Source organism: Lagenorhynchus albirostris, chromosome 7 (assembly GCF_949774975.1).
Source record: "Lagenorhynchus albirostris chromosome 7, mLagAlb1.1, whole genome shotgun sequence".
Lineage (NCBI taxonomy): Eukaryota > Metazoa > Chordata > Mammalia > Artiodactyla > Delphinidae > Lagenorhynchus > Lagenorhynchus albirostris.
The window spans coordinates 30,696,554-30,768,642 of NC_083101.1; the positions used below are offsets into that span (position 1 = coordinate 30,696,554).

General features: G+C 40.5%; 2 protein-coding genes, 1 long non-coding RNA gene and 1 other non-coding gene across 9 annotated transcripts in view; 2 read left to right on the forward strand and 2 right to left on the reverse strand.

Annotated features, from left to right (window-relative positions):
• Positions 1 to 8,232, reverse strand: part of RNF20 (ring finger protein 20) — a 26,762-nt gene extending 18,530 nt beyond the window's left edge. The window contains exons 1-5 of one of the 4 annotated variants that reach the window (XM_060154713.1): positions 8,106 to 8,232; positions 6,895 to 7,049; positions 1,529 to 1,696; positions 1,275 to 1,422; positions 940 to 1,122 (exon numbers count right to left, since the gene is read on the reverse strand). In XM_060154713.1, coding sequence (XP_060010696.1) covers positions 940 to 1,122; positions 1,275 to 1,422; positions 1,529 to 1,696; positions 6,895 to 7,023 — 628 coding nt within the window. In that variant the 5' untranslated portion in view covers positions 7,024 to 7,049; positions 8,106 to 8,232. Of the gene's footprint in view, positions 1 to 939; positions 1,123 to 1,274; positions 1,423 to 1,528; positions 1,724 to 4,200; positions 4,276 to 6,894; positions 7,050 to 8,105 lie in introns of those variants that run through there. The other 3 variants (XM_060154711.1, XM_060154712.1, XM_060154714.1) reach the window with 3 other exon arrangements.
• A 164-nt stretch (positions 8,233 to 8,396) lies between these two features.
• LOC132522818 (uncharacterized) lies at positions 8,397 to 19,096 on the forward strand. The gene is made up of 3 exons (XR_009541336.1): positions 8,397 to 8,697; positions 12,323 to 12,415; positions 18,326 to 19,096. It is a non-coding gene; the product is annotated as an uncharacterized LOC132522818 (long non-coding RNA).
• Positions 19,097 to 34,748: 15,652 nt separating this feature from the next.
• On the forward strand, positions 34,749 to 51,287 carry PGAP4 (post-GPI attachment to proteins GalNAc transferase 4). Of its 3 annotated transcripts, XR_009541533.1 has the most exons (3): positions 34,749 to 34,912; positions 47,346 to 49,026; positions 49,486 to 51,287. XR_009541533.1 is itself a non-coding variant. In XM_060154715.1 (2 exons), exon 2 carries the CDS (start codon positions 47,423 to 47,425, stop codon positions 48,632 to 48,634), a length of 1,212 nt encoding a protein of 403 aa, XP_060010698.1. In that variant the 5' UTR covers positions 34,749 to 34,912; positions 47,346 to 47,422; the 3' UTR covers positions 48,635 to 51,287. The 3 variants fall into 3 exon arrangements, 2 of the variants coding, with proteins under 2 accessions (XP_060010698.1, XP_060010699.1); XM_060154715.1 differs by having other exon boundaries at positions 47,346 to 51,287; XM_060154716.1 differs by lacking the exon at positions 34,749 to 34,912 and adding an exon at positions 35,197 to 35,284 and having other exon boundaries at positions 47,346 to 51,287.
• Positions 36,939 to 37,043, reverse strand: LOC132524010 (U6 spliceosomal RNA). The gene has a single exon (XR_009541777.1). It is a non-coding gene; the product is annotated as a U6 spliceosomal RNA (small nuclear RNA).
• Positions 51,288 to 72,089: the final 20,802 nt, after the last annotated feature.

Consider the following 72,089-nt stretch of genomic DNA (forward strand, 5'->3'; position numbering starts at 1 on the left):
AAAAAAAACCAAGAAGATGCAACCTGGACTTCCCTGGTGGTGCAGTGGTTAAGAATCCACCTGCCAATGCAGGGGACGTGGGTTCGAGCCCTGTTCCGGGAAGATCCCACGTGCCAGGAGTAACTAAGCCCGTGCACCACAACAACTGAGCCTGCACTCTAGAGCCCATGCGTCACAACTACTGAGCCTGCGTGCCACAACTACTAAAGCCTGTGCATCCAGAGCTTGTGCTCCACAACAAGAGAAGCCACCGCAATGAGAAGGCCGCGTACCGCAATGAAGAGTAGCCCCTGCTCGCCGCAACTAGAGAAAGCCCGCGCGCAGCAACGAAGACCCAACACAGCCAAAAATAAATAAATTCAAAAAAGAAGATGCAACCTAACTACACAAATACTTAACTACACTGAACAAATATAAGTTTTTGCATTAAATCTAATTAGTTAACATAAAATAATACTTTTATTTCAAATAGACACTTTTCCATCCCTATAATATTTTATCGTTTTTTTTTTTTTTTTTTTTGCGGTATGCGGGCCTCTCACTGCTGTGGCCTCTCCCGTTGCGGAGCACAGGCTCCGGATGCGCAGGCTCAGCGGCCATGGCTCACGGGCCCAGCCGCTCCGCGGCATGTGGGATCCTCCCGGACCGGGGCACGAACCCGTGTCCCCTGCATCGGCAGGCGGACTCTCAACCACTGCGCCACCAAGGAAGCCCTGTTTTATCTTTTTAAACACTAAAATCTAACAATTCTAAAGCCTGAGTCAACTTTTTTTGAAAATATTAGAGATAACAGAAAAACAAAAAACAAGGACATATTAAAACTGACTCCAAGAAATTTAATTAAAAATAAATATGTAAGTCTGAAAACTACAAACTAGCATACAAAGGTGAGTTCCTATTTCTCCCCCTCTGCTTCCAGTCTCCTGGTTTTTGCCTCACCTCCACTGTTCAGCTTCCGTGATAAGAGCTCCACTTTTTCTTGCAGTTTATCATAGACGGTCACAATCTGCGACACAGCTCGGCGGGAGGACTCCACGCGCTCCTGCAGCTGAGATTCCATCTCTTCACTGGAACTGCTGGCCAAAGTAGCAAGGAAAGAGAAAGCTGGCTCTTGCCCTTCCCCTGAGGACACAGGGGGAGAAAAGAAGCCCCTAATATTATAAAACTGGAAATATCAAAATCTATTTTTTCCCCTCAAATGGAGAGCCTCAAAGCGAAACTCTACTTCAAACACCCAGAAAGCATGAAGTGGCAAATCCGCCACCAACACTCACCTCTCTCTCGGTCATCTTTCCGTTCCTGATTGCTATCAGAGTCTGGTTCCGGCTCAGGCACAACAAGGGCTTTTCTTTCTGTGAGTAGGTCTCCCAAACCCTGCTCCAGATCATAACGTTTAAGGATGATACGGATGTTTTCATCAAACTGGAGGAGGGAAGGTACAGTTACGAAAATACAAAAGGAAACAACTTTGGAAATAAAGAGTCTGCTAAGGAGAACTACAATGCTCAGATAAAAACAAGCTAGCTACCTGACTCCAGTACCGGTTGACGATCAATAGTGAGGCATCATCGGTGGCCTGTCTTCGTTCCAGTTTTTCAATGTGCTCACGGAGTTCATCTTCAATGGCTTGCCGTTGATCCAGCATTTCTGCCAGTTTGCGATTTTTGGCTTGCAGTGTTCGAATGTCTAACTCCTCCTGCCCCAGGAAACCAGTCTTATTAATCTCCATAAAGAAATTAGACAAATCAGTGGTTAAACTCAACAGGGGCTAATATGTGCATTACTTAGTTCCTATGAAAAAAGATATTTATTAACAAAATCTTACAGCAAATAATGGGATAAGAAGTAGAAGCAGAAGAAATAAATAAAGGTAAAGGTCTGTGATGATGGGAGCAAAGAGTGACACACACATATACACTAGAACCTTGACTTCACCCAGCTCACTGTTCTAGTCACATGTACATCCACAAAATACTGCTACTGTGAGGCTCCACCATCCAGCTAGATCACCCTCTTCCCCAATCAATCAGCTATCTCCTAACCACTGCCCGTCATTTATTCAAGACTTTGACAACCAGGTCCTTCTGTATCCCAGTCCCCGTCAACACATCTGGTGACTTCAATATACATGTGGACATGTACCTGTGTGGACAAACCATCCAATCCTCTAGCATCTACACTGTCAGCATTTTGAATTCCTTAACTCCAATGATTACTTCCTTCACTGTGCTTCAGCCAGACATTTCAAAAGCCACATCCTAGACTTTTGTCATTATCTGGAACTGTGTCACATCTGAAATCTTAAATTCCAACTTTCCATTCTCTGAATAAAACCATCTTTCCAGATAGCTCATGCTCTTATCTCAATATACCAGTCTTCATCTGGATTTCCAAAATTTTGAACTTTCTCCTTTCTCCTCTGTCTCCACTATCTTCCATACCTTGACTATACCCTATAATACATTCCTTCAAACTCCTGCCTATCAGGCTCCTCAAGTTCTCTGCCTTTAATCTTTTTATTCTACCTCTGCGAACAAACCCCAATCTGAATTAATCCACGTATTAGACTATTCCATTCCTATACCCAGTATGCTGAGACTTCTAGATAAGGTCATTAAACCAGGGAGACTGGTGCCTTTATAAAATGAATTCTAACCTGAGCAGATCTTATCATTTGTCCGGAAATGTTTCTTTCTGGATCAAGTGATCTAGCTCCTATTCTACACTGAGGCAACGTCAAACTACCAAACCCTGTCTCCTCTCACATCACACTAAGCAGGTGACTTGGCCTCTGTTTTAAAGAGAAAACAGAAACCATCAGATGGAAAGTTCTTCAATTTCCTATCTCCTAAACCCATCCACACAACTCACCAACTTATGCCCATATTCTTAAAACCTCAACTTGTGCTGAGGATCCCATTCTCTTCTGTTTCTGCAAAAATGTCACTCCATCAGTAATTGTGTACCCCTCTCAGTATCTTTAACCTCTCTCTAAGAAAAGCTGGTGGGGGGATGGGGGGAAGGGAGAACTTCAGACAAAGAAACAGCATGTCGAAATGATTACATTTTTACTTTACTGAGAAATTAATGAATATTTTAAAGTAAGAACCATTTATTAGAGCACCAATTTCTCGTTTCACTTTTACTTTCCTCTCTTCCATTTGGTTAAACAGTCTCGATACACCAAAACTGTCAACAGCTTCCCAACTGTACCAGTTTATGAATACTATTAATAAACTATATCTTTAACCTCTTTTCTGAGCATCACCTTCCCCTTCTTTGCTCCACCTGAAACCTGGATAAGAACACTGTTTCCCTGCAGGCTTCTCCAGTGATGGCTGTTTCTCTCCCACATGCTTTGAAGCCCTGTGCCTGGAGGCAGGTGGGTGTCCTCCTTGCTCTCCACTGCCACTAAGCCATTATCCACTTTGCTCCCTAAAACCTCCTAGCTTTGCAGCTCATGCCATTGGTCTGGACCACCTGCCACCCTGCCTTGCTGCACTCACCTATAAATGCCCAGGTCACTTCCCCACATTTCCTGAAGATTTAGCACCTGGCTTGTCATCACTCTCTCCAATACTACTCATGTTGTACTTCTTACTGATTTCAATTCCCATATAGATGATCGTTCCTGTATCTCAGATCCTGTATCCTGACCTCCTCTCCTCCAATGATCTTGTCCTTTACCTCCTTCAGTCACCAAACTCCCAGTTATTCCTATTCGTGGTCTTAGCTGTACCTGGATGTTCTCTATAAACTCAATTTCAAACAACCCATTCTCTACAGTTACCACCTGTTTTTCCAGCTCACTCTCTATAGTTTATCAACTCCAACAATTCTTCAACTCCTCCAGGATCTATTATACAATCCACTGGTCCTATACCTTCGTCCTGTACCTATGTCTTTCACTCCTCTCACTTCCTCACTTCCTTATCAAACATAAATTCCACGACCAGTCACACTGTTTTATAACCTTCTCCTCCCTTGCTCCATATTTGCCTGCTGAAAACCCCAATCCTGGTAACATCCAACTCTCCACCTACATCCATGAAGCTAAATGTGACTAGAAAAAATAAAGCACCATGCTGACTGGTCTCACTTTAAACTCATGCTCACAGACTCAGGTAGGTCCTCAGTGCTGCCCAGCAGCCCTACTCCCTCTCTCTAGTCCGTTCTCTCTTCAAGGTGACTACTTCCTACCTTCTCCTGTCTCTTCGCACCTCCAAAACTTCCTCCCCCATCCTCACTCTCAGATGAGTCTTGCTTCTGATTTCACTGAAAAAAAAACAGAAGCAATCAGAAGAGCATGTCCACCTCCATCTCCCACAACCCTCACTACTGCCCTGCTTACATCTGAACCCACATCCCTTGCCTTCCTTCTTGTCGATAAACCATCCCTCTCCTAGTTAAGGCCCATTCTCCCACTTGTGCATCGTATTACATTCTTTCTTCTATTCAAGGACATCACACCAGTAACTGTCTTCTTTTTCTGCTACATCATCAACTTTACCCTCTCTAGCAAATCATTTCATCAATAAATAAAAATGCTGTAATATCTCCTACTTTAAAAAACAAATTAAGAAAACCTTCCCTCAACCCCACATTTCCCTCTGGCTAAGGCCCCATTTTCTTGGTTCTACTTTACATCAATACTCCTCCAAAGCAACACCTCTGCCCTCTTTTCCCTCCTCTCATATTCTCTTAAGTTCACTGCAGTCAGGCTGCCATTGCCGCCACTCCACCAACACAGTTCTTGTCAAGTCTCCAGTGAAATTTCTAAGGCTAAATCTAAGTCTCAGTCCTCCCCTTGCTCAACCCATCAGGAGCACCTGATCAACCTCTTCCTGAAACATTTTCTTCTTTTGACTTCCGGGACCCCACTCTCTCTTATTCTCCTCCTACTTCAATGGCCCCTCTTCAATTAGTCTCTTCTCATCTCCTTGACGTGAAGGGTTGCAGTGCTCCAGGGCCCTGTTCTCAGACTTCTTTATCTATGCTCATTCCTTATGGGAGAGCCTATAGTCTCATGGATTTAAATACCATTTAAAAAAATGATTATCAAATGTACAGCTTTAGCCCAGATCTCTCCACAGACTGCAGATCACCTCATCCAACTACCTATCCACTCACAGGTCTAATAAATACCTCAAACTTACATGTCCAGTTTCAAACTCATGATTCATCCCCCACAGCTCCCAGAAATCTGCTCCTCTCATACCCTTCCCTAGCTCAGTTAGTGAAAACTGCATACTTCCAAAATCCTGGGGTCATCGTGCCTCCTTCCTCTCATATACTTCACCCAATCCACAAGCAAATCTTGTCGACACTACCTCCACAGTGGCCCAAGCCACCGTGATCCCTCAAGATTACGGCAACAGGCTCCTACATGTAGCAGACACTTTTGCGCCCCATGCCACGATCTGTCAGCCTTCCAGACTTCAGCACACCTCCGGAGAACAGCTCCAGTCACCCTACCAGTGTCCCACTTCAAGCATACCTTGCAGTCTCAAAGTTTTTTGCTCCACAGTCTCAGTTTGTTTACTACAGCAACCTCAAAGTGCAAAGGAGGAGTTACTGCCTTCAAGGGCAACCTTCAACCAACTGGGGCAGGGATCAGTGGATACATGCACCAGCTCCCCACCCTTAGAGAGGGAGAGTGGGAGGGAGGAGAGGGAGAAGGAATGAGGAAACAATTTTGCTAACTGAACTCCTGCTTACAACCCTTGCTCCCCTACAGTCTATTCTCCAAACCTAAGTCAGAGCATGTTACTCCCCTGCTTAAAACCTTCCAGTAGCTCCTCACAGCCTTCTGGATAAAGTCCAAAATGGGACGCGTGTTCGGTGCTTCCCTTAGCACATGTGGTTATCCCTGTGAAGAGCACGCTTCCCACTCTATTATGACAGTCTGTTCCCTGCTCAGTGCCAACCTACAAGCTGAAGTCCAGGGGCTGTCCTAAGGGTAAAGCACAGTGTCTGGCAAATAACAGATTCTCAACAAATATTTATTATTGAATGAATAAATGTCCTTGGGATGCATGACGTGAGACAGTGCCAAGACAAAAATCACCTCCTGGCAACAGGAGGCTGATGAACCCCAGACAACTTCAGAAATGATACTTATCAACAATTTACTCTGAATGTTCCTATTATTCTCTCTGATCCTCAATTTCAAAGAGTAGATGTGGTTTAGTAGGCTATACAAATGTGAAGCATTTTTACACCATATCACCATGGCTGAGCTCCAAAATACAGACTCCTGACCTATTATAGTGAGCTTCTGATGTCTAATGGACATATAACATTACTATAAGCTGTTGATGTATAACAGTCTAATAAAACTGTCAACTCCTAACAGCAAGGACAATATCTATTTTATTCACCATTATAGCCACAATGTCTAGCCCAATAAAAACTATTAATAGTACATTACCATGTTAAAGGTAATATTCCTTAGCAGGAACTCTTTCATTTCATCCTCTCAAAAACCCAGTGAGTTAGGTACTATAATTACATTTTATAGACAAGGAAATAAGAAGACACTCTCTCGGTGATTTTGCTACATTGCTTCTTAGTACCTGGCACCTAAGTTTTCAATGAATGAAAAATCAGTGTATAGCTCCCTCACTAAATACCTATAATGCTAAATACCTCAATGCTGTATCAGGGACCAGAATCTTCAGAGAATATAAACATACCTTTAAAAATAAAGATCAAATGTCAATATATTTCTTCTTCAGAAATGAGCAATGCATCATTTCATCTACTTCTGGCTGTTTCATTTCCCTCTTCTTTTCAAATCAATTTCCCTTACTCCAGAAGGCTTCCGTAAATTATTACTTTCAGGTTGCCACGGACAGAAGAAAAACACACTCTCACAGCATTGTTTCCACATACCGTTGAAGAGACACTCCCGAGCTTAATTGTTTCCACCGTGGTCCCTGAGTCTTCAACAGCTGTCTTCTTCTCCGGAGGCACAGATGTGCCAGGCTCTCCAGCTACTCTTTTATTTCCAATTCCTGACATCTTGGCACAAGATGATAGCTGTTTTCCTGGAGAGAAAAAAAAGACAGAAACTTAGGTAAGTTTTGCAAAGAGAACTAAAGAGGGTCCACCTATGATGTAAAAACTAGCAGTTTTTCTGGCCAGTCCTTTAACCTGGATCCATCAATTCCACACTCAGCAACATGATCCTTAAGTTTCTCTTGGAAAGAGAAAAATTGTGGAGTAAGAGTCACAGCTGAATTTACGGAACTACAAATTTCTAAATAGGATGCTGCTAAGAAATAAGCCAATGGGCAAAGGGTGAAGAGACCAAGAAAAATTTCAGGAATCTCATTTCCTGAAATGTCAACATCTGAAAAGTTCAGTTTGATTAGAAAAGAAGTTAATTCTATAGTGTTGGGAGAATCAGAGAGCTGAAAGAGACCTGGGAGATGTCTACTAAATTATTAATACTGGACAAGTCATTTATCATCTCTGAGCCTCAAGTTCCTAAACCAGAAATAACAACAATATAAGCTTCCTATGCTCCTTATAAGGAATAAGTAAGTACAGAAAGAATTCTGCATAATGCCTAGCATGAAGTATGCACTCAGAAATGCTAGCTCTCCTTTATATATTTGCAGTTTCTTCTCTATATCCAAACGCTCTCCCCACGAGTTTGTGCAACCCTGTGGAAGCTAGACCTGGGTGTGAATCCCAGTTCTAACTTTTAGGGAGCCATGCTGCCTTGGAAGAGTGAGTTCTCTATATGCACAATGCAAGAGAACAGATATTCTGTCTGCCCTACCTGCCTCCCAAGGTTTCAGAGCTCATAGGAGGCGGAATAGATGCTAAAACACTTTACTACTTCCATCAACGAGACTACACACTACTCTGCTTCCAATTCAAGCTCCAGGAGAAGGGTATCGGTGGCAGCAACCTGAGTGGGACCTCGCCTGGAGAGAGAGGAGCAGGACAAGGGCCTCAATCCTACTCGAGAGGGGCCAAGGACCCCAGCATCCGGATGGGCCAACTGCAGGCCCCGGAGAGGGAGGCCTGGGAGCGGGAGAGGGTGGAGATCCCGTTGCCTGCAGAGTCCCTCCCACCCTTGTCAGAGATCTAACCTGAGTTCTTCCAACTTGCGCCGCCCGGGAGCAGAACTCTGGGCAGTTATTCACCAAGGTCCGCGTAGCACTCCCACCTCTCACCCCTTACCCGCAAGCGAAGCCCAAGCGAGGCTCCCGGGAGGCGGGGCCAGGGAGAGGAAGAAGGGAAAGGAAAGAGGAAGTCGCTTCAACCTGGCGCAGTGGACCACAAGACCCAACCGGGCGGAAGTGACGCACTTCCAGGGCGCCCCGGCACAGAAGTAAGCGCCGTCTCTTTAGCAACGCTTGGGGACCCGGCGGCAGCTCAGATCTCCAGGTGTCCCGAGGCCTCGCTGACGCCGGAGAGGGTGCCCCTGCTTTTTTCCGTTTGTTGGCCATTGCTACTAAGACCTGCTTTTTCTACTGAGACGAAGTGCCTGTTAAAGTGCCTATTTTTTTTGTTGCCTATTATTAGTTCTACCGAGACTCAATTGGTTCTCCTTAGACTGCCGATTGGCTGATGGCCCCGTCAATCAGGGGAAAGAACTAGTTTTCAGACACCTGGGGAAAGTATTACTTCTAGCCCCTTCTTGCTGAAATGAAGGGTTCTGGAGAAAACCCAAGAGATTAGGTAGGTTTCGGAGCTTGTAGACTTTTCTTACAGGGAAATGTATAAAAGCTCTGTCTACACATAAGAGTCACTCGGGGAGTTCTGTACCCTCTAGGGTAGGGCCTGAGCATCCACACTTTTTAAAAAAGCATTTCCCCAGCCCTCCCGCACCCGCACAAGATTCTAATGTGCAAACGGGATTGACAGTTGCTTTTGTGCTTCTTTTGAAGCAGAAATTGAGCAGGGAAAAGATAAACGTAAATCAGTAAGTAGTTTCTGATCTCAACATTAGCCTATTTTAAGCTAATTAAGCATTGATTTTTATAGTTAATAACAAACTGCTATTTCCCGCTCAATTAAACTAAATGTGTTTTAATGATAGGAAGGTAATCAATCTAATGTATTGATAAAAAGCTGTATGCCTCGCAGAGCTATGAAAAACTACCTAATAACGTCGGAACGTAAACAATGGGATACAAGTGTTCACTGTTCCTGGTACTATCACACTTTGCCTAGCCTAGAAAGAAGTAACCGGCTCCAAATGGACTTTACGTTTTGTTAGGTGAAGCAGAAGCCTGAGAACCGTGTTTGGGGACCCACCACGGAAAAGCATTGTATGAAATAATGACACTCTCTGACTTCCCTCCTTTGGCTGCTCTGCTCTGCTCTCGGCAGCCCTTGCATCCACAGAGCCACTGAATGGCAAGCAATGATTCTAGCCCAACGTTTGTAAACTTGAGGTTCACAGGCTGTATGTGGCCAACAGGTATGCTTTGCTTATTTTGGACGGTATCGGCTGCCTTCTATGGTTAAAAACAAAAACTGACTTAGTTGCCAACATTTAAAATAAGATATTTTACATAAAAATCCAGATTACCAACTTCTCTTGAAAATGTTGAAGATCTAGTAACACTGGGTTTATATTCTTGCATGGCCACATTGCCTAGAATTGGGTTGATCTTTTATTCCTGTTTGCTGTAATCACCACTATTCATTATCGATTCCCTGACACTAGTTGAATTTCATTTGAACATTATCACCTGTGTGTTGTATTGTGCTAAGTCAATCCCTGATACTAAGTGAACGTTGTTGATTGCCTACTCAGCATCCATTTCCCCTCTCACCTTCTTAATAGAACACAACCAGGATTTTATTCATATGATTAGTTATATCCATTTAGACCCCTTCATTCTATATGTCTTGAAAGAAGCTGACTTCACTTCCATCTCCAAGGATTGTCTTAATTTAAATAGTAAGTCCCATTCCCCAAGCCAAAGTCCTAGTCTAAACAGTGGATAGTTTAATCAGGGTGAATTGCTTGGAATACTAAGGCTGAAGCAGTTTACTTATCTTCTGAATTTCTTGTGAGGCCTGAAACTGTTGGAGCCTTCTTGCTACCCGGCTTGATAATGAAACCAACACAGAGATGAAAGAGAATCTCAGGGATGTTAAATAACAAAACTCTGAGTAAATATTAAAGATCTAATTAGCTTATTGAACGATTCATGAATTGGGCAGCATCCCGCTTAGCAAGTAGAGGGGAGCTCTGAAAGGCTATAGAAAGGGAGAGGTTTTTAAAGGTAAGACAAGGAAGGCAAAAACAAAACAAAACATAAAGATTATTTCAGGCTTAGATAATCTATCTATATGGGATGAAGGGGATCTATGTGCCAGGTTACCTCATCTTCCTTTTGGAGGATGGAAAGGATTACCTCCTCCATGGTACTGACTGGAAAATTCCACACTGACCAGTTAGGATTACATTCTTGGAGAAGGTTGTAACTGCAGTAAGGTCAGGTATTAAGTGTTCCTTTTAGCACAGGTGACTCCATCTTGGGCCTGTTATTTCTTTTTTAACAGGGAATAGGCACCAGATCAACTCAGCTAGGACACCCCTACTCCACCCACACTTCAGAGTGCTGGAGAAGATATTGAGAAGAAAGCAGACCTTTGTAGAACCTTTCAATTCTCACCATGTAGATAACCAGATTCTCCAGCTACTGGTGAGATCTATCTTTTCCAAAAGCCACAGTCATCTGACACCTTCCCAATAGCCTGTCCTGATCCAAAGAGATAGCGTAACCCTAGAGATTTGGGAAAATGGAATAGAAGAAATGGAGGATGGCAGAGACCTCTTTCATTGACCATGCTTCCAGTTTCTGATCAGCTACCACATGTTCATGATCGTAATCAAGAGAAAAAAAGAATAACCCTGGAAAAATAATTTTGGCCCTCACTACTAAATGGCAGAACGTTTGCTGTGCTATAAGAATACTTGCTATTTTATACCACTTGTCTTCGAAAGTTCTAATTGCTTGTATCAACAACATTATAATTTAAGTAATATGGTAATAGTCCTTTTTTTAAAGGAGCAAACAGAGTCATAACGATTGCAAGTGATTTTTCCTAGTTGATGAATATTTCTCAAAGGACCCAAGTCTTAGACTTGCTGCCTGTCTTCGTTAAATATACAGTTCTGCACCAGGTGGCAGCAGGCAACATGCTTCCACCCCCAGTTCCTCTTGTAAAACTTTGCTTGCAGAGAGTACTGTACTTACATCAGGGTGGGGGTACAGAGCATAATTACAAAGGTGAGTTTTGGCATTTTCATTTCCAGCAGCACAGTATTTGTCACACTGGGCAAATATGAACTTAGGTTTTCATGGCCTGGAAGGGCAAGGTGGGGCAGGAGACAAAGCCCAGGAACTATCAAGGTTGGGTGCCTATTACAGGCCCCTCCCCAAAAGAGTAAACTAGATAAAACTCTTCTAACATCCAAGGGCTGAAAGAAAATTGTCTGTCTCAAACCTTCATATAAAGATTTTTGTTGATTGATCAGGAATTCCAGAAGGCACTCAGAAAGAATTTCAAAGAATGCAGAGGGGTGAAGGAAGGATACAAAAAGGCCATGGGCAAAGCCAGATAGGAACAAGAGATTGTTCCTTATCAGAGTCTTCAGGAAATAGACTCTAAGATGGAGATTTGTGTGTGCAAGAGGTTTAATACCTAAGGGAAGTAAAGGAAGCAGGACTGGGGAGAAGGAGAAGTTGGACTGTGTTGCTTTCACAACAAAGGCCTCTACTGGTAGGATGGGTAGCTCTAGAACTGGGAAAGCCTTTCAGAGTTGCCCTGAATTGAGGCAAGGAGGCCAGGGTTTTATACCCCTACATCAGTCAGTCATTGGATGTGGATATTGGGTGGCCTGGGGAAGGGGGCAGGAGCTTGAACGAGATGGCTTCCTTCAGCCAAGGGCAAACTCTGGAGGGGAACTCAACTCACTGCTGTCAACGTCCAACATTCCTAGCAGCTGGGGAAAATGAGTTCTTCAGTTCTAAAGAGGGGTGGGGAGGATGTTGGCAGCACACCATGGCATCCACTGGTTGAGCAAAGGATGGGGTAATCAGTGCTGGAGGTCCTAGAGCTATGAGAGTTAAAAGAATGTCACTTTAGTCTTCTAAGAGACACAGAGGTTGGGGTCTCCCACTTGACTTCTGCAAGTCTTTCTGCAAAAGAAAGTGTGGTGTCTTTGCTGAAAAGTGGTCTAACTCCTAGCACATAGGTACTTCCTTGATGCCAGCAGATGATGCTTTGTGTGGAGATTATTATATTTTACTCTGAAATTATGGCTCTGTTTTTATTCCTGCAGTGATAAAAATGGAAGAAGAGCGCATTTCCCAACACTTCCAATAACCCAGTGCTATGGACTGAATTGTGCACCCCTCAAACTCCTAGTGTGATGGTATGTGTCCCCCAGTGTGATGGTATTTGGAGATGGGGCCTACGGCAGGAGCAGGGAATCAAAACCATCTGTAAACTTTACAAACAAAATTCCATTGAGATTTTGATATAATGCATTACATTTATAGACTAATTTAGGGAGAAATAAACATTTTCTAGTATTTATTCTTCTCAACCAGGAACATATCATATCTCTCCATTTTCTCAAGTCTTCCTTTATGTTTCAGTAAAATTTCATGGTTTTCTTCTTATAACTCTTTCACATTACTTATTAGGTTTATATCTAGGTAGTCCATAGGCTTTGCTACTATTGAGAATAAGACTTTTTAAATTATATTTTCCAATTGTTTATAAGTGCTGTATAGGACAGTGCTATATTATATATGTATACGTGTGTGTGCGTATGCATATATATATATATATATACACACACACATATATATACGTATATATAGCTTTTGACTTATTATCTTACAAAACTCTCTTGTTGATTCTCTTGGATTCCTTTTCCTTTTTTTGGGTGGAGAACAGCCATATAATCTGCAAATAATAATCGTTGTCTTACTTCCTTTTCAATATGTATACTCCTTTTATCCCTTTTCTTATCTCATTATGTTTTGAAGAGAATGATGATACTGAAGATTCCCTCCCTCATGTTTTTTTTCCCCACCACATATATTTTCCCACCATGTTTGTTTTCAGTCCATGCCAATCACCTTACATACTGTCTTTCAGAAGTTGACAGCTGAATTTGCTTGTATGATGTGACCCTCATTTATTAATCAACATGCCCCATCTGGGTCACCCATCTAAATCATATCTGTCTTTTAAGGCCCAATTCAAATCTCTATTCCTTTGATTAAGACTTTCCAGATCGTGTCCCAGACTCTTGCTGCCGAAACTCACCAACTCTGACAATGAAGGTAGTGTTAAAACTTGAAATGCAATGCAAGAAGGAGGCATCCCCTAAGGAAGGCTGGCTGGTTAGCATAAAGATATCTCTCCAGGTGGTATGTAGGTAAAGTCACCTTATTTCCTATTCTGGGGCAAACACAAAACTGATTAGAGTTTTAGGACCCCCAAAGGTGATCAGGGAGTAAAGAAAACACTCATCCAAACTTCTATGTAATGTTCTAACAAAAATGCCCTTTTGTTAATTATTTCAACAAGACAAGAATTTTCATTCTCTGGCTATTAATTTCTCTTCTTGTAGCTGGTGTGTGCTTGAAGCCACATTTATAGATAATCAGAAGGCTACTTTTTGAACCTGGAATGAAAACAAGCAGGATTAGATGTATTATTTTTACAGTACATATCAAGAATGGCTGGCTAAATAATGATACAGCTTCACAATGGAAAACATATCTAAATTTATAGTGCTAATATGAAACACCATGACAATATGAATAGTATGCTCTCATTTTCATGAAAAAAAATTAAACCATATTTATAATTAAAATTTACTAAAAGAGTAGAACTTAAATGTTCTCAAAAAAAAATTTTTTTATAATGCAATAATCATTATCCCAGCCCAGGGTAATTGTGCTTGCTTGTTCAGTTCAACCCCTCTAAGCACAAATTTGGGGCAGTCAGGTTTCCAGGCACAACTCCCCGTCCCCGCCCTTGGAGTTTATAGGAGGCTCAAGAGAACCCACATGGACAGAGGTCAGGCATCTTCCCCAAAGCACAGTCAAGAGTTATGAGATGGATCATTGAACTCCAAAGAATCTATATCATACCATATTCACATTTTGGGTAGGATCTTAATTTCAGCAAAACAACATCATGTGTCACATCAAGTGTTGCTCAGGTGAAGCTTATTTGACTTTATTTATATTGAATTTGTAAACATGTTTTGGTTTTATAGCTTAAGTATAAGGCATTTATACCAAGATTACGTTGATATATTTTTACCAAACATTATAATAAAAATAATTTACGTAAGCACTAGGTGGTCCATGAGAAGCTTATTTTCCTTTAGACAGGAATCTGTACATTACTTAAGTTTGAAAAATACTATTTATTATTTAATTGTATATATATGTCTTGTGTGGTTCATGATTATTACTTATTTCTAGTCTTTTTCATTCTCTTTTAAATTATTCTGAGACCAATAAAGGAGAATTGATATCAATATAACTGGCATAGTATATCAATTTAAATATTCATTGGTTCTAACAAACTACATGTATTAAGATGTTACTCACATTCATTTGGATATATTCAGTTACGAATTTCTGGGGCTTGAAGTCATGTGGCCAAACTTAGCTGAAAGGAGATCTTGTAGTAGTAGTATCAATATATGGCCAGGACCCCATGGATGTTTAGAATCTTGCCTTATTGGCACTCCTTCTCCACCTCAGAGGAAGAATAAGGCTGACAACACTGATGACTAACTCCGTTACAGTTACTACAGAGTTGTGAAGTTAGCCAAGACTCCCTCCAGCATCCCAGCTCGTGTAAAGTCCTCAAAGCTGTGTTCCTACTCCCGTCACCTCCGTGATACCTCAGCCAACTCTCTTCTCTCTTCTCCTTCTCAGAACATCAGGAAACACTCTGACCTTGCACATGCACATACTGACTATAGTGAATTTAAGCTGATGTGTTACCTGTCACAAGTGACTCATTCACATTTGCAGTGTGCTTGATCTTTACTGTGGGATGATGATAATATTTCCTGTTGGAGACATTTATAAAGCAGGAGACACATGATCTTATTTGGAGCAGGTGGGAGAGAGTTCAGATGACATCCCTTTCCTATTCTTCCTCCCAAGCATAGTCTGGTAGGTAACCTTTCCCCTTCATATGGATTAAGCTGTTATGCCTTATTGAACTAAAACCTCTGTGAACAAAGAAAGAACAAAGGGTGTCACTTATCATCCAGTTATACAAAGGGTTAAGTCAAAACCCACTGCAGTTGCCCAACAACAGTGCACCCTGAAGGGAATCAAGATGGAAAAACAGGATGAAGCATTTTGTGCTTTGGAATGGGTCCCTAGATAGTTAAGTTAAGATAGTTAAGATAGTTAAGATACGTATCTGAGGAAGAATTTCAAGCATCCCAGGTTCTTGCATCTTCCCATACACAGAAAAGCACTAAATTCATTAACTTGAGATATCTTTTCTTTGTGATTAGCAGTAATCTTTTACAAAGATATGTGCTTGACTACATGTATTTCCTAGCCCCCAAAATTTATATATATGCTGGCTCCTCCCCTACCTCTTTGGAGCCGTTCCTCAGAGCTGCTGCCCAGCCTCTCATCCTCAGTAAGTTCCCTCAGTAAAACTGAAACAACTTTTAGATTGTCTGTTTTTCTTTCAGTGGACAGTTTGGGTGACCATGAAGGGAACTGAGCAGATTCTCTCCTTCAACTGAGCTCTATGAGGATCCAGAGCCTTGGTACCAGCAAGGGCCCCTTGTACCCATCTACCTCCTCAGGGAGTCCAGACACCTGGGTATATCTCTCCTGGGTCTCAGACCTCCCATATTGGTTGATAATCCTGAGTTTGATCTGATGGTTGATAAACTCCTTGCTGTAAGGAGTAGGGTTTCCTTGAACTTTAGGCTGTTCAGGAAAGAGGTACCCTCTTTGGTTTGTTGACCAGTGAGAGAATTCTCTTTGGTCTCTGCCATCTGAAAGGTATGCATATGGTGTACATTTGGCAGCCAATCAAATACACTGGGATTCCAGACAGTCTCTTTGGCCATGCCTGCTCTCAGGAAAATTTGTCATAAGGGGTCCCAGTCCACAAGGGACCCTTTGTCATTTCAGTCTTCATTGCATCCACCTGTACAACAAAGACCTTTTACTTTCCAGACTTTTTTTGAAGGGGAGTAAACTTTCTAGATCTTGTAAGGGCTACATCCTTTGCACTCTCTTGTGGGGACACCTCTTGTGTGTTGTTGATCTGAGTTGCTATTAAGATCCTCTAGATGAGGGATGCTTTAAATTGTAATAAACTTCTAAACTGGAAAATTTTTAGAGAGCTCTCATCATAAATAACTGTTTATTGGTACCTATGTTAAGACCAAATTAAAAGGTGGATACAAAGACAAAATGGCTAACCTTAGGAACTCCCTTATTTTAAACAAACAAAATGGTTTGGGAAGACTTATTGAAATTGTGATCTCACCTTCCCCTCAATGGGTCTTACATATGTTAATAAAAATATTAAGTTAATGCTAATTAGGTTAGTTAACAAGGGAATAAAAAGCTGAGAGGAAAGTCAAGAGACTCTTCTCAACAAGGTGGAAAATTTTAAAAGGACTTGTCCCAGCAGAATGGAAGTCTTTAGATGGCCATTAAGAAGTTGATGGGATTAAAACAAAGGTTGGAATACAGCACTGCCTAAAATTGGATGAGCCAAAAGGACCCCCTTTGGTCCTCCAACATTAAAGGGCCCCAAACAATTGATGAAATAAAATTCTTATTTTCTGGCAAGACAAGGAAAAATTAAACAAAGAATTATTCTTTGCCCATTTGGGCCTCCTTCCCCTTTAGCGTGTGTTGTGCATCAGCTTTAACCAGACTTCCTGAAGAGATAACATTTTTTCTTAATTTCATCCAAGCTCACAACTCTTTAGGAGATAATTTTCCTTCTTAATCTTGTAAAGGGCTTGATGACCCATGACCCACTCCTTGCTTTGTACTTTCTTTAGACCTGGATTGTGTAAAGTGTCAATAATACATCATTTAATGTACAACCCTCTGTCTCAAACACTTATGTAACTATGCTTTGAGCTTTCTGAGAACTGTTCTCAGGTTATAATCACCAATTTGGCTTGAATAAAATTTTCCATTTATTTTCTTAGATCAACTGATTAATTTTTTCGTTGTTGTTGATACAAGTCTACTCTTTAACTTTAGAAAAATTTAAAAGGCTGGAAGATAAAATTACACTGAGAAACCTGACCAGCAATTGCTTGGGGCAACAGTTAGGCCAATTAATGAAGTTAAAGATTGACAAATAGGCCTGGGTCCCTTGGCTCCACCCCTCACCAGAGACCGCAGAGCCTTTACACGCAGGCCCAGCGGCCATGGCTCACGGGCGAAGCCGCTCCGCGGCATGTGGGATCTTCCCGGACCGGGGCACGAACCCGTGTCCCCTGCATCAGCAGGCGGACTCTCAACCACTGCGCCACCAGGGAAGCCCCCCAGAGCCTTTTTATACAGGAATAGATAAAATTGCCAGGGGATGAAAAAGTTTCCGGGGCTCCTTGTGAGACCAAGGCTTTGTTAATGGGGTCCTAATGGATGCTAAGGTTAAGGGGGTAAGAGTTAGTAGAATTGAGATGAAGTTTATAAGAAAGTTGGTTTATTTGTATGGTTTTATATAAGACGGGTGCATCTCTTTTGGTTGATTATATTGTGGCGATAGACATTATGTCTCAACTGTTGAATGCTCTCCCCACCTGCTATGATAAAACAGGGCATATAAATCTGCCCCCCAGGCAATGTTAATTTAACATAATAAAGGGGAACCAGTAGGGTTACTGGAGCCCACACAGTATGAGGTAAAAACTGGGCTAATATTCAGGGGCTAGTAAAAACAGTAATGGAGACTCTTTTGCCTCTAGGGTTAATTGGTCTGGGTTTGACTTGTGTCCCTTGGAAGAGGGCCTTTGTTGAATGCCTTGTGCAAACTTTTGAAAGCATGATAGATACATTGAACCTTAGAGTTCCAGAACAGGGAACTCCTTTGATTTCCAGTTTAGTGGGAAATCTTCTCATGGATATAAGGAAGCAAAAAAATTTTAAATATAGTTGTGTAATAGGGAAGAACCTTTGTAATCTATTACAAGTTAATCACTAAAGGGATGTTGCCTATAAGTTAAATTATACATAATGGAACATCTCTGGGAACCCTGCTTCCCAGGTAATGAGCATTAAGCTAAAATACCTTTGTTTAGTTCACAGGAAACATCCTGACCAGGCCCACCTGTGAATGACTGCAGGAAGGAAGAAATTAACACATCCCCTCTGGAAGCTGACCAGAAGCAGGAAATGTTTGACTTTACTGCCTCCCCTTTTAGTGTAAAAGAAGCCTGAATTCTAATTATGGCAAGATGGTTCTTTGGGACATGAGTCTACCATCTTCTTAGTCTACCAGTTTTCCAAATAATGTTGCTATGCTTTGCCCGAACATCTCGTCTCTCAACTGATTGGTCTGTCATGTGGTGAGCAGTATGAGCTTGGACTCGGTAAGATTTGGGCAAGTCAATCTTTTGATATCGTTTAGGCAGCACCCCAGTTCTTTGGGAAATTGAAAGCAACTGTCTTTGTCTTGCAAGTATTTGCAAGATCAGAAATATAAACACAGCCCAAAATGGCCTGAGACTGAGCCTAGTTAACTCAATCAGGTAGAACCTGAAATCTAAAGGGAGAAAAAAAGAGGGAAAGAAGCCTTTTTAAAAGTAAAAACTGCTGGCACCCAGACATATTGTAATTATTCCATTTATATGAAATATCCAGAATAGGCATATCCATAGGAAGCTCATTAGCAGTTGCCAGGGACTGAGTGGGAAATGGAAAGCAATTGCTAATGGATACAGGGTTTCTTCTTGGGGTGATAGAACTAGTGGTGATGATTGTACACCTCTGTGAAAAACCACTGAAATGTACACTTTAAAAGGGTGAATTTTATGGCATGTGAGTTATATCTCAATAAAAATTACAGCATTCATGAGAAAAAAGATGTTTTGTGTATATATATATATATATATATATATATATTTACAATGGAATACTACTCAGCTATAAAAAGATGAGATCTTGCCATTTGCTATGACATGGATAGACCTTGAGGATATTAGGCTAAGTGAAATAAATCAGACAGAGAACAACAAATACCGTATGATTTCACTCATATGTGGAATATTTAAAAAGTAATATAAAACCAAACCAAACAAAAACAAACTCATAGATAATGAGGCCAAAGTACTGGTCACCAGAGGGAGAGTGAAATGGGTAAAGGGGACCAACTGTATGGTGATGGATGGAAAGAAAACTTTTGGTGGTAGGTGCACTGTAAGTGTATACAAAAGTTGAAACATAATGTTGTACACATAAAACTTCTATTATGTTATAAACCAATGTTCAATTTTAAAAAATCTTTCTGAGGTCTTTAAAAAAATAAATTATGTTTGATGACATGTCTATGTAGTTTCTCCAAATCTTTTTGGTAATTTAAAACTTTAGAGTATTTCTAAAGTAAGCTAAATGATGGAAGTTTATTGAATATCCAGATCATTTCCAAATAAGATAGAATAATTAATTGTTGAGCATGTCTAAGTTAAGCATAGTTAATTAATTGTTGAGCATGTCTAAGTTTAACTACTTTTATCTTCTTATAAGATTAAGAAGCCAAAGATGTTTGGGTTTATCCCATACATCTTGTACCACATTAAGGAGAGAAATTATGCTATGAGAAAATCTGTGTTTCTAGAGGTTGTGGAGTATGTTCATAAGTTTTCTAATCAGGAAATGCTAGTATGACAGTTCACAATTGCTTGCTTCTTGGTTTTCTCTAGAGATTAGGGGTTTTAAGAATACAATTAATACATATAATTGGGACTACTAAAATTAATAAGGAAAACATCTTCATATGCAACAGAAAAAAAGAGTTTAAGGATCGTAAATGCATTTTGTTAAGGGAAAAGAAAGTAATTTTGTCCTAAGAGAAGTTAAAAAATAGAGAAAAGGGGAAAGCATGGGACAAAATCTGAAGGTAAAAAAGGAAGTTACAGGTTTGTGGAACAGAATCTCTGAGAAAAGAGTTTTGTATGTGATCAGGACTGGCTAACACTGGAATAAATTTAATTGAGTGAATAAGTTTTAATATTAAAAGTAAGCTGGTACAAAAGTAGAGTCTGGTTTTCTCTCTGTTAATAGGACAAAGTTTTCTTGCAGTATTGATCTGCTTTTGATAATAGATTGTAAAGTTTCTTTACCTTTTAAGTTCCCTTTCATAACTTTCTGTAGTTTACCTTTGAAATCTTTTAGTGTCACTTTGGTTAAATAATTAACTGAGTATTGTTTCACAGTGACTGTGATTCTGTTTGACCAAATGTTTCCAAGTGTTTTAAAACCTTTTGATATCTTTGACAAACCCCCCAAATCAATTCTGAATGAAGTCCTTTTGACCTCTAGCTAACTTTGGGGTGTTTCAGAGGTTCCCTGAAACATCTCAAAGAGAGGTATTAAACTAATGAGGCTTATTTTGGTATGTTGAATTATGTCGGAAGCATTGTCAAATGAGTGATGATAAATTTTCTTAGATTATATTGTATGGGCAAATATTATTAATATAAATGTTCTAGAAGTTATATGAAATTCCTAAAAATCAGATATGTGTTGGTATGTTGTCAGTCATAATTCTGGTTATTATCTTAAAATTTTGTATGTCACAGAAATATCAAAATTTCCTTTTCAATTGCATTGTAGTCATGTCTTTAACCATGCCATTCAAAGTCTTTTGTCATTTACAGACAGTTATTGTTTTACTCTGATGTCTTTACAAAGATGAAACTCTTCAAGAAGATTAATAACAAGGACTTTTTGACAAGAGCAGGTTTCTGATAACTTTTAGATAATACCACTGAACTGGGTAAGAAATTCCAGAACACTAATAGAAAAACTTTATGACTTCATAAACTGTTAACGGAAATCATGATCAACAAGAATTAGTTACAAAGGGCTGAATGATCATTTTTATGACTTTCTGTCTGAAATACTACTGTCTTTTAATCTTCCTTTTCCAGATATAAGGAAAATTTCCCGCTTAAGCTAACTATAACTTGGAGCAGTTTGGTAAATTACACCTTTGTAAGCAGAACTGAAACATTTGTCTTTTTCTCTGTAACATCTCTCCAGAATTTGAAATTATTAGTGAGTATACTTATTTTTATGGCAGTATAGTTATTTGCATAAGTTCAATAAAAATGTGTTCTTCTTATAACAGGACACAAATGGGAACATTGGTTATATTACCAAGGCTTTGACTGGAATGTCATGTTTGAGAATTACATAGAATCAGATATAACCAGACAGCTTTAAAGAACTAAGATGGACTTTATGGAGCCATTTCCTTAGGAAAAAAACAGTCTGATACCTTGCTTACAGAGTTCCCAGCAACCTTACCAGGTGACTAAGAAAGGTCACTTCCTGGCAGGTGTAAGAACCTAAAGATATTTTGGGGGCCTTGAGAAGAAAGGAATTCACCCAACTCTATAAGTATTACAGTCAAATCTCATGGTGAGTCCTTGGAATGATGTTCCTGGCTTCAGGAGTCTTTCAACAGTCAATCTGAGATTCCTTATAAAAAGTTCTATTGAAGTAAATTTACAGAAGCCTACATGATCAATTGCCATTCTTGTTACACTTATGTAAATAATCAGGTCAAACTTACTGAAACCAAACTTATTTTGCAAATAAATTAGTCTTAATTTGTCTATGTTTGGTGGGAATTAAAGTAATTTTAGAGAAAAAAATATGTTTTAGTGGATATTAAGGTCTAGTGCTGTAATTGTATTTCAGGTTAGGTAATTACAGCCTAAACTCACTTCCTAGATGGCTCCTTATCGCTGTATTGCATTATAGCAAAGTTTAACTGAATTATTAAAAGGACATTATAAGTCTGTTTCTGAAGTTTATCAAAGAGAGAAATACCTTTGGATGAAGATCAGTTACCCCATAACCTACAACCAGGAGATTATATATACTGGAAAAGACATCATTTAAAGGACTCTCTCCAGCATAGATGGGAAGGCCCTTATCATGTATTCTTCTTTTTTTTTTTTTTTTTTTTTTTTTTTTTTTGCGGTACGTGGGCCTCTCACTGTTGTGGCCTCTCCTGTTGCGGAGCACAGGCTCCGGACGCGCAGGCTCAGCGGCCATGGCTCACGGGCCCAGCCGCTCCGCGGCATGTGGGATCCTCCCGGACTAGGGCACGAACCCATGTCCCCTGCATCGGCAGGCGGACTCTCAACCACTGCGCCACCAGGGAAGCCCTCCCCTTCCCTTTTCATCTGTGAATGAGAAGGACATGCCTTGGGCATCCTAGTCCATTAATAGGGGGACCATAGAAGACCAATTGGATACCATAGCCAACTAGACCCTGTTGCTAGAGAACTCCCCCTTTACGAGCTTTCTCTGCTACTGCCCTCCAACTCAAAGCAACCAAAGAAATTGCCATGGGTTCCCCTTTAAGAATCTACGTGCCACATTCAGTAGAAGCACTTTTTAAAATATTGAAGTATAGTTGATTTACAATATTGTGTTAGTTAAAGGTGTACACCAAAGTGATTCAGTTATATATATATATTTTTTCAGATTATTTTCCATTGTAGGTTATTACAAGATACTGAATAAAGTTCCCTGTGCTACACATTAAATGCTTGCCACTTATCAATTTTATGTACAGTAGTCAGTAGAAACACTTTTAAACTTTCACACACTCAACATCTTTCTGCTAGTAGATGCACATCTTAGGAGATTTTGTTACTGACCCCTTTGAGTCAGGTCCCAACAGGTGTTCTCCGGCCGGCAATTGAACAAGACCAAGGAAAGCTTGAATCTGATCAAAGAATGGAGGGTGTGAGCTTGTGCTCTAGAGCACAGACTCTCCCCCATCTCCACAAGCCATGGACAGAGCTGCTTTACTGGGTTCCCAACAGCGGGGCGGAAGTGGAGTCCTCACCTGTCCCGTGAAGCTGCTCTGCTCATGCTCCACTTCACAGCGCGAGGAGCATCTCTGCACACCACCTGCTGCCGCCATCTTGAATTGAGTGTCGTGCGCAGCTGCTGCACATGGTCCTGAGCTGAAGTGTTGGGCAGCCATTTCTCACTCGGAACTGTGGTCTGAAGTGCTGGGTGTGAGGCCTCTACACGCAGCACCTTATGAGCAAGGGAAACTAGACTAAGCACAAAGGAAAAGAAAAAAAAGGTTAGATTTTATTTAATTACCCAGATTCTATTTTTACTTCCTGGGAATTGTTAATGGGCTTTGCTGATGACAAATTCTGCCTTCATTGCTAGTTCTGCTCCTCATTCTTGAGGGGCGCTGAGAGGCGCAGGTCTGTCTTCTGTAACTGCTTCCTGTTGAATTGGGATGTAGGTATAACCCCGGGGAGAGGAGCAGAACTTTTCCCCAACCACCTTTAGATGTGTTTGATTGTCGCCAGGGCTCAGCCCTAAGCATTCGTATCCCTGAGCAACCCCATTTTGTCTAACCTTTTAGAGACAAAGAACACCAGACAATTTAAGATATGTGGCCCAAATATTAGCAAGAGAATAATTGTCACATGTCATATTTTCCTAAGCATGAAGGTATCTAGGTCTTTTGCCTGTAGGCAAAAGTGTGCCCTCATGTGGAGCCTCACTGCCGTGGCCTGAATCTCTCTGGTTACACTTTTGTAGTTTTTTGAAAGAGAAGCTTCAGGTCAGAGAGGTTCACTCTCAAATAGTCAAGGGGGTCTGTTGCCCCAGGTTGTCTCTCTGGAGGTTGGGGCTCAGGGACCCTCTACACTTGAGTGTAATGTCCCCACGGAGTGATTCTCTGCTACTTCAGGACAGAGTGGGTGTTTAGGATCACCAGGTGGGGTCCATTCCCCTTAGGAGTGAACTGACCTTGCAAGCTACCGGTTTCTCAGGTTTTTAGGTGCATCCAGTCTCCTGGCTTCAGCGGGTAGAGGGCCAATTCGGTGGGTGTGGGCAGCATTTGGTTACCATGTTCCATGACAGCTTTCATGGTTTCTCCTACCTGGAGGGCATGCTTGAGTTGTTCCATTTCAAGAGGGTTAAGATGTCCCTTCTCTCAGTCTTGGGTCTACCATACATGAGTTCAAATGAACTTAACTTTAACTTATCCCTTGGGGCTGACTGCATGCCGAGCAGGGCAATCGGAAGCAACTTAATCCAATTTTCTTAAGTTTCCTAACATAGCTTGGCTAAGGCCCATCTCAAGGTCTGATTGGATCTCTCTACTTTCACTGGTGATTGGGGTCTCCAGGCTGAGTGCAAGATCCATTTTATGCCCAGGGCACTTGTCATCCCCTTTGTCACTTGAGACACAAATGCTGGACCACTATCACTTTGTAGGGATCCTAGGAGCCCAAACCTGGGGATTATTTCTTTTAGTAATGCCTTAGCCACCTCAGCTGTGGTTCCAGTTCTAGCAGAGAATGCTTCTTTCCACCCGGAAAATGTGTCTTGCTAGCACCAAAAGATAGCTGAAGTTGCCTGGTACTTTTGGCATGACAGTGAAATAAATCTGCCAGTCTTCTCCAGGATATGTCCCTCTGGTCTGAATTGGCCTTATCTAGGGGTCTCTGGGAGGTCTGGTTTTGGGGTTGTTCATTGTGCAGGTGAGGCATGTCTCAACTATCTGCCCGATTGTATTTTTCATGCCAGAAGTTATCATGACCCCAACTAACCAATTATATAAGAATTCCCTTCCATAGTGAGTTTCTTGATGATCCTCCCTGATGGCTTGACAAGCTGCAGTTTGGGGAAAGAAGTATTGCCCATGGTCATTAACTAGCCACCCAGGGCCTCCTAGATCTCTACTGAAGCCCCATTTGGGGGCTGTGTCTAATTCTTCCTTTGTATAGACTGGGGAGTAATTGGATGGATCTGGCCTCTTAGGTATGAGTGGTAATTGCCAACTTAGTAGTTCTAGGGCCATCCTTTTGGCAGTTGCCTCTGCCTACTGTTTCCCTTTATTACCTCTGCATCCCCTTTTGGTGACCCCTAAAGTGAATCACTGTCACTTTTTTAGGAAGCTGCACTGCTCCTAGGAGCCTCAATATGTTTAAGCCATGTTTCACCTGCTTATTCTCCACAATAAGCATAATTCTTTCCTTCCAAATAGCCCCAGGTGTGTGTAGGATGGCATACACATACCAAGAGTCTGTGTAAACTATTTAAAGTCTTCTCTGTCCTGAGCTCTAAGGCTTGGGTGAGGGCTATCAGCTCTGCCTTTTGGGCAGAAGTCCCTGGGGGTAGGCTCCTTGCTTCTATGACTTAGGTGTGGGAGGTCACTGCATATCCCCCAAGCCCTTTTCCCTCCCTCATAAAACTGCTCCCATCTGTGAACCATTCCTTTTTGGCGTTTGGGAGAGGCTCACTTCCTAGGTCGGGATGAATGGAAAAGATCATCTCTATGATTGCTATACAATCATGCTCCAGGGGCCCCATTTCTGTGCATAGCAGGGTGGAAGCATTTAGTGAGTGACAGATTTTTATGGTAGCCACTGGCTTGTCTAAAAACATAGCCTGAACTTGAATCGACCTTTTGGGAGATAGGTATTTTGTTTCCTTCGAACTTAACTAAACCCTGAAACTGGTATGAAGTCCACATGGTGATTGGCTGACCAAATGTTAACTTTTCAACCGCCTTTAGCAAGGCTGTAGTAGCTGCTACTGCCTGTAGGCAAGGAGGCCATCCCTTAACATTGTGATCTAATTGTTTAGAGAAATAAGCAACCACCCGAGTAAGGGGTCCCAGTTTTTGAGCTAATACCCCAAGACCGATTCCCCTTCTCTCATTAATGTAGAGGTCAAAAGGTTTAGCTAAATCTGAAAGGGACGTAAGGGCCTGAAGTAATTGCTTTTTTAATTCTTGAAAGACTCCTTTGCGTTCTGAATTCCATTCAAAAAGATCATCATTCTTTCCTTTCAACTTTTCATGTAGAGGCCTAACTATTAGACCATAGTTAGGGATCCAGAATGCAGCAAAACCTGACCATCCCCAGGAAAAACCCCTAAGCTGTCTTCCAGTTTTAGAAAGGGTGAGGCTTTAAATGGCTTCTTTCCTTCCTGCGTAGGCTTCTCTGACCTTCTGTGAGAAAGAAGCCTAGGTGGGTCACCCTAGTTTGTGATATTTGAGCCTTTTTTGGGGGGCACGTTACATCCTTTATTGGCTAGGTGGTTCAGAGTGGTTACAGTATTTTTGTCAGAGGCCTCCTTAGTAGGGCTGGCATTGAGAATGTTGTCTACATAGTGGAGGAGGGTAGGGAAGAGATCAAGAAGGTCCTCAGGGGGAGGGACAAAAACTGGTATTACCTCAGTGGAGGAGAGCCCACATCCCCTCTGAAGGCCTTTGTTCTGATATAAGGCTATTTAAAAACTGGACATAGGGAATTTCATCCCATTTCTTTTTTTTTTTTTTTCATTTTTTTGGCCACACCGCATGGCATGCAGAGCTTCCCAGACCAGGGATCAAACCCGTGCCTCCTGCAGTGGAAGCATGGAGGCTTAACCGATGGACCACCAGGGAAGTCCATCCCATTTCTTTTGTCTCTGGCATAGCAGGTGAAACTGTAAAATGGTGTTGTAATATATAGAGACCCATTGATGGGCCAACTTTCCCCATCTCCCAGCCAATATTGGGGCCAGGCTGTATTACATTGGAAGATTAAATGTTTTGCGGTCAGGGGGTGATACCCCAAAAATTTCCAGTTCTGTGGGGTACACCCTAACGGGCTATGGTTTAGTATGGTGGATGTTTTGTTCCTTATACCTTAGATGTTCTGTTTTGGATTTGTTTCCAACTACCCACGGTCGGGGGCGGGGGGTTGGGGGGGCGGTTGGAGTGATTTGTTGGCAGACAAATACCACCATATTTGACCCAAATAAGGTTTATGGTTCAGGAAACTTGGAACCAGTACCAAACTGTTCATGGATTCCTCAAAAAACCAAAACAGGAGGTGTCAAATTGGCATGGATTCTGATATAACTGAGGGTCCCCCTTGAATTTATAATGATCCGTGCTTGAGATAGTAAGTCCCTCCTCAGTTGGAATGTCTCACAGGAGGTAAGACTGCCTCTGGGCCAGAGCAGCTTAGCCACCTTAGTTCCTGACCAGCTTGGTCTGTTAGGGAGTGGCACGGCTGTCTGAGGAGGGGGTTTCTTTCCTCCTTTCAGCTGAAAAAGGAGGAGTTTTTGGACTTCTGAGTGAGGGCTAAAAGCAGGAGGGATTCCCATGGGGGTACTTACCAGACCTCTGGGGCAACTGGCATTCTGTGCTGGTACTGGGAGGAGAGCCCTAGAATCTTGGTCGATAAGGAATCCAAGGTTCGCTTCACAAGCAGTTAGGGGAAGAGAGGTTGGGTAGTGGGTGTTTCCTTTCTCACCAGCAGCTCACAGGGCATCCTGATAGTGGGGTTTCTGGTCTTGCAAACAGCTTACAGGAGAAACTGACACTGACCAGAAGAGGTCAAGTCACTGGTAGAGTACCTACCGCAAGACCTTTTCCCACTCGGGCATCCCTGGTGTCCTTTCCTGAATTCGGATTGAGCATCCTCTTTCTGTTCTGTCAGGTGGTCCTCATCATCTGGGCCTTTTCCTGGTCTTGCCTCTTGGCACATGGGGCTGACCACTTTCCTTTACCAAACTGAAAGTGACTATGGAGAATGCTACTGTTGACCCCAGGAGGTCAGTGAGGAGGGCAGAAAGCCCTGGTGCAGCCAATATTGCCTAGTATAGGGGTCAAGAGGACAGCACTACAGGTAAGACAGCAGCCAAGACTGCGGTGGTTCCTTCTCATCCACAGGTCCCCTCTGTCCCTGTGTTACCAAACCAAACTTGGGTCCGCTCACTCACATGAAGTAAAGCCAATCTACTGACACCAGGTTGTGGTGAAGGAAAGTGCAGCATTTTTTGTAGACACCATACAAGGGGTCCAGGGCAGCCAATACTCAAAACTCCCTGATGGGTTTCAGGTAAGCATTTTTAAAGGCAAGGTGAAGGAGGGAAGTCACAGGGTATGTGATCAGTTCGTGCAAAATTCTCTGATTGATTGATGGTGAAGTAACAGGGCAGTGTCACAGGGGTTAACGTTATCAATCCTCAGGCTCCAGTAGGTCTGGGAGCTATGTGCTCTGGTCATCAAGTGGTTAACTTCCTCCATTTGGTGGAGCTTTTAACATCTGTAAAACAACTCAGGAAATGTGCATCAAATACTGTTATCTAGGTACTTCAGGGAGGAACTAAAGACTGCCATATGGCTGATTAACTGTTTACATTCTTACTATTTCTCCTAGCTCAACTGCTATATTTGTCACTACATGTTCACATCCTTTCAATCATTAATTCTCCTAAATAGCTCCTATGTTATTGCCTTGTTAGATGCCATCTTACTGCCAAAACAATTAGCAATTATTAAGGTGCCTGGTCATTTAAAGTTTGATATTGATGAAGGTCATGGAAACCATCAGACCTATGAGGCAGCTAAAAGAGCTGCTCTCCCAAACTCTTCTTGTTTACTTATGATTTCCCCCATTGTGAATGACACTAGAGATTTGAAGGAGGTAATTAGATATGGGAACAGCATGCTACTGCTAAAGAAAAGCAAAAATGGAAAGATGCTAAATGCATCTATAATCCTGAGTCTAAGTTATGGGATAGGCTAGACATCGTCTGGCCCTATCCAATGTCACACAAGAAACAAATAATATTAAAATTGACACATGAAATGATACATTGAGGTACAGACAAAATGTTAGATTGGGGATGACAATATTTTTGGAACCCTTCTCCCAGAGTTGCCTCTGAGTTATTTCAAAGGTGTCTTGTTTGCCCAAAACATAATCCAGGCAAGCTTGTACACACATCATTGAGCCATTTCCCTTTACCCAAAGGCTCTTTCAAGTTATGGCAATTAGATTTTACTCAATTACCTCCTTCACAAGGTTGTAACTGTTTTGGTAATGGTTTGTATGTATTCTCATTGGGTGGAAGCTTTTCTTGTCAAAAGGCTAGTGCTCTTGCCATGGCCAAAATTCTATTGGAAAAAATAATTCCCATGTGAAGAATTCCACTGGAATTACCTAGTGATAGAGGAACCCATTTCGCTGGTCAAATTCTTAGTGCAGTCTGTGATACTTGGCCAATTCCACAACATTTCAGTTGTGCTTATCACCCTCTGTTCTGGGTTGGTTGAGAGGACAAATGGTATTATTAAAAAACAATGCTAAATATGTAGAAATTTTTAGCCTCTCTAGATCACAATTTCTGCCCATTGTTTTAATGAATTTGATATCTATCTCAAGTATCTATGTGCTACTAAACATAAGGGTGTTGACCCATGTTTCTCATTTAAAGAAGGCTCCTGTCCCCCAGTGGACAGTGGAACCAACTGGAAATTTTAAACTCAAGTTGACCTGGAATTGAAGAAGATAACATCTGAATGAATAGCTTTCCCAAGACTGGACCAGGTCTGTATTTTTTTTCAGAACAATTTGTTGGTTTGCTATTGCCTTTCTAATTATTCTACTAGGAGAATTTTCTATATATTATAAACACGTTACCATTTATAACCTGTATTCTTGTATTCTTTCTTATGGACCTCCTTGCACATAGTGAAGGCTTATGCTTGATATTTAATTTAAAGAGCATCTCACAAATTCTTTGGAAAACTGGACATGAAGCATTGTTGGATTGAAGTATTTGGACTGCTGTTTATCTTAATAGGTATTCTAATGGTTTTTGCCTTACTACACACAATAGGAATTCTCAGTTGGTGGTAAAACCCCATGAAATCAGAGGAACTTGATGCCTTTATGACTGTTTTTTCCTGGTACTCATATACTGGCCAACATACTGAACCACCCCTCTTTAGATTCTCCTTATAATGACTTTTGTTATTAGGAATAATTTTAACTCTTGGTTTGGCCTTTTATCTTCTCTTATGACCCTCATTGCTGATAATAATGCTTTACTGCACTCTTTTGTTTCTACCCTGCAGAAACTTTCTGATTTTGCAAATCTTATTGACTGTTGGATTTGTGCTAGAGCAAACCACACTCATGATGCTCCAGAATTAGTGGATTGACCTCTGTCCTCAGGGGAATGGAAGGCCCTAACAAACAAAAATGTAGGGTTCTGTTTTGGTATCTTTGAAAGCAAGCACTCATCACCTTCCCTCTGGGAGACATGTCCCAGATATTACTACTTTCCATTGGGTTTCCCCTGCTCATAAAGGAATACTTCTTACTCGAATCTGGATGTTGACTCATAATACTTCCCTATGTTTTGAAAATATAAATGGTACTGGTAAAACATTATATTACCTTCCATTGCATGTCTGTGCCTATACACTCGTATGATTCAGATGATCCTGAGTTCACTCCTCCTTGGAGTCTACATGACTAAAATGTAACTTCTCACAATGAATCCTTGTGGTAGCGCAATGAAATCTATAACAGAACTGGATATTGGGACACGGAGGTACTCCCCCTTAATAGGACAATGTGGGGAATTTATCACAAATCTGTAAAATGGTGGGAAGTTAATTCCACCTACCTCTTCTCTGGAGACTTCCCAAATCTTAGGCAAAATTTTGATCCATAATAAACTCATTTATTACTTCAGGCATATAGAAATATAAGATGTTCTTACAGCCACTTACACAATTCCAGTCAACCAGATTATCATGTACTCAGTGAAGATGAATTTTTTTGACCATGAAATTTCTTCTTTTGAAACTGATAAAAGAATTTCAGTTCAAGAACCTACTTATTCTTTGTCCCTAGGAGGTTCTGGGCATTTTGTATGTGTAGCACAAATATTTACTCAACTTTTCCTACTAAATGGAAAGCGTGTTGTGGAATCATTGCTCTTGCCCTTGACGTCACTCTACTGCTCACATACCAAACTTAAGATCTTTCTCATATCGGTTAAAAAGATCTTGGAGAAGCTGAGAAGGTTATAATTTTGAATATATGCCAACTAATAACCCAATTGTAGACAGAAAGGGTTTGGTCATGCTTTTGCCAGGGCCTTCCTCCCTTGGTTTGGGGTAGAAAAAGCAATACACAATTATCCAAAGTTATGACCAACCCCTTCAATGCTTCTGTCTAAGCATTTGAATATCATGAAACTCAAACTGATAGCCTGGCAGAAGCTGTGCTACGAAATAGAAGGGCACTTAATATCTTGACAGTTCAACAGGAGGCACCTGTGCATTACTAGGGGAAGAATGTTGCTTTATATCAGTCAGTCTGGCAAAGTAACACAAGAACTAAAGGTAATAAAAGGTAATATCAATCTGCTGGCTGAAATAGGATACACACCAAAACCTGAGGATTATCTAGATCTCTCTAGTTGGTTACCATCAGGAATAGGGTCATAGTTAAGAACAGTATTACAAACTGGATTATTATTGTTTATCTTAATAATATGCATTGTTATATTAACCAAATGCTTGCTAAAAATTATAACCTCTGTTGTAACTTGCTTAACTACCCAGGTTATGTTTGCACAGTTGACTATGTTAGATGTTCTTCATTGAGACAGACTTTATGAATCAGAAGATTTGGAAGAAATTATTGCTAATGCCTTCACAAGACCCTTCCCCCCCACAACTGAGGAACTAGATGGAACCGGAGCAGGTAATCAAACCGCTCTGGCCGTGAGCAACTAATGGTGCTCTGTGACATTTTGTCAGGAAAAATCATGAGCCAAAGGGGGAAATGTGGAAGGAGTTGTCAGTAATAACTCCACTTTGTACTTTAGGACTCCATTTTGTTAGACTGTGAATTGTGTTTACCCTGCTGGGAAAAAAATTATTTGCTCAGAAAGGAATCCCTAAGAATTGTGCAAAAATGTGCCTTAACTAATAACAAATGAGACATCATTGACAAGCCAATAAATTGTAACAGAAAAAAATATATATACATTCCAATCATATCTCTTGGCAAACAAATTATGTAAAACAAATACACTTTTCCATTTTCCTTTAAAATCCCTTGCTTTTTGTTCCCCAGATGGGACACTGTTCTGGTTACTGCTGGAATCTGTGCTACCCAAATTATGATCCTAAGATCCCTGAAACACAGGTTTCTTTGTTTTATAGCCTGCCTCTTTTTTCTCAGATGACACTAACAAACATTCTTCACTCAACAAAACTTTAGTCAGGCTCTTAAATCTTCTCCTAGGTCCATCTGTGCATTTCCCCTTTGGGGAGGAGGGGAGGATATTCTGCAGTGCTCATTTGGATATGGAGTTGGCTTGAGACCTCACTGCTCTTTTAAGAAGTGCCTAGATTTTTGGTCATTTCATTCATGATATGTGAATGAAATAAAAGTTACAAATTATGATAGATCACATCTTCAACTACCATTTAAATTAGCATTTATAATATACTTAGTGAATACTTAATGACTTCACAGTAAACACTAAGTTATCTTGCTCAGCTATCACCTAGTTATGTATAGGATCTTTTATTAAACCACTGTGGCCTATGAAATAAATGATTTTTGAGAGGTGAAGCTCAGCAATGATCTCTCTCAATGCATGAAAGCCCTTCATTAGTAATTACAGACACTTTTCAGGTATTTCCTTTATGATTCTCTTCTACTTTTGCACAGTTTTCTCTCCTAAATGTTCTGTGCAATATGTTAGAATTAAAGGGTAGAACCAGGAGTTCATAATCATTCATTTGTCATTCATTGTGGAGAAGAATTAAGGGAGGAATACAAGGGATGGGAGTGCTGGGGTGGGAATAGGGATATGCGAGATGATCAAGGACAGCAAGGGAGCAAGCCACATGGAAATCTAGAGGAAGAATGTTCTAAGCAGGGGGAACAGCAAGTGCAAAGGCCTTAAGGTGAGAGTGTGTTTGATGCATTGGAGGAACAGCAGGGCCTGTGTAGCTAGAGGACAGAAGGGGAGGGTGGTTGGATAGGAAGCCAGACAGGAGCCACCAGCCACATCCTGCAGGACCTTGCTGGCCATTGTAAGAACTTTGGCTTTTGTTATGAGTGAAATATACCCAACTCTGATCTGCCCCTAGAAATTATGTCTGGCGCTCTTCAGGAAAAGCATCAGAATCCATAATAGTACAGCCTGGGCCGTATACACAGAAAGCCAGCCACTGACTAACAAATACTTCAATTTATTAAGTGCTGTGCACATCATCCGGAAGATGCCTTGGGAAATGAGCTCAGTACTAGGCTAGATGCTGTTACTATGTCCTGAGCCTCTGGATAAAAGTTAGGTACTCCACTCCTCTCTGGCAAAATCTAAAAGTAATGGAAGGAGCAAGAAGCTGCATAGTGTAGGGGAAGAATGGTTTTGGAGACTTGAAGCATCCGTAGACAAAAAGACCTAGATTTAAATCCAAACTCTGCCACTTACTAGCTGTGTAACTTATACAAACTCATAATCCCTCTGAGCCTCAGTTTTCTTCACTCGGAATGAAAATAGTAGCTTCCTTATAAGAGTGTTGTGAGCACTAAGATAATGTGAATTATGTGTTTTGCACAGTGCCAGCAAATAACCACTTCATTATTAAGTATTAAGCTAGGCTGACCAGCTCTGGCACTTGAACAAGATCATTCCTTTGGCCAAACCTCAATTTTTCCATCTGTAAGATGAGTATGACTATCTGTCTGCCAAAATTAAGTGTTGAGGGTGCTTTGGACTCAAATGAACCACCAAAGCCACTTCTGGGAGAGACTGACAGGTGAGTGGAAAGAGCCACAGACCCAATTCCCATGCGTGGCTAGGTAATTTGATTAGAGCAAACCTTTCTGTTTGTTTTTAAATTCTGGCTTTTGGAGTATTGCACTTGGCAAATTACCTTCTCAAATATTTTTTCCTCATTTACAAATTGGGGATGACAGTCTCTAATGTACAGAAGTAAAGTGAGGAATTTTCATACGGTATCTGGCATAATGCGGGGTACAGTGGGGATTAGGGGTGGAAGTGGTGTCCGCTATTATTTTTATTATTGGCAAAAACAAATCTCCTAATGGACCTGAGGACACGGGGAGGCGGAAGGGTTAGCTGGGACGAAGTGAGAGAGTATCGTTGACATATATACACTACCAAGTGTAAAATAGATAGCTAGTGGGAAGCAGCCGCATAGCACAGGGAGATCAGCTTGGTGCTTTGTGACCACCTAAAGGGGTGGGATAGGGAGGGTGGGAGGGAGACACCGAGGGAGGAGATATGGGGATATATGTAAATGTATAGCTGATTCACTTTGTTATACAGCAGAAACTAACACAACATTGTAAAGCAATTATACTCCAATAAAGATGTTAAATAAATAATAATAAAAAATAATAAGGCACATTAAAAAAAAATACCCAAATCTCCTCCCACGATTAAGAGAACACGCTTGATGGCCAGCTGGGGCTGTGAACACTGCAGATACCTAATCCTTCCAGCATTTCAACTTCCTTTGCCCTGAGCCTGCTTTTCCCTTTATGCCCATCAGTTGGCGCCTTTTGCCGTCCTTTTTCCCCAAGCTGGCTTCTGGGGGCTGCAGTCGCTCCCCAGCTCTCAGGTCACATGGCCTGCCAGAGCGAGGGGACTCCGCGCCGGAGCTGCGCCGCAGGAGGTGAGGTTTCCGCGCGCACCCGGCTGCGCCCGCTCTTCCGAGGCCTCAGGGTCCGGCGATGGCTCCTCCATAGGCATGGGCCAGATAGCCGAGGCGACACCAGCAGCGGCCTTCAGCGTGCGCAGGGGACGGAGCTGACCGCCCCCACCGGGTAGGTTTCCGCTGCGCACGATCTGCTCAGCCCCCTTGGCATCATGACTGGAGCGCCCACCCCGGAGACGTCTCCAGAGCGAGGGAAAAAGAATTAGGGTTGCTGCAGCTGGCACGCGGAGAGCAATTGCAGGGTCTGGCGCAGCCTGGGAGGGCCTGCGACCCCGGCGGTGTTCTCTGGGCGGGCGGGCTTCGCTGCGGCCCCGCTCGTGGCGGTGGCTGCTTCCTGCCAGAGGACTGCGGGGACCCCAAAAGGGCCGGGATCTGCGCAGGGATGACAGTGTTGCAGCGAGCTTGCCTCCCTACCCCTTGTCCGCTTCCGTGGCGCCGCGAGGCCGACAGAAAGGCTGGAGCCGGGCGTGTGCGAGTCCAGGTAAGACCCAGCTCCTGCCCAGCGTGGTCCGGCCGAGCAGCCTAAGGGAGGATCGCCTAATGGCCGCCCGCTCGTGGCTGCCTCTGCCGCGCGTCGGCCCCTCGGGCCAGCCCCGCGCACCGACACGCGCGCTGCTGCGGCGTTGGGTTTCTGCGGGCGACCTCGCAGCCCCTAGACCGAGGAAGGGCAACCGGGCAGAGGAAGGCGTCCTTCCCAGCTCCCGGAAAGACCGGACCGAGGGAGTCAACCCGGCGATTGAGACTGTTAGTTTCTTCCTACGGGTGGGGAAACAGACCCGAGCGCGGTGGGGACTCCCCAAGGTCAGTGGCAGACACTAGATCCACTCTGGTCCTCCGCTGACATTCTCTTTCCATGAGGGATAGTTAGGACCACCCGGCTCGGCTCGCCCTCTTCCTGGCCTCTGAGTGTGGGCGTTGCCAGTGCCGCACTGCGCCCGCAGTATTGGAGAGTGGGTGTAACCCCGGCATCCCCTGCTTGTCCCTTTTTCTCCCCTAGGTGAGGGGACACAAGGGCGGATCCAATGATGATCTCACTATGCCGATCATTAGCAAAACCTGCGGGTGTGTGTGCGTGTGCGTGCGCGTTTCCCCTAGAGAACTAAACCTCGTAAGGCGGATTGGCTTTTAGGGATGCATTTCTAGAGTGCACTGCACCAGGTATTTTAGGAGGTGAGAAGAGAAAACCATGTTTGTCTAACATTATTAAAATTAGAATTTTTTAAAAGGATAAGCTTATTACAAAATATTCAGGAAACAGAAAAATGTAAAGGAGAAACTAAAGATAACTTAAAACTTCATCTCCTAGATTGTTGAGATTTCCTAGATATATTAAAATTTTCTCTGCATACACATTTAATCCAGTAACGTGGGCAAAACATATTGTTTCAGTTTGTACGTCTGATTACCCAGGGGGAAGCAACTCTTTTTCCTCTATGTATTGGCCTTTTGCATTTGTGCGTGTGAATTGACGATTAATACTTTTGCCGCTTTTTCAGTTGGAGTGTCTTTCTGTTCCTGATTTTTAAGCGCTCTTTATATATTACACATTAAGTTAGTAATTCTGTTATCTATGTTGCGCAGTCTTTACCAATTTACTTAATGTTTTTGTCAGTTTTTCATCTTTGGCCGTTCAGCTCTATTCTTTTTTCTTTATGGTTTCTGCTAGAGTATTTTGCTGAGAAAGGCCTTTACTAACCCAAGTTTGTATATTCTCCTGTATTTTCTTCACGTACTTTTAAGCTTTGGTTTAAAATTTTTAATGTGTAATTTATTCTAGTTTAAGTTGTTAAGTGGAGAGCTAATTACTTTTCCTAAATGGTTAGCCAGTTGCTACAGAGCTATTAAGTTCACTTTTTACCCCTGATTTAGACTGCTACAATTATGGTATATTAAATTATTATATATTTATATCTGTTTGTAGATTTTTGCATGTGTCTATCAGTATATTTTGGTGCCAGTGCCATGTTATTTTAATCACTGAAGTTTTATAACAAGTTTAATATCATATTACCCAGTATCACCTTCCTGGCTTTTTAAAAAATCAGTTTTATTAAGGTATAGTTTCCATGCAGTAAAATGCACCATTTAAATGTATATTTTGATGAATTTTGTCAGATATAACGACCATCACAATAAAAAATTATGGAGCACTATATAAACTTAATGTCATCCTTGCACAGGGGCCATGCTAATCTTCAATATATCATTCCAGTTTTAGTATATGTCCCAGCAAAGCGAGCATTTCCTAGCAGTTTTTATTAGTACTAATTCCAGGTTATCTTTAGAATACTTTGGTCAAATTAACCAGCCTCCTCCTGTTCCACCAAAAGAAACAAATCATGTTTGGATTTCTATAGGATTTTTGATAATTAAGGTCCTGAGAGTAGGACCCCTGTGTGTCACGTTCACTATTCCAGTGCCTGGTACAAGACTCAGTATTTGTTGAATTAAACTTTTAACAATGATCATAAAAGTAATATATGCTCTTTGAGAGGTGTAGAGGGCAAAACAGGAAACCTCCATCCTGCATACCTTCATCTCTCCTTCACTAAATTATACTCCACGTTAAAAATAAAATGATCATACTATGTACACTTTTCTACAATTTGTGTTGACATAGTTTGCATTTTTCCCTTAGAGACTTTTTCAAACTGCCTGGTTCGATATAACGAATTACCATAAACTGGGTGCCTTAATCAGCAGAAACATTTATTTCTCACAGTTCTGGAGTCTGGAAGGCTGCGATCAGGGTACCAGCACAGTTGGGTTCTGATAAGGGGCCCTCTTCCTGGTTTATGGATGGCCACCTTCTTGATATGTTCTCACTGGCAGAGGAGAGAGAGGAAGCAAGCTCTCTTCTGTCCCTCATAGGGGCACTAATCCCAGCAAAAGAGTTCCACAAACATGACCTAAATATCTCCTAAATACCCCATCTCCAAATATCATCACGTTGGGGATTCGGATTTTGATATATGAATTTGGGGGGAACACAAACATTCAGTCCGCAGCAGAGGTTTAGCTAAGACTTTTTAAATGTCAGTATATTTAAACCTTTCATTTTCCTTTTAATGTCTCCATATCATCCCCATGTGTAATTATCTAAACATCTGTTCCCTATTGCTGGCCATTTCCTTTCCCTGTAGTTTGTCTATCCTTCTCCCTGCCCTGTCCTCTATTCCTCTCCGCCTCTTTCTGCCTCTCTTTCTTACTTACAAACAAAATTGCTGTGAACATTCCTTGTCTATGTTTGGTAGCATGTGTTGGCACTTCTGCAGGGTAGATTCCTAGAAGTAGAATTTCTGTGTCAAAGGAGATGCACATATAAAATTTTTGTAGATACCATCCCAACTTTCCCTCCAAAGGTTCCACCAATTTATATGAAAGCGCTCATTTACTGTACTGGCCCACTCCCTCTTGAAGTAAATTGGATTGACATTATGTTAAATATAGAGATTAATTTTGGAGAAAGAGACCTCCATCTCTTCTTTCATTAGTGAGACTTCTCAGCTGGGAAAATGTTATTTTTATCCATTTATTACACTTTAGAATGTCCTTCAGTAGAATTTTATAGGTGTGTATATTCTGCATATTTTAAAAATTTATTGTAGATATTTTTGGTTTCTTTTTATTTTCATTTTGACTGAGATATTTTATCCCATTGATTAATTTAGTAATTGTCTGATTAGCTGAAGGCAATCAGTGTATATATGTAGTGTGTGTATACTATTATATATTATTTTTGCATATTAATTCTGTTACTGAACACATTCTGAAAGTCTGTTACCATTTCTAATGGTTTTTCAGCTGATTTTCTTGGGTTCCCAATCCATGCAGAGACAATACTGCGTATTGGTTGAGAACATGAGTTCTGGAAACAGTCTGCCTGGATTTCAAGTTTTGCTACCCATTTAAAGCTTTGTTAACCTAGGGTACAAGTTAATTGTGCCTTAATTTTTTTCAGGTATAAAATGGACTTAATAATAGTACTTCTCATAGGCTTCTTATAAGGATGAATGAGATGCTTAGAACAGTGCCCAGCACATAATAAGTGCTCAGCAAGCACTTCCAAGTAAGTTGATCTCTGCACATTAAATTGGGAGTCTTTGATACTCCCAATTTTATAGCTGAGGAATTGAGACTCATAGAGGTCATTTATTTGCTTAACAAACATGAAACCTTTTCTATGTATAGAATACTGTGCTGGGTCTGTGAGGGGTATCAAAGGTAAATTAGACTGAATCCACTAATGAGGGATTTATAAGGCCAATTGGGTTGTAAATCAAGGGCCATGAAAAAAGCCATGTAAGGCAGCAGGTATCATGAAAATAGCATAGGCTTTGAAATTTTTCCTGTGTTTGAATTTCCTGCTTTCAACATGGTAGCTTTTTTTTTTTTTTCATTGAAATGAGATTAGTTCCATTACTATTTGAGAGTTGCTCTTTTGGTCACAAGAAATATACCTAAGAGTCCAGTACAGAACTTGGTTATGTAGTAGGAGCTTAATAAGTGGTAACTATAAATAGATACAGTCTAAAGTAGAAAGTGACAAATGAATGTCCTTGGATGAAAGTTCATGTAAAGGGCCTTAGCACTTGAGGAAAAAGAGACGTTATTTCTGGTTGGGAGTGTTTACCTAAAACAAATAGACTGGCAATTATTTCTCCAGCAAAGATGGGTTTATTTGGGATAGCAGAGAAGTGCAATTCAGGGTCTGCAACCGTGGTGAGTCATGTGCAAGTCCCTGCACAGCAAGGGAAGGAGACTGCTTTTATGGAGGGGAAAAGAAAGTTGGAGGGCAATAGTAAATAAACAGCCATGGCTTTTTGTTGCCTGAGTCCTTGCCAGGAAAGAAGAATCTTTTTCTTCTTCTTGGGCTCTGCTGTCATCACAGGACAAGAGAGCTCCCCTTTCTGGTCTCCACACTCTATTTAATTGAATTTTCTGTTTAATAATTTTTTACATTTCCTCCTTTTGATGAAGATCTTTCTCTGAAAGCATTGCTGATCAAGTGTCAGGTTTTCTACTTTCAGAGGCTTTTTGTCCCTCAATGTCAGGAAATACCTTTCCTGGGTACAGTGTCTCATATCGGAGGGAATAGATTAGGAATCTATTGAGGTCACATGTAAGTAACAAGGAGGGGTAGGAGGGAGAACTCTCAGGCACTTTTCATAAAAAGTCTATATGTTACCAAGATCATAGACATTAGAGATTACTTGAAGTGTTGTCATTTTCAGTGATTTGGTAACAAACTTCCAACAGGCCTGGTCTGGATATCTTGAGAAAGCTGTCTCATCAGATGCTTCAATTCTGGGAAATCTTTACTTTCAGGTCACCAGATGATGTGCAGGTCCATTCAGGGTTTTATGCTCTCTTTAGGTGTGTCACATGTATCCAAGAGTCTATTCCTTGGAGTTTGGCAGCACAAGGGTCGGTTTACCTGATAGGGACATTTCCAGTGAGGTTGAAGAGAGAGTCTTTCTGGAGGTGACTTTTTCAATAGACAAAATCTCCAGGTTGCAAGACATGATGCTTAAGGTTTTCATCTCCCTAGAGTGCACTGTGAAAAGATTGCTTTACCGCACATGGATATTTTTAATAGGAGCAATAGGCCTCTACACTATTGCAGTAGCTCTCCTTTTATCAGTTGTGAGTCAAAAGAAGCAGGAGCCAAGTTCATTGGGTGTCCTGGGACTATCTCAAAGTGTAAGAGTTTTTGAGTTATAAAAAAAGTGGCTCTTACCCACTGGACCACCAGGGAAGTCCCTCCAACTGAATCTTAATGACATTAGTGCATTTGACTAAACCAGAGGATTGAGGGTGGTAAGCACAGTGAAAGTGTAAAACTGGCCAAACAGTGCAGAATTGTCAAAGTACCTGACCAGTAAAATAGCTTCCTCAATCATTATGACGTTCAAAAGGAGTTCCCTAAGTAGGGATAATCTTTTCCCAAAGGACATTAGCCAGAGAAGAGGCAGCAGCCCGTCTGCAAGGGAAGGCTTCAGTTCAGTATGAAAATATACAGACCATATCTCCACAAAATACAAAATTTTGTCATCCACAAAATAGAGGAAGTTGTATGAAATCCATTTGCTAGACATCTAATCATCTGTTAGACAGTTTAAACTGTCCAGGAGCATTACGAACAGACTTCCCAGTACTTCCCACTTGCACTTCAACAAGTGGTACAGTGAGGTGCAGGCACTTTTTGTAGCCTTGTTAATGTTTCCCCACCAATACTGATTCATGAATGTTATCATTTTGTCAGTAGACCTATGGCTTAATGCATGTACAGTAGTGAGGAGTGGGAATTTCAGTGTCTCTGGTAGAATTGGGTTATTCTTTGGTCCTAACCAGAGATTTCTCTTTTTATCAAATCAACAGTTGTGGAATTTCTAAACTTGTTTTTCCTTTTCAGAAGCCAGTTGTTGGGCTTCTCTAGCCAGTTTTTCTAAGTTACCATTTGGGGAGCCTTTGGACCATGATAGAGGTTTGGCTGCTGAGGGTTTCTTTAAGGGCAGCCTTTTTTTGTAGAAATGTCAGCAAGGTGATTTCCCTTAGCTTCCAGAGAGTCAAGTTTAGAACACCTCAGAATCTTAATAGCTAACATGCCAGGAAAACGTATTGCACCCAAAAATTTCTAAGCATAGGAGCCATTTTAAATTTTATTTCTGCTTGAAGTAAGGAAGCCACGTTTCTTCCACAACATTGCAAAACCATGAACTACTCTGAAAGTATATCTGCCATCAGTATAAATCATTGGCAGCTTTGTTCTTGGCTAGAAGTACAAGCCCTTTTAAGAGTATATAATTCAGTTTGTTGGACTGAAGTAGCCATAGGTAAAGATGCTGCCTCAACAACATCAAAAGGAGTTGCAGTAGCATACACAGCACAATATTTGCCATTGTCACTTTTTAAATAAGAACCATCAGTGAACCACAAGACGTCAGTGTTACAAAAAGGATTTTCCTGCAGATCATCATCAGGGGTCAGGAGGTGATTTGTCAGTGGTAAGCAGTCGTGAGGGACTTCATCATTGATGTGGGGGGAGAAGAGTAGCAGGGTTAAGGTTATTACAGTGTAAAAGAGTTATGTGAGAAGCAGTTAACAAAAGGACTTTATAGGAGGTGAGGCAGCTAACTGAGAAATGTTGAGAGTGAGCACCAAGATTGTGGTTCCATTGTCAATTAGGACTGGAAGAGATTCATCCCCAATCTGGAGAAATGTTTCTCCAATTCTATTAAGAATTGGAGAAATGTTTCTCCAATTCTATTAAGTGGGAAGATTATTGAACAACGTGTTCACTCTTTTGTTCCACTACCTTCTACCATTTGTCAGGCAACTTCATAATTCCATCTTCCCAAAACCTTTTATCTTTTTGAGCAAAGAACTGTTCCAGGTACCTTTTACAGTCTTCCAGGGAATTGAAATTTTTTCTCTTAAGAGAATTTTGTAGAGACCTAAATAAATGGAAATCCGAAGGTGCAATGTCTGATGAATACGGTGGATGAAACAGAACTTCCCACCCAAGCTGTAACTGTTTTTGTCTAGCCTTCAAAGAAACATGCAGTCTTGCATTATCCTGATGGAAGATTATGTGTTGTCTGTTGACTAATTCTGGACACTTTTTGTCGAGTGCTGCTTTCAGTTGGTCTAACTGGGAGCAGTACTTGTTGGAATTAATCGTTTGGTTTTCCAGAAGGAGCTCATAATAGAGGACTCCCTTCCAATCCCACCATATACCCAACATCACCTTCTTTGGATGAAGACCGGCCTTTGGTGTGGTTGGTGGTGGTTCATTTCATCTGCCCCACGATCTGTTCCACATTATTGTACAGCATCCACTTTGCATCGCCCATCACAATTTGTTTTAAAAACGGAACGTTTCCCTTACATTTCAGTAGAGAATCACATGCGGAAATACGGTCAAGAAGGTTATTTTCACTTAACTTACATGAAAGCCAAACATCAAAGCGATTAACATAACCAAGCTGGTGCAAATGGTTTTCAACGCTTGATTAGGATATTTTGAGTATGTTGGCTATCACCTGCGTGGTATAATGTTGATTGTTCTCAATGAATGTCTCGATTTGATCACTATCAACTTCAACTGGTCTACCCGACCGTGGAGCATCGTCCAGTGAGAAATCTCCAGCACTGAACTTCGCAAACCACTTTTGACACGTTCCATCAGTCACAGTACATTCTCCATAAACTGCACTAACCTTTTTTTGCGTTTCAGCTGCGCTTTTACCTTTCTTGAAATAATAAAGCATAATATGCCGAAAATGTAGCTTTTTTTCTTCCACCTTCGGTATTAAAATGGCTACACAAAAATTCACCAATTTTGATAAGTCTTTTTTTAAATGCACACTGATATATGACAGCTGTCACATACAATCTAACAACATTGTTTCGAATGAAGTTAAAGACAAAATGCTACTAGACCCATCTTATGGAAAAAACCGAACGAACCTTTTGGCCAACCCAATACTTTATATTTTTGCACGTAGACCTAACATTGCAATTAAAAAAAAAAAAAGTAAACCAGATTGAGACCCTTAGGAGGATTTTTTTGGGGGGAGGCAGATATATTTCAAAAAACAACATGAATTTTCTATAATTAAATACAGAAAATATACTGGTTTTCCCAAATGAATAATTTGATATGTTAACACTTCACCATAAAGAATGTATACCACCTGGATGGGATCCTAGCGTAGGAAAAGGACATTAGCTAAAAACTAAAGAAATCTAAATAAAGTGTGAACTAGTTAAAAAAAATAGAATTAGTAGCCTCAAACTATAAGGCAGTTACTTTGTGAGTTTGCTTACTTTTAATGGGTACTTAGTATTCCATTCTTTGGAGGTACCATAGTTTATTTGACTCACTCGCAACTGATGGGCACTTGGCAATATTTTGCTCTTACAAATGATGCTACAAGTTATTTCTCACACATGAGAATATATATCTAGGAAAGAATGCTAGAAATGGAATTGCTGAGCATTGGTGTGTTTTGTTAGATATTTCTAAATTAATTCTACAGAGGTTGTGCCGATTTATACTCCCACTTTGCTAATGCAAAATACTTGAGTACTTGTTTAGTAGGTCCTAAGATAACACAGGCCAGGGTTGGCCCCTCAAGGAGATTGTATTACAGGATGAGAAAAAGCTATCTATGTGAAGAGACAAGGAAGGTGTGGGAATAAGAATGTTCCAGGGTAAGGGAGTTGCATGAGCAAAGACCAGGAGATGGGCAAGAGCTTAGCATAGTTGATGTTCGAAAAGAAGGTCAGCATGTCTAGAGCTGCCCTGCTCACTGGCCGCATGTGGCTATTAAGCACTTAAAGTGTGGTTTGTCTGAATTGACATATGCTATAAATGTAAAGTACACGCTGGATTTCAAAGACTTAGTATGGAAAAAAGAATGCAGAATACCTTATTAATAATTTTTTATATTGGTTTCACGTTGAAATAATAGTTTTGATGTGTTGTAGTAAAATATATTATTAAAATTCATTTCATCTGTTTCTTTTTACTTTTTTATTGTGGCTGCTAGAAAATGTTAAATTACATATGTGGCTTGCATTATATTTCTATTGGACAGTGCTAGTCTAGAGCAGGGGTTGATAAACTATGGGCTGCAGGCCAGATTTGGTCTACAGCCTGTTTGTTTGTTTGTTTTCCTACAGCCTGTTTTGATGTGGCTGGAGCACTAAAAAATAGATTTTACATTTTTTGAAAGAGTTAAAAAAAAAGAAATAGTCTAAGAGGAATATGTGACAGAGACAGTGTGTAGCCCACAAAGTCTAAAATATTTACTATCTAGCCCTTTGCTAGTCTAGAACATACAGAGATAAGAGGGCAGTAGAACAAGATGCCAGGGGAAGGCAGCATCCAGATCATAAAGGGCCTTTTGTATCACGATAAGATGTTTAGATTTTATTAAAAGAGCAATGGAAAGGTAAAGAAGGGTTTTAAGCAGGAGAGTGACATGATCAGATTTATATTCTTAAATGATAATTGTCTGTGTGTGCATGTGTCACATTCTCGCTTTACCAAAAACTCACTAGAATAGGGTATTGAAGGAAGTTGGATAGTAGTTTTACACCAAACACTGAACTCTGCATTTCCACCATAATCGCATTGTCATCTTTGCACTTAATATGTGCCTGGCATTTTCTGAGCTGTTTGCCTTATCTTATTGACTGTATTTTGTTCCTTCTTTAAGTGGTTACAGCTCTCTTGGGTAATAGCAAGGGTAGGGAGAACAGTGTGAGCAGGAAGCCACCTAAATGACTCCATTCCCAAGATCAACTAAGGTAGAGTGTGAACTCAACCCAGTTTCAGCCCTTGGCTGCCACTGGAAGTGATGTGGAACTGGCGAGGCCATGGGGATGTGCAGACACATGATTTATTAACTCCATTGGCTTGAACATCACAGGGCGATGCAGCAAGTCTGCAGGTCTTTGGAAGTCCGCATAACAGCAAACCTGGGGTCTCATACTACTCAAACCTCTCCCTGCTTATTTCCCTCTTTAATACTATCCAGATCTCTTACTAGTACTGGGCTAGTCTCACCTCTGGGGTCCCACAATATAATCTGCTGCTGTTGCTGAAATGAGACTTATCTCTCTACTTCCTTAAGTTACTATGTCATCATGCCATAGAGAGAAGTTTGGTATTCTACACAACTCTAATGGCAAGGTAGGCTAACTGCTGTAATAATAAGCAAGTCAAAAAATCATTAGTGGCTAGAAACAACGGTTTGTGTATTACAACACAGCCCACTCTAGGTTGGGCGGGTGCTGGGAGGTGAGCTGTAGGAGGGACTTCTGTTCCAGGCAGTCATTCAAGGACCCAGGCTCCTGCCTTGTGGTGGCTCCTCCCTCCTCTAGATCCACCAAGGCTGTCCAGCCAGCAGATGGAGAAAGAGAGTCAAGAAGGCACATCTGCTCTCAACCACATTGTTCCAGAAGTCATAACTGTCATGTTGCTCACATTTTACTGGCAAGCCCTAGTCACATGACCCCACCTGGAAGAAAGCAGGCTAGGAGATGTGGTCTTTCTGTGTGCCCAAGAAGGGGAGAATGTAAGAGAGCACTAGACTGCACCACAACAACCTTGTATGGTACCTGGGCAGTCCTTCTTCAAGATAGCTCACAAGCTAGGCCATTTCCTTCCCAATATGTGCAAACTTTATTATGCTTCTGAGGTAAGAGGTTTACCTTTTATTCTATAGACACCGTTTAGTTTGGCATTGACCTTACTGGAGTTATACTGGCTTTGTCCTTTTAGTTCTGTTTTTGGGTGCAAGTCTGTTTTCCCTCAGATTATTAGACCTACTTACTCCTAAAATATTACTAAGCTTGTACATATAGGGAGATTTTATATTTTTTTTTATATATATATATATATACTTTTTTTTTTTGGCTGTGCCGTGTGGCATGTGGGATCTTAATTCCCCAACCAGGGATCGAACCCGCACCCCCTGCAGTGGAAGCGCAGAGTCTTAACCACTGGACTGCCAGGGAAGTCCAGCTACGGATATATTTTAGTGGCATTTTTATTCTGTATGATTTTGCTCTGTAACACATTTAATCTTCACAGTAACCCTGTGAGATAGGTATTATTATTACCTCCATTTTAGAGGTAAGGAATCCAAGCTGTGGAGCGGTGAAGTGACCTTTCACCGACTGGCTGAGCTGGTATTCACTCCAGCATGTGCCTCACCTCAGGCTTGTACTCTGAGAGATGATGTCACACTACATTCCTTCCTGGACCAGGCTTGCAGCAACTTTCTGTTTCATCTTCATCTCTGCTACCCTCTCCCTACCTCACTGAAACGCTGCTTATAGATCTTCCTTCAGATATTTCCTCCCCTCCCAAAGTCTGGGGCTCTAGAGTTCTCTTGAATATGGGGGAGAGATCCTTTCTCTCACTGGTTCCCATGGCAATTCTGTAAATTATAAAACGGAAGAACAATCAGGATTAAATTAACATGTAATTTTAAGTATAGTTGCATGAGGATAGAGAGATAGGAATGGAAGATCTTGATAAAGACATTTCAGGGAATCCTAAATAGTCCTTTTCTTGTTTGGGATGTACAAAAAAGTTTTCAGAAACTACTATGCACCGTTAGTTAGTTACAATGTACTTACCTTGGAACTTACTTTAAATGCGTCTTTCCTTTGTGCCTTGCTTTTTTGCGTCTGTTTTAAGAACCTGTGGCTATGTAGCTGCTGAATTGAAATAATGATTTTGCTAGCCTATCTGGTGATTCTCTGGGACACTGTAAACCTTAACTAAGCATCTGTAGGTGTGAAGACTTGGTTGGATGTACCAAGGTTTCATTACTCATAGAAATGATCAAAGAATCCCAGAGATCATTAACAGATACAACCAAAGAAGAGTACACTGGAGAAAATACTTAAGTCTCTAGTAGCTACAGAGCCTAGAATTAGAATTTCTGGTTTGACATGTGCTGAGTTCCATCCCTGGATTTTTTAAAGCCCTGTACCATTCTTTACTTTTCTCTCTTTAGGTTTGCCTTGCACTGATTTTGGCCTGAGGTCCAGGATGGTTTGTTCTTGGGACCAGACCTGACCAGAAGTCGACCTCATGAGCACTTCAAGCTCTCCAGCTGCCATGCTCCTCCGGAGGCTGAGGCGGCTCTCCTGGGGCAGCACTGCTGTCCAGCTCTTCATCTTAACGGTGGTGACCTTTGGTCTGCTGGCCCCCCTGGCCTGTCACCGGCTTCTGCATTCTTACTTCTACCTGCGCCACTGGCATCTGAACCAAATGAGCCAAGAGTTCCTGCAGCAAAGCTTGAAAGAGGGTGAAGCTGCCCTCCACTACTTTGAGGAGCTGCCCTCTGCCAATGGCTCGGTGCCCATTGTCTGGCAGGCCACTCCCCGCCCCTGGCTGGTCATCACCATCATCACTGTGGACAGGCAACCTGGCTTCCACTACGTCCTGCAGGTGGTGTCCCAGTTCCACCGGCTCCTTCAACAATGCGGCCCCCAGTGTGAGGGGCACCAACTCTTCCTGTGCAACGTGGAGCGGAGTGTGAGCCATTTCGATGCCAAGCTGCTGTCCAAGTACGTCCCTGTGGCCAACCGCTATGAGGGCACTGAAGATGACTACGGCGACGACCCTTCGACCAACTCGTTTGAGAAAGAGAAGCAGGACTACGTCTATTGCCTGGAATCCTCCCTGCAGACCTACAACCCAGACTACGTCCTGATGGTGGAAGACGACGCCGTTCCAGAAGAGCAGATCTTCCCAGTCTTGGAGCACCTGCTGCGGGCTCGTTTCTCCGAGCCGCACCTCAGAGATGCCCTTTACCTAAAGCTCTATCACCCCGAGAGGCTCCAGCACTACATCAACCCAGAGCCCATGAGGATCCTGGAGTGGGTCGGTGTCGGCATGTTGCTGGGGCCCTTACTAACCTGGATATACATGCGGTTTGCCAGCCGGCCGGGGTTTAGCTGGCCCGTCATGCTCTTCTTCTCCCTGTATAGCATGGGGCTGGTGGAGCTGGTGGGCCGGCACTATTTCCTGGAGCTGCGGCGGCTGAGTCCTTCCCTGTACAATGTGGTCCCTGCTTCACAGTGTTGCACCCCGGCCATGCTCTTCCCTGCCCCGGCGGCCCGGCGGACCCTCACCTACCTGTCCCAGGTGTACTGCCACAAGGGCTTCGGCAAGGACATGGCACTGTACTCACTGTTGAGGGCCAAGGGGGAGCGGGCCTATGTGGTGGAGCCCAATCTCGTGAAACACATCGGGCTCTTCTCCAGCCTTCGGTACAACTTTCACCCAAGTCTGCTCTAGCCTGCCAAGAAATGCCTTTCTGAAATTGGCCACTTCTTGGAGATTCAACTATTGAGCTCTTTATTTGGACATGGTTGCTTGCCGATATTTCATTGTTTTAGGGTTGCTAGGGATATAGACACTGGGATGGCTGAGGAACATACAAGTCCAGAACCTTGGCTTTGGTAACTCTCCGGCAGGAGCAAGCTGTTCACCGTGGGTCCAGACCTCTCGCCCTCCACACAGCCACACTGCCTCATGCAGTCTGACCCACCCAAAGAAGGGCATTTAAACACCACTTATATTCTCCAGTTGTTTTTCACTCTGCTTCACGACAGAGTTTGTGACTGCCAAAAATATTGTACACAGTGATATGACCAGTTTAGGATTTTAAGCGTAGAATTTGGTGAAAGGTGAGATTCTTTTGCAATGATTTCTTTCTCATTGGGAATAAGAATGGATGTATGTTTAGAATATATGTCCCAAGAGGCAGGACCACGTTGATAGATTCTATTTGTTTCCTTGACCTGGAGTAATAAAAGCCGCGCAGGGCCCGGCATCTTGGAGGCAGGTGACCCGGCTTTTGTTACCTGGCGTTTTCTTTTCCACACATCTGTAGTGCACTGATAATCAATGTTGTCTGTGAGAACTTTAAGGCACAGCAAGATCTGAAATCACCTTCTGGATCCTCAAAGTGAGATTGCTTATGTTTAGTAGTGATTTAATATTGAAGATTTCTATCATAATCTGATTCTTTGAAAGTTGGACATTGCAGAATGATATAGAATGGGTGAGCTTTTTACTAATAGCATATCCTTTTCCCTAACTTCGCTGGCTAATCATTCACCTTCACTTCTTTTTCTTCTATGTAGCATGATGTTATAGAAGAAAAATCATGGACTGAAGTCAGAAGACCTGAATTTTTATTTCAGATCTCTGTTAGGTCCCAGTGGTGTGAACTTGGGCAAGTCATAAGCACTCTGCATCTCAGGTTTGTCACCTGTAAAATGGGGACAGTGATATCTACTTTTTTACATTGCCTTGAGGATTAAATGACAAAATGTATGTAGAACACTAGCAAGTGCTTATCTCACAGAGGGCACTTGGTGAATATTAGTTCTTCTCTCTCCTATAATAAGCATATGAAACTCAAGTGTATTTTGGATAAAGGTATTAATGATATTATTTAAAGTATGATATGGGGCATAGGGCTGACACCTATGGGAGCAGTTGTTCCAGACCAAACACTGCTAGAATAAAGGCTGACTTTTCCTTGTGACTTCGGAAGGATATGCAGCTCAAGATAAGAATTGTTCATTCAACTGGCAATGATCTGAGACTCCTCTTGAGCTTATTCCAAGACTAGCATCTGAAAACTACTCTTCTCAAAAGTTACAAGTAAATTTCATTTGACAATACTTATCAAACCAGTGGCCAACTGTCCCTTTGTGGGGATGGATGATTATATTAGAGTGCAAGCAGCTGTCCAGTTTGTTTCAGTGCCACATCTTCCCTTTGCTTTTAAGTTTCCACAGTGAGCTAACATCTTGGGATCTGCTCGAGAACACTGAGAGAGTAACAGGGGTTCATCACCACACTTTATAGATGAACAAACAGGCCCCGAAATGTTAAAGGATTTCTTCAGGTTCACACAGCTGAACAGCATCAGAGAGGACTGGAATGTAGTAGATTTTCTGACTTCCAGCCCCTGTACTTTTTTCTTAACTGCATTCATTTTATAAATATCTATGTAGTCAAATTCTCTTTTGTGAAATCTGATTGTAACCTGGACTAAATAATGTCTCTGTAAGCTAAGGTGGTAAAACCTCACTGTGGTGTTGGTCTTGGGGAACAAACAGGTATCAATATGTGTTGTGTTATTATAGTGAGCTGTTATGTATCCCCCAGGAATGTACAAAGTGACTAGAGCTACTAGATTACTTATTGAGATGCTCAGATTCCACCCCTCCATCCCTCCTCTCCCAGTAACTGGTTCAGCCCCATGTTTGAGAATTGAACCACCCTCAGCCTAGAATTCATTTGAGTTTGTTGCATTAGTGATTGGATCTCCTCATGAAAAGTTTGTGTCCAATGACAAAACATGTAAACTGGCCAAGCCCTAGATCAGAATCATTGCTGGTTTCCATATCTGCTCTTTCTAATTCAGTTGTCTACCACACGCAGACATTCCTTCCCCTGACTCCTTCATTCTCGATGGCTAAAGTCATCTTTGCCTTGTCTTATTTCTCTACCTACACACTAAGACATCTTCCCCCGTTGATCTTAACTAGAGTGTGCCATCCTTGGACATTTTCTGCAGAAGCAAACATGCTACCCACTTTTATCCCTACCCACTTTCTATATCACCCTTCCTTTTGTCTCTCATTCCTAGAGTCCAAATTGTGTGTGTTGTCCTGGATTAGGACAGCTGACAGCTGTCTCTCATTTAATTAAAGCTGAAGTCTCTCATTTAATCCTAAGCAGAGGGCTAGGGGAGAACTGAAGTCCCCTTCCAATATCAAGGGACATAGTTTACCAGGAGGGTAAAGGCCTCTAACAGTCCTGCATACTTTTCAGGAGTTAAATTATTGTCAGGCCTAAGAAGCCCTATTGTGACTGACTGTATTTGCATAGACTTATCAGTTCAAATAAATGCACCCATTTCACCAAGTCATCCTGAGAAAACTGGTCGTTCTCTTGTTTCTACAGATGAGTTTTTCTGATGTGGTGAATAGTATCGAACACACACACACACTCACGCTATTGTGGGGTGTGAGCCATTCAAAAGTATGGGCTGTTTGCTTAAAAATTCGTAAGTGAATCTTGTATTTCTTAAATGGAAGCATTTGAATTGTGCTTTCTTTTTTTTTTAAAAAAAGTGGTGAGAATACTATAGTGCAACTGGAGAATACAAGTAGGATGAATATAATGATAGGATTAATTTATTTTACCTTGGATACAGTCCTCATTTGGGGGAATTTATTTAATTGGTAACTTAATTTAGGTAAAGAGGCATTCTCTTTGGATTTGATTACTGTGGGATTTTTATATACACTATGATGCATTGTGAATTACTGTAACACAATATAAAATTGGGTAATTTTAAGTCACATGACCCATTTGGATATTTTTATCCCAGCTACAATGAATTTGCTGAGAAATGCTCATTAACTGGCACTGTTTTTTTTAGGTTGGATTTTGTTTGGAAAAAAACCCTGGAACTACATCAAAGATGATTGGAAATGTAATTTTAAAGTACTTAATATAACTGCAGTGGAGATGTGCTGTGGCTTCCAGGTCATTACAGTGCTTGGATTACAACATTGTTGTGAGTCATCACTCTGCAATGAATGGGGATCTGGGGGTTAAAATTTAACAAATTTTCTTGATCTTTTCCCTAACAACCTACGCAGAAACATGGATGAGTGATTTAAAAAAAAAAAGCATCTATGTTAATAATTTGGGGGTAAAAACAGATGAAAATATAAAGGCAAATGATGAATTTATCAAAAAGAAACAAGGACCAGATGGCATAAGTATGTAGGAATGGATAGCTCAGAGAGATGGGGGAAGTAGCCAAAGATGTAGAGTGAAGCAGAGAGTCTCACATTTGTCACCTTTTGTGTGTCCCAAACTCCCTTATGTAATAAATCCTTTATGTCTGCCCCACTGTCATGAAATCTTTATAGGACCAGCCTATGGAGAATACAAAGGAATGAAACAATGGATCGTCAGTGTTCTGGATAAATAATTCATCCCTTTGCTAGGACCTGGCTTCCTATTGCATTTAGAATAAAATACAAACCTCTACATTACCTCCCAGGCCAGATGTGACCTGCCCCTGCAAAACTTCATTTCTTAACCACTTCCATCCTTTTTCTCCAAGCTCTAGCCACACCTGCTGTCTTTAACTTCCTCAGACTTGTTACAGCAGTTCTTACTACAAAAGGAATTTTCACTGCTATTCTCTCTGTCTGGAATGCTTTTCTCTTAGCTGAATCTTTCCTGTAATATAGGTATCAATTAAATTTTAATTCCTCTTCCCCCAACAGACTTTCCGTCCCATCTAAAGCAGTCTTTCCCCTTCCCAACCACCAGGTCATCTATCACGTTATGCAGTTTGATTCCCTTCAAAGCTCTTATTACCTGAAATGTATTATTTTTGTTTTTTTCCTCTATTCTACACCCCCCCAGAATATAAGTTCCAGAATATCAGGGGTCTTCTAGGCTTCATTCACTGCTCTATCCCTAGAACCTAGAACAATACCTGAGACATAGTAGGAAATGAATGAGAGAGAGAGAGATGGTGGTAGTAGAGGGAGAAAGAAAGGAAGAAAGGAAGGGAGAAAAAGAGCAAAGGGATCCACAGTGGAACTGCCTCCAGAAAAAAAGACTACTGGAAGAAAAGAAATGGGACTAGGGAAGAAAATTAGAAAGAGAAGAACAAAGAGGGATCCAGGTAGTGAGGGCTGGTTATGATGTACAATTTTGACACCTGTAAAAAGAAGTTTTTTATGTGTTTTCCAGGCAAAGGGAGTGACAAATGCAAAAAGGAACTTTTTACACCACCACACAGCTACTTTTTTCTCTGTTGTTATTAGGGTTTTGTTTTCAGGTGTGTGTGTCGGGGTTGTGTGTGTTTTTGGTGGTGGGGGGGGGGTCCCTGTGTGTTATTCTAAGGGGAGGGCTGGGTTTTCTCCTTCAGGCTTCAACTGCTGCATCTTCCTAGTATTACCAATGGGAATCATCTAGACGTGACCACCACCCTTGGTGGCTCCACAGCCTATCCTAGGACTTTTAGGCAAGAGGCTGGAAAGGGAATGAAGGAAAGATCACCACCTGGCACCAATGAACTCTTCTCAAGTTCTATCAGTAAGTGGAGAGATGGTTTAAGTCTTACCATGTAGCTCTGGGTGATAGCGGTGGGCTTTCCAAAACATTATGACTTAACACAAACCAAGAATAGAGAGGTAAACCTTCCCAGAGGATGGGAGGGACAGGAAACTCTTATAAGGATCATTTTTCTGGGGCATTACTTGTGTGTCCTCTAGGTTCTGTTAGCGTAGCTTTGTTTAAATGTGAGCAAGCTGAGTCCTCCGCAAAATTCATGCACTGGCAACATGTTAGACAAAGAATGCACCCCACCCCAATTTGTTTTTATCCAGAAAAAACGTAAACCCTGGCATTGCTGTGACTGAGGACCTAAGACTTTGGTTGCTTGTATAGGCCAGCAGCTCATACTTTTGAAACACAAGTCAAACCAGTGTTTGTAGATTTCTTTCTAGCAACATGTTTGGGCAATTACTCTTGTCTTCAAACAAACCCCTTTCCAGCCCCAGTACATACAGATCCAGAATCCATAACTAGCTGGGGTTCAGCAAAAGTAGCTTGGCTTCCATCTAGCTCCCCTCCAATGAGGTTTATGATAAAGGAGAGGTAGGATTACATCTTCCTGCAATGTGCACAGGAAGCAATCATATTTTAAAAGTTATTTAAAAATAGTATGTATCTGTCACATTCCAAATTGTAGTTCATGTGTTATTCTGCAAGGAACTACATCAAACAAATTAATCATAAGTAAATCTAAATTTAGCTGTTTATCCCCAACTTAATAAATGCCTAAATCATATTGGCAACATTCAGATAACTCAAGCTTTTTTTCTTTTTTAATCCAGCTGAACTATTAGCTGAAATGCGCCAATCTGCAGAAACACATTCCTGTATTTGAAACAGAAAAGGCTTTGAAGAGGTTAGAATCACGTTATTTTTCATTTACCAGTTAACACCAAAGGAAGAAAAGAACTGTTTCAGCCAAATTAACACCTTATTGTCACACTTAAACATTAGTCCTCACACTAAAGCAGACACACATTAAAATTCTGAATTGCAACTCGGGAGGCCTTTAAGACAAAGAATTTTTGTTTTGTAAAAGGCACCAGGTGTCATGTCTCACATATTAATTTACATTTGGGGTAACAAGGGACAGTGCTGAATGCTGCAGACACAAGGCTGAGTGAATAAGACATGGTTTCTTCCTTTCAGGACCCTGGCATCCAAGGGGGCAGCTAGTACAGGAAGGTGAGTCCTGGGTTGGTGGGTCACAGGATGCGGTCTGTAACTTACCCCAAAGTGCCAGGAGTCTAAGGTACCCCAACTTCCTCAACTCTTCTGCAACCACTTTTGCTGAGGAAAACATGGTCCACCAAAGAAGTCTCCAACTAACAAAAGAAATTTTTTACATAAACATTTATTTACAGGAAAAAATGAGAGGTGTGGGTGAAGGAGAATGAACTTGTCCCAGCTAGAGGGAGATAAGGAGGGTGAGTTAACTCCTGGAGAAGGTGCTGTCGGGAGAAGATATGTATCTTTTGCTGTAAGAGGAAGATCCAGAAAATTATCATTGAAGGGTTATTTCTTTTCCTTGCATTTCCGGAAAAACAAACCTCTTCATATCCTATTTTCTAATCCAAATTCATGTGACATCTTTTTCTGAAAGTGAATAAAATTGACTTCCAAAGAACTTTGCTTGCCCAGGGGTGACACACCTTGTTGCAGCACCTTGCCGTACCTCAAAAAAGAATCAAGAAAACCTCACTCCAAATGTCTTACTGTCCATCTCATCTTGCTGACAAAAGCGTGCTGATCCTCAAATGGAGAGAGGGCTGTGAGGGTCACAGTTGTCCTCACTCCTTTAAGGTGAAAACTGATGCTTTCCTGCCAGGTCATTGCCCTTGCCCAGGCTTGTGGCCTTCGGGTGTCTTGTGTAAAGTCTGTTCTTTCCAAGGCTTGTAGTCGCCACAGCTGACTGCAAGCTAGATCCAGTCTCCTGGAGCTTTCTGATGACTTCCTCAGGCACCACAAGTTGTGAGTGAGCGCCCTTCTTTGAACTATGAAGAATGTTTAACTGAGGGCCACAAATTTCTTCTGCTTGCCTTCATCAGTTTCCATATGGATCTGCAAGCCTGAAGACACTCATTCCTTTTAAAAATTATTATTTTCTACCAATTCACATTGAAACGGTATTGGCCAAAGTTGTCAGTCTGGCTCTAAGGCTAGCTGGTCAAGTTGCTGCTCCACAAACAGTGGAATATTTCTTAATTCACAGCCATTGTTCATAACTCTTCAACTACTCTAATCCTTACCTTCAAGGATTCCCACGTATGAATGAACTAAGCAGAATAACACAAAACAATAAGAGAAAGACCTGTGTTTTCAGCAAATGTAATTCTTAACTAGTTAGGAAGCATTCACTAATCATTTCTAACTATGTGCCAGCAAGTTAGGTTTACCTATGAAAATTCTGATTTCACATGCCAAAGAGCAGACATCTCAAACGAAAAGAAAACTATGCTGTTATCAATCTACTTCTCTAAAAGAGATGTTCAGAGTACTTTTTTACATACATCAGGAGAGTGTGTTGTGAATTTTGCAGGTTGGTTTCAGCACGGGATGCTTGTAGCATTAGGATGCATTCAGCTGCAAATAACAGAATCCAGTCTCCCAGGGCCTTAGGCAATAATGATGTTTAATTTTCTCACCTAACAAGAAGTCTGGAGAAGGCAGTCTCGGCAGTGCAACGATGTCATCAAGGACCCAGACTCTGTCTGTCCTATTCTGCCATCTTTTGCCGCTTCATGGCTATTGCAGCTTCAAATATCAGGTCCTCACAGGGCTGCATTCAAAACAAGAATGAAAAGGCTGAGTCAAGTCCTTTCTTCTTGTGAAGTTCTGTGGTTTTTTTTCCAGGAAAACAATTTCAGGAAGCCTCCCAACAGACCTCTCCTTTTGTCTCATCTGCCAGATATGGGCCACAGGCCCATTCCTAGACCAATCAGAGGCAAAGGGAAATGGGAAAAGCCCAACCACAACTTATTCCCTTGTGGCTTGCGTGAGAAGCTTAGCTTGTGAGAAGCTTAGCTTCTCAGATTCCTAGAGGCCCATAAGATTGCATTTTCTTTCTGATATGATAGGGCATCTGAGCGACTGAATGTGAAACATCATGGGAACAAAATTGTTGTTGCTAGTTTCAAGGAAGTACAGATATTCAAACTCAAATTAGATATGAGGATTGACCAGTTGACAACGGAAAACTCTGCTTTCTACCTATTGTTCAACTGTCCTGAGTTATTGATTTGGGGCACATGAAGAGCTTTTTTTTTTCTCCCAAATTCACAGTTTTGTAAAGTGGTCACATGAATTCTGATGCACAGTGTGAACCATGTTGTAAATTTCTGAAATTCTTTGGCAGGCAAACCTTAATATGTCTGCATTTGAAAGTATTTTCCTGTCTGTATTCAGTTTCAAGAGAAAACAATGAAATTGAAATCAAATTATGTTCACCCAGAGAACTCATAATCCCTGGAAGTTTAGAGGTGAGTCCAACATCTATCCTAGGGAGATCCCAAAATTTCCAGCGATAGGAAAAGTATCTGGCAGTTTACTCTTCAAGAAAGGAATAAGGATGAAGAGAAGAACTACAATCAGCTCTGCCAACTAGAATTGGAATTGCAAGCTCTCCCCAACAAAAGGTATCCCACAACTCAGTCAATTAATACCTAGGGACACCAGGTCTCACTAGACTGTGGACACAAATGAAGTCATGTTCATATCAAAGAATGCGGGCTTCCCTGGTGGCGCAGTGGTTGGGAGTCTGCCAGTGCAGGGGACGTGGGTTCGTGCCCCGGTCCGGGAGGATCCCGCATGCCGCGGAGCGGTTGGGCCCGTGAGCCATGGCTGCTGAGCCTGCGCATCCGGAGCCTGTGCTCCGCAATGGGAGAGACCGCAACAGTGAGAGGCCCGCGTACCGCAAAAAAAAAAAGAATGCATAGTTTCCTTCATTGACACACTCTTCCCCACCCCCTAAGAGTCTCATTCAAATATTTCTGGGAATCTCCAGAGAGAAAGCTTACATCTATGTTCTCTCATAGCAGTTTGCTAGCCACAATCATCACACAGCATCTACCATCTTGTCTTTCCTCTCCGATGGCTCCACATTGCCTAGTTACTCTAAAGTAACTCTAAAGGGCGTCTCTCTTGCCTCTGCTCATGATAATCATTTTGCGAACATCAATGCCTCTGCTAAGGTTACTATTTTTTAATGCATAACAAACTCAGTTCTCCAGGCTAGGCTAAACTAGCACAGCAAGAACAAAAGCCAGTGTCTCAGTCAGTGGCTTGCCATGACAAATGTTTATTTCTCACTGCCACAAAATCTAATAAAGAGTTGGGCACGCTTTAGGGCTATTTCACTTATAAGTGATGCTATACATGAAATAGTTGCCCTAAAGGGTGCCCAGATCTTTATTAGATTCTGTGGCAGTGTCCTGTAGTTGCCCCGTTGGGAGCAGGAAACCTCCCTGGTCAACCAAGCAGGCTTACAGGGATACTCACCAGATAAGGGGCTTAACGGCTCCTCACCAGCTCTTCTCTGCTTTAGACTGCACGTAGCCAGCGCCACGGGCCCACTCAACTGCAAGAGGCCCGAAAAGTGCAGAGAGGTCTTCCATATATATAAAGGCGAAGAGAACAGATTTTGGTGAATGCTAATAATATCTACTTTACAGGTAAGTGCTGGGTTCTTGGAAAAAATGGAAACAATAACCCTTCTCCAACTCTGTGCTCTGTTTCGTCACCTGATCCTCAAATCAGTACTGCTTATGCCCAGAGTCCCCCAGACTTGCTCATGAGTAAGCTCCCTTGTTTAGTTCTAATCTCTCTATAGGAGTTTCAACAAGTCCAAGATTGGGGGAAAATGCTGTGCCATCTCTCATTCTCTCTGATTTTTTTTTTCTTTTTCCTGACAAATTCACATACACCCCCAGTTTTCTCCCATTCCTCCCTCAGACAGTGTCCGATTTGTTCACTACTGTTTCATAAAAGTCACAGCCCAGTGCCTGGAACTCAGAAATGTGTTGATGAGTGGATGAATGGATGGATGAATAGATGGATGGATGAATGATGGTTTCCTCTCTACCCACAGATGAAGCTCAAAGGGAGCCTGTTTCCACTTTCTATTTACCCTCTGAACTTCTCCTGTCACCTTGACCCTAGTTTTGGCCCTTCTATCTTAGATACTACTTTTGCCTCTTTTGGGCTCCATTTGGATTGGGACCTTGTTTAGGATTAATTATGGAAATGTCAGAGTTTCAGTTTAGGGGCTGAAATCCTACCACTCAAACCTCTTCAGTGATTCCTGACTGAGGAATGTGTGCATGAAAACAATAACCAAATGGAAAATAAAATACCTTTTTATTAACTGATAGGCACCCAATTGTCTCCCAGTGCAGAGATCTTTGTCAAGCCAAATCAGATTATGCTGTTTAGGTCTGGAATCCTAAAGAACCTTCCATTGTTTCCATCACTCAGGGGTGATGGAAAGGTGTGGAACAGACCAGAGACAGTTTATGCAGAGCACATATGTAGAAGAAAGAATGGTCAGGCCCTGACCCAGTGAACTGAAATAGGGGACTGTAATCGCAAAAGAGGGAACATCAGCTTAGAGACTCCATTCTCTAGTTAAATGTGTTTAGTAATTACCCTGTGCTTTGAGCACTTGAGTAATTCTTCCTCCCTCAGAAAGAAGCTAGTCAGAAGGGTAGACAGAGGGTGTGGGAGCAGCAGAAATGCCCTCTCTCATACAGGCCAAGGCGGAAATGGAAGGAGAGCTGGCTGAAAGTTGTCTATCTTCTCTTCCTCTCTTACATGACTAGCTCTTCTCTCCTCTTCACTTTAAATGTTATCTTCACTTCTGCCCTTGCCCAGGCCTTTCCGTACTTTACCCTGCTCACACCCATTCCACTCCATGACAAACTGTCTCCGATCTAGATCAGTGTCCTCACTCCACCTGCTTTCTAGAGAGACAAGGTCAAACTCTAGGCTTATTACTGCACTTTTGTATAAAATCATTTTTCAAAATACAAAACTTGCTATACATTAACACTGGCATATGGATAAACTTTCTTCTGTGTACACATGGATTTCTGATCAAGTGGCCCACTATTGAAAATTCTTGGCAATCTTACCACAAAGAATAGCCCATAGCTAGTTTCCTCTGCTGAACTAGGGTTCCCATCTACTTAACATATTTGCTATAAAATAACAAAACGTTCATCCATAATAATGAAAACAAAAATGGGGGAAAACAAGACTATGAAGGGTTGGCCATGATATAGACAGTGTGGGAGGAGAGCTTTGGATGGTGCGAAATCAATATTGCCCTGGCTAGCTTCTTTCTCTCAACTTCTCCCACTGTCTCCCAATTATATGCCATTATTTCCCCACTCACCTTTACTTTTGCAAGCTTGAATGAGTGTGAATAGTCTCTGGCTTTGCCATAAATATCAGCCGATTTGGATAGTTCTCTGTTAACACAGATCTTCTTTGTTTCCAACTAATAATGCTGTTTATCTAATAGTTCTGTCAACAAAATTTTAGAATAGACAAATAGAGTGTAAAATGCCTCAAAGCATTCTCATTACTGCAGAAACTTTACAAGGAAAAAAAACCTAAAGAGTTAAAAGACTTATAAGTAGTGGTACAGACACTCCACCACAGAAGATGGCAAATAAGCACACCAAAAGATGCTCAGCATTATTAGTCATTATGGAAATACAAATTAAAACCACAATGAGATACTATCACACACCCAGTAGAATGGCTAAAAATTTCTTAAACTGACTATACCAAGTGCTGGTGAGGATGCAGAGCAACTAGGCTCTCATATACTCCTGTTGGGAATATAAAATGGTACAGTCACTTTGAAAAACAAGTGGGAAGTTTCCTGAAAATTTAAATACACACATACCATTTGATCAGATCCAGCCATTCCACTCCAAGGTACTTATCCCAAGAAAAATGAAAAGATACATCTACATTAAGACCTGTACATGAATATTTACAGAGCTTTATTTGTCATAGTTAAAAACTGGAAACCACTCAAATGTCCATCAGCAGCAAATGGATAAATACAGTGAAGAATATCCATATCATGGAATACTACTCAGCAATGAAAAGGATGAATATGGATGAATTTCAAAATACTTATGCTGAGTGAAAGAAGCCAGACCAAAACAAGAGTATATATTGAATGATACCATTTATGTAAAACTCTAGAAAATGCAGACTAATCTCTATAGTGACAGGAAGCAAATCAGTATTGCCTGGAGATGGGGTAGGGTGAGGTAGGGAGGAAAGGTTTATAAAGGTACATAAATAAACTTTTAGGGATGATGGATATGATCAATATCTTGATTGCAGTGATGGTTTCATGGATGTATAGATATGTCAGGACATCAAATGTTATACTTCACAAATGTGCAGTGTATTATAAGTCAATTATATCTCAATAAAGTTGTTATTTTAAAAAGATGCTTAGTGGTTTGCACCAGCCAAAGATGAAAGAACTGGCTTGCATCTTTTCGTTATGTTTCAAACTGCTCTCTAAATGTTCCTTTTAGAGTGTAGGTCAGCAGAGAGGAGGGGTGGGTATTCTTGGTTACCTATCACCCCACAGTGCTTTTATCTGTTGGTGTGTACATAGTTTCTCTAAAGATTTATTTCAAAAAAGGCCATGTTTAAGAAAAAAATAAAAAAGTCTTTAAAATCTGCTGGATCATCTAATCTTTAATGCCTACTAGCTAAAACATTTTATGAATCTGAAGTTCTGTAAATATACTCTCTCTTTGACTTGAAGATGCCCTCAATTATAAAAGGCACACTAAATCTCTAGCTTTTAATGGCTTTTTAGGGCGAAAAAAAGTAAAAGCAATATATTAAAAGTACACTTACTATAAGATTCACTCCTGTTTCAAAAATATTAAAAGTATGACTTAGAGTACTCATTGTAGCACATGGTCCCCAGGTTGTAGAAAGGGATGTTTTGAGAACTAAAAGTGTTCGCATTAGTCAGGGTACAAAGTGTAACAAAGAGACCCCAAAATACAACAGCTTAAACTGCGTAGAAGTGTGTTTCGATCTCACTTAACACCCAGCAGGTAGGCAGTCCGGGACGGGCTTAATGGGTGTTTGACCTGTGCAGTTCCACAGAGCCCCACACTCAGAAGAGCCCAGAGCTTGGTTTAATGTGCTGCTGTTGCAACCTTGAAATTCTTAATAATCTTATGTTTGAACTTGTGTTTTAAAAGCAAAGTCCCTTGGGACAATGGAACATGCATGTGAGCAGAGGAATACAAAATACCTGTCTGTCATTCCTGCACTCTATTTGCATATCATGTTGGGAATGCTCCATGAGTGAAGAATTCCAGTGGACCCACAATGCATGGAAGTTCAGAGAAACTCAAAGTGAGTAAAAGTGTGTTATGTTGATGACTAAGGAAGGGTCTGAGGGAGGGCACTGACAGTCCTGGCAGTCCTGGGAGGCCATGCTCTCCATTTGAACTAGAACTTGCTTCTAATCCAGAAAGAAGACTGATACTCTAAGAAACACAAACAACTAAGGAATCTTATCACATCCTTTCTTACTTGTGTTACTTCCCTGTATTAACAAGCCACTTACACTGCAAATGATAACATAGAAAGAAAGGGAAACCTATAGTCTTTTTTTCCTTTCAATCTTTCCTTACTCAATATGTGTGTATGAAGAAGTGAAACAAAAACATTTGAGTTAGTTTTGTGCTGCATTTAAAATCTTCTGATGAGAATGAAATACATATACATGTAGGAACTACAAAACACACATCATGGAATTTTGGTGATTCTGCATATGAGTTAAATGCTCTTATATTTGCATTTATAAACTGGCATCGCACAATATAATGAATGGTAAAATTCATGTTAATGATCTAGGTTTTAAGTTTACTTAGAGCAACACTAAATAGCAACAAAAAAATACCATGCAAAATCAAAAGAAAGAGCATGGAGAGAAGAGAAAACTTTAAGTTTTACTACCTTTAATGGCAATTTTCCTCTCCTTTTCGAACAAGAGGCCCTGCAGTTTCATTTTGCAATGGGCCTCACAAATTGTAGCTGGCCCTGCTGCTACCTGCAAAATGTGACTTCCACTTGTGGGTTCAATTTGACTGCTTCAGCTTCTGTCATCCTCCAGCCAGTGAAGAGCTGGAGAAAGACCAAGGAATTGAAGAATTCCTTTATGGGCCCCTATCACTAAACTCAAATCCCATCGGCCAAAACTTAGTCACACAGCCACATCTAGCTTTGAGGCCGGCTGGGAACTATCTTTAGCCAAGCAGCTATATACTCAGCTAAAATGCTTTTACTTTAGAAGGGGAAAATGGGTATTGGGAACAACATGCAGTTGGCCACAGTATTCATTCAATTGGATCTAGTATTTCCAGTCCTAGGAATTTAGCTTAAGAAAATAACAGAAATGTATAAAAAGTTTTAAGTATAAGGATACTCACTGCATCTCTTTTTATAATTACAGAAAATAAATTAGAAACAACCTGCATTTCCAAAACAGAAATTGGTTAAATAAATAAATGCATACCTATATTCTGGAAAATTATAGACCCATTAAGATTATGTTCTCAAAGAATATTCATTGGTATAGGAAAATGCTCAAGATGTAATAGTACATGAGAAAAGCCGAATGTAAAACTCTGCATATAATACCTTTTAGAAGCACTTTTTCAGCTAAATGGGTATGTCTGGGTTTATCACAGGGATCAAGGGAACAAGACTACAGCCCTCAAAGAGTAAATTTCTCAGAGCATATATTTGAACTACAGCCCTGCAGGATCAGAAACTAGATTTTGTTTACAGACTCAGAACAGATTTGTCTCTCAGAATGAGACATTTTAACCAGAATCATAACATAAATACATACATCATGAAGGCAAGTTTATTCATTTATGAGGACATATAATAATGACATGAACTGCATATATATATTTTATATATATATATAATGTGTATACTATATGTATATTATATATATGCAGTGCCCTTCCTCAGTCCCATACTAAGTGCCAGTGCCCTCCCTGGGGGCAATATAGTATAAAATACTGTATCATTATATTCAATGATACTACAACACAGCCAAACAAATTTCAGTCCAGTAACAAAGTCAAGCACTTATTCTTAAAGAATTCTCCATGAGGATTTTTCGAGAAAAGCAGCCAGAGTGTGAAAACAACCACATTTTTCAGAGGACTCTAAATGTCTTTCTGTAACGGATTACTGAGAAACAGAGGCATAGAGCCCATATGTCCTTCAGCCATTTTCAAGAGTCCTATAGCTGATGATCAGGAACAAAATTTTGACTTCCATTTCCTGTTGGGACAAAATGTGGAGGGGCACAAGAAACATGAAGGGGGATGGAGAAGATTCTATCTGGAGAGGTGTGTCCGGGGAGCTTTGGAGGAGAGTGGAGATGGAGAGTTTGAGATAGTGACTCTGAAGCTCATGGGATATAAGATAAAAACAAAAGGAGATTTAAATAAGTGTTGCTGTAGTTATAAGCTTGACTTTCATTAATGTTCCTTGAGAAATATGAATAAATCTGAATTACTTTTTAATTGCTTTTGGTTATGTGACCTTGAAGGGACCCTGGAGTAATATTCCAGGGATACACAAAATACAAAAGTAATTAATGATCTTAAAATCTACATTATATCAACAGGTAAAAAAATCATTTAAAAAAAGACACCAGACTTTGATAATATTCGACATTTGTTTTTATTTTTTGAAAGATGAGAAGATTTAATATATGTATCCATTGAAGAAAAATTCTTAAGCAGGTACTCTTAAGATATTGTCTTCAAACTGTGCCCATGTGTTTCCACAAATAATTTTGAGGAACTATGTACCTTTGCACTTTAAATTAACATATACAATTTCCAACTAAATTTAAAGAGTTCCAAATGACGTAACATCCAATGTTTTACTATCGGTCACTATTTTAAATACATACAAATATTACAGTGATTAAATATTCACTATCATCCTTTAAAGAAAAATACACGTAGTAGTTCAGAACATGTATATTGTCCTTTTCCACTTCCCTCACAGAATTCTATCTAAATAGAATTATATACAATATATTTCTAGGCTTGAAAGTCATATTGATCACTATATCATACTTCTCTGCAACAAACTAAAAAAACTTGCTTAGTTTTCTGTAACCATAAAGCTTAAGTCTACCTGCCCAATACTGTAGCCACTAGTCATATGTGGCACTCGAAATGAGACTAGGTTAACTAAAAACCTAACTTTTAATTATATTTAAGTTTTAAAATTTAAATTTAAAAAGTTTTTTTAATTTTCCCATAGAGATCTTACCTATTTGTTAGGCTTATTTCTAACTATTTTATGTGTTTGATGCTTTTGAAAATTATTTTATAAAAGATACATTTTCTGTTTGCAATGTAAGGATAATTGATCTTCATATACTGATTTTGTATCCTATAACCTTGCTAAACTATGATTAATTCTAATAATTATTCCATTCAGGTAGACAATCTTATCACCTACAAATAATGAACAATTTTGCTTCTTCATTTCTAAACTTTATACTTTCTATTCTCTTTCTTGTCTTAATTCATTTAATTCATTGGCTAGGATAATGTTGAACAGAAGTAGTGATATTGGGTACCCTTGTTTTATTCCTTATCCTAAACAATATGCTTCTAATATTTCACCATTAACTAGGATGCTTGCTACAGGTTTTTCATAGATCCTTTTATTAGATTAAGGACAGTTCCTTCTGTTGATAACAAGCCTTGAATCATGAGTTTTTTCTTTTCACTACGAGATGATTATTTTCCCCCCTGTAATCTGATAATATCATTACTTATATTATTTTATCTTCTCATGATAAAGTACGTTTGCAACCCTGAGATAAATCCACGTCGTGGTCACTTTTACGATTTATTGTATTCAATTGGCTAAGATATTCTTTAGAATTTTTCCATCTATGTTCACTAAAGAGATTGGCTGTAATTTTTCTCTTTCATACCATCTCTTCAAGTTTTACTTTCAGGTTCTTGTGAGTCTCATAAATATGTTGGGGAGTGTCCCCTTTTTCTGCACCCTGGAATATTATTGAGTAAAATCAGAAGCATTTGTTCTATGGTTAAAACAAACCAATAAAACTGTGGCCATACAATTTTTTCCTTGTGGTAAGAGCAACTTAAGTTTCTATTTCTTTAATGGTTATTCTATTTCTTCTTGAGTCAATTTTGTTAGTTATATTATTCCAGTAATTGTCCATTTTAGTTAGGTTTTCAAATATGTGGGCAACAAATTTCTTGATATCCTTGTTGCCTTTTTAAAGCCCTTTTTAAAATTCTTAACGTTGATGAAGACAAGAAGAAGGCAAAATAAATAATCTTGGCAGAGGGTTTGTCAACTTTTATCTTGTTTCATTTGTTTCTACTCATATCCTATCTTTAGATTTATTCTGTTTTTTGAACTGAAGTAGCATGCATAGCTCAATTTTCAGTCTTTCTGCTATTCTAATAGAAGTACTTAAGGCCAAAAAAAAAAAAACAAGTGCTACTTTAGCTGCATCCCAAAATCTTTAATACAAATTATTTTCATTATTTAATTCAAAATATTTTCTAATTTCCATTATGATTTTTTTCCTTTGGCCTATGGATTAATCAGAAATATGTTTATTTCCAAACACATGGATTTTTTTCTAGTTTTTTTTTTTGTTGTTGTTGCAGTACGCGGGCCTCTCACCGTTGCGGCCCCTCCCGTTGCGGAGCACAGGCTCCGGATGCGCAGGCTCAGCGGCCATGGGTCACGGGCCTAGCCTCTCCGCAGCATGTGGGATCTTCCCGGACCGGGCCACGAACCCGTGTCCCCTGCATCGGCAGGCGGACTCTCAACCACTGCACCACCAGGGAAGCCCTCTAGTTATTTTTGATACTAATTTCTAATTTACTCATATTAAGGTTTATATAACATAGTAAGCCTCTGGAATTTCCTAAGACATGTTTTATGGCCTGGGATGTGGTCCATTTTTGTAAACGTTCTAAACGTCCTTAAAAATAATGTATGTTCTGCAGTTATTAGATGCAGTGCTCTATTAGGTCAAACTTGTTAATTATGCTGTTCAAACTTTTACATCCTTAAAAAACTACTAAGAAAAGTGTAAATAAAATCTCCCCATGGTCCTAGGATTCATCTGTTTGTCCATATAGTTGCTTTTTTCTTGTAGATTGAGGTTCTATTATTAGCTGCATTAATTATAAGATAAAAATTACTTGTTCCTGGTAAATAAATCCTTTTATCATTATGTAGTAAGCCTCTCTATTAATGCTTTTTGCCTTAAAGACTACTTCAAACTTAATATAGTTACATCAGTTATTTGCCTGCCATAACTTTTTTCATTCTTTTACTTTGAACTTTTATGACTCTACATTTTAGCTGTGTTGCTTTAAACAGAATATATTGATATTTTAAAAAACCTAGTATAAGGATATATTCATCAGAGACCTTAATCTATTTACATTTATCACAATTGAGGTTTTTGTATTTATTTCTACTATGTTATTTTGCACTATCTCTTCCTTTTTTTGTTTCTCTTTCTGTCCTTTCGTACCTTCTTTTGGATAGAATACATCTTTTCCCCTTCATTCTTGAAACATTTTTTCACTGAGTATTAGCAGTTATTTTCTTTTATCTCGTTGATAACATTTCACTTTCTTCTGGCTTCTGCTGTTGCTGTTGAGATGTCAGCTGTAAGTCTGACTGTGGTTCCTTTGAAAGTTATGTTTTCTCTGGTTGCTTTTAAGATTTTTCTCCTTTTTGTTGTTTTACAGTTTTACTATAAATCATTTAGATGTACTTTCTGAAAAATATTTGTCCTGCTTGGAATTCACTGGGTTTCTTAAATCTGTGAATCGATGGTTCACCAGTTTGGAAATTTTTCAGCCATACTCTTTTCAAATACTACTTCTGCCTCATTTTTTCTCTCCTTCTGCTAATCTATTTATATGTAGGGTAGAACTTCTCACTGATTCCCTATGTCTTTAACACACTCCTATATATTTTTATTCTCTTTCTCTCTCTGCTTTGTGCTAGATATCTCTACTGACCATTAAATCCAGTTCATTAATTTCCATTCTCTCCTCATCTATGCCTAACCTGCTATTAAACTTATCCATCAAGTTCCTGATTTCAGTTATGTTTTTCAGTTCACTTGTCTGCTTATATTTTAAGGTGTGTTAGATACTGTATTTGAAAGCTAATGTGTAGAAATAACTTGGGGCCTAAAACAAAGTTATCTTCTTTCAGGAAACGAATTTAAAAAATTGTTTTAATTTAATTTTATTTATTTTTCTATACAGCAGGTTCTTATTAGTTATCAATTTTATACACATCAGTGTATACATGTCAATCCCAATTGCCCAATTCATCACACCACCATCCCCAACCCCCCGTGGCTTTCCCCCCTTGGTGTCCATACGTTTGTTCTCTACATCTGTGTCTCAACTTCTGCCCTGCAAACTGGTTCATCTGTACCATTTTCCTAGGTTCCACATACATGCATTAATATACGATATTTGTTTTTCTCTTTCTGACTTACTTCACCCTGTATGACAGTCTCTAGATCCATCCACGTCTCAACAAATGACCCAATTTCATTCCTTTTTATGCCTGAGTAATATTCCATTGTATATATGTACCACATCTTCTTTATGCATTCGTCTGTCGATGGGCATTTCGGTTGCTTCCATGACCTGGCTATTGTAAATAGTGCTGCAATGAACATTGGGGTGCATGTGTCTTTTTGAAGTATGGTTTTCTGTGGGTATATGCTCAGTAGTGGGATTGCTGGGTCAAATGGTAATTCTATTTTTAGTTTTTTAAGGAACCTCCATACCGTTCTCCATAGTGGCTGTATCAATTTACATTCCCACCAACTGTGCAAGAGGGTTCCCTTTTCTCCACACCCTCTCCAGCATTTGTTGTTTGTGGATTTTCTGATGATGCCCATTCTAACTGGTGTGAGGTGATAGCTCATTGTAGTTTTGATTTACATTTCTCTAATAATTAGTGATGTTGAGAAGTTTTTCATGTGCTTCTTGGCCATCTGTATGTGTTCTTTGGAGAAATGTCTATTTAGGTCTTCTGCCCATTTTTGGATTGGGTTGTTTGTTTCTTTAATATTGAGATGCATGAGCTGTTTATACATTTCAGAGATTAATCCTTTGTCCATTGATTCATTGGAAATATTTTCTCCCATTCTGAGGGTTGTCTTTTCGTCTTGTTTATGGTTTCATTTGCTGTGCAAAAGCTTTTAAGTTTCATTAGGTCCCATTTGTTTATTTTTGTTATGACTTCCATTACTCTAGGAGGTAGATCAAAAAAAGATCTTGCTGTGATGTATGTCAAAGAGTGTTCTTCCTATGTTTTACTCTAAGATTTTTATACTGTCTGGTCTTACATTTAGGTCTCTTATCCATTTTATTTTTGTGTCTAGTGTTAGGGAGTGTTCTAATTTCATTCTTTTACATGTAGCTGTCCAGTTTTCCCAGCACCACTTATTGAAGAGACTGTCTTTTCTCCACTGTATATCCTTGCCTCCTTTGTCGTAGATTAGTTGACGAGAGGTGCGTGGGTTTATCTCTGGACTTTCTATCTTGTTCCATTGATCTATGTTTCTGTTTTTGTGCCAGTACCATATTGTCTTGATTACTGTAGCTTTGTAGTATAATCTGAAGTCAGGGAGCCTGATTCCTCCAGCTCCATTTTTTTCCCTCAAGACTGCTTCGGCTATACAGGGTCTTTTGTGTCTCCATACAAATTTTAAGATTTTTTTGTTCTAGTTCCATAAAATATACCATTGGTAATTTGATAGGGATTGCACTGAATCTGTAGATTGCTTTCAGTAGTATAGTCATTTTCACAATATTGATTCTTCCAATCCAAGAACATGGTATATCTCTCCATATGTTGGTATCATCTTTAATTTCTTTCATCAGTGTCTTATAGTTTTCTGCATACAGGTCTTTGGTCTCCCTAGGTAGGTTTATTCCTAGGTATTTTATTCTTTTTGTTGCAGTGGTAAATGGGAGTGTTTCCTTAATTTATCTTTCAGATTTTTTATCATTAGTGTATAGGAATGCAAGAGATTTCTGTGCATTAATTTTGTATCCTTCAACTTTACCAAATTCATTGATTAGCTCTAGTAGTTTTCTGGTGGCATCTTTAGGATTCTCTATGTATAGTATCATGTCATCTGCAAACAGTGACAGTTTTACTTCTTCTTTTCCAATTTGAATTCCTTTTATTTCTTTTTCTTCTCTGATTTCCGTGGCTAGGACTTCCAAAACTATGTTGAATAATAGTGGTGAGAGTGGACATCCGTGTCTTGTTCCTGATCTTAGAGGAAATGCTTTCAGTTTTTCACCATTGAGAATGATGTTTGCTGTGGGTTTGTCGTATATGGCCTTTATTATGTTTAGGAAGGTTCCTTCTATGCCCACTTTCTGGAGAGTTTTTTTCATAAATGGGTGTTGAATTTTGTCAAAAGCTTTTTCTGCATCTATTGAGATGATCATATGGTTTTTCTCCTTCAATTTGTTAATATGGTGTATCACATTGATTGATTTGCATATATTGAAGAATCCTTGCATCCCTGGGATAAATCCCACTTGATCATGGTGTATGATCCTTTTAATGTGTTGTTGGATTCTTTTTGCTAGTATTTTGTTGAGGAGTTTTTCATCTATATTCATCAGTGATATTGGTCTGTAATTTTCTTTTTTTGTAGTATCTTTGTCTGGTTTTGGTATCAGGGTGATGGTGGCCTCATAGAATGAGTTTGGGAGTGTTCCTTCCTCTGGAATTTTTTAGAAGAGTTTGAGAAGGATGGGTGTTAGCTCTTCTCTAAATGTTTGATAGAATTCACCTGTGAAGCCATCTGGTCCTGGACTTTTGTTTGTTGGAAGATTTTTAAGTACAGTTTCAATTTCATTACTTGTGATTAGTCTGTTCATATTTTCTATTTCTTCCTGGTTCAGTCTTGGAAGGTTATACCTTTCTAAGAATTTGTCCATTTCTTCCAGGTTGTCCATTTTATTGGCATAGAGTTGCTTGTAGTAGTCTCTTAGGATACTTTGTATTTCTGCGGTGTCTGTTGTAACTTCTCCTTTTTCATTTCTAATTTTATTGATTTGAGTCCTCTCCCTCTCCCTCTTTTTCTTTTTTTTTCTTTTTTTTTCCTGCGGTATGCAGGCCTCTCACTGTTGTGACCTCTCCCGTTGTGGAGCACAGGCTCCAGATGCACAGGCTCAGCAGCCATGGCTCACGGGTCCAGCCACTCCGCGGCATGTGGGACCCTCCCGGACCGGGGCATGAACCTGTGTCCCCTGCATCGGCAGGCGGACTCTCAACCACTGCGCCACCAGGGAAGCCCCCCCTCTTTCTCTTGATGAGTCTGGCTAATGGTTTATCAATTTTGTTTATCTTCTCAAAAAACCAGCTTTTAGTTTTATTGATCTTTGCTATTGTTTTCTTTGTTTCTATTTCATTTATTTTTGCTCTGATCTTTATGATTTCTTTGCTTCTACTAACTTTGGGTTTTGTTTGTTTTTCTTTCTGTAGTTCCTTTAGGCGTAAGTTTTGATTGTTTATTTGAGATTTTTCTTGTTTCTTGAGGTAGGCTTGTATAGCTATAAACTTCCCTCTTAGAACTGCTTTTGCTGCATCCCATAGGTTTTGGATCATCGTGTTTTCATTGTCATTTGACTCTAGGTATTTTTTGATTTCCTCTTTGATTCCTTCAGTGATCTCTTGGTTATTTAGTAATGTATGTTTAACCTCCATGTGTTTGTGTTTGTTTCCCTGTGATTGATTTCTAATTTCCTAGCATTGTGGTCAGAAAAGATGCTTGATATGATTTCAATTTTCTTAAATTTACTGAGGCTTGATTTGTGACCCAAGATGTGATCTATCCTGGAGAATGTTCTGTGCACACTTGAGAAGAAAGTGTAATCTGTTTTTGGATGGAATGTCCTATAAATATCAATTAAATCTATCTGGTCTATTGTGTCATTTAAAGCTTCTGTTTCCTTATTTATTTTTATTTTGGGTGATCTGTCCATTGGTGTAAGTGAGGTGTTAAAGTCCTCCACTATTACTGTGTTACTGTCGATTTCCTCCTTTGTAGCTGTTAGCAGTTGTCTTATGTATTGTGGTGCTCCTATGTTGGGTGCATATATACTTATAATTGTTATATCTTCTTCTTGGATTGATCCCTTGATCATTACGTAGTGTCCTTCCTTGTCTCTTGTAACATTCTTTATTTTAAAGTCTATTTTATCTGATATGAGTATTACTACTCCAGCTTTCTTTTGATTTCCATTTGCATGGAATATCTTTTTCCATCCCCTCACTTTCAGTCTATATGTGTCCCTAGGTCTGAAGTGGGTCTCTTGTCGATAGCATATATATGGGTCTTGTTTTTGTATCCATTCAGCAATCCTGTGTGTTTTGGTTGGAGCATATAATCCATTCACGTTTAAGGTAATTATCGATATGTATG

Excerpts from the sequence above, each read along its gene's own strand:
- PGAP4 (XM_060154715.1), top strand. The coding sequence starts at position 47,423 with ATGAGCACTTCAAGCTCTCCAGCTGCCATGCTCCTCCGGAGGCTGAGG.